General features: G+C 45.8%; 4 protein-coding genes across 5 annotated transcripts; 2 read left to right on the top strand and 2 right to left on the bottom strand.

The window, feature by feature from the left end:
- Nucleotides 1-33,486: 33,486 nt before the first annotated feature.
- LOC127313027 (heavy metal-associated isoprenylated plant protein 27) lies at nucleotides 33,487-34,842 on the top strand. The gene has a single exon (XM_051343562.1). It carries the CDS (start codon nucleotides 33,502-33,504, stop codon nucleotides 34,132-34,134), a length of 633 nt encoding a protein of 210 aa, XP_051199522.1. The 5' UTR covers nucleotides 33,487-33,501; the 3' UTR covers nucleotides 34,135-34,842.
- A 7,270-nt stretch (nucleotides 34,843-42,112) lies between these two features.
- On the top strand, nucleotides 42,113-43,306 carry LOC127315320 (alpha carbonic anhydrase 7-like). The gene is made up of 4 exons (XM_051345819.1): nucleotides 42,113-42,215; nucleotides 42,309-42,772; nucleotides 42,855-43,082; nucleotides 43,196-43,306. Exons 1-4 carry the CDS (start codon nucleotides 42,113-42,115, stop codon nucleotides 43,304-43,306), a joined length of 906 nt encoding a protein of 301 aa, XP_051201779.1.
- A 4,789-nt stretch (nucleotides 43,307-48,095) lies between these two features.
- LOC127313028 (adenylate kinase 3) lies at nucleotides 48,096-52,103 on the bottom strand. 2 transcript variants are annotated; one of them, XM_051343564.2, is made up of 7 exons: nucleotides 51,943-52,103; nucleotides 51,673-51,808; nucleotides 50,210-50,355; nucleotides 50,007-50,126; nucleotides 49,692-49,859; nucleotides 48,949-49,038; nucleotides 48,096-48,550 (listed from the first exon to the last, which is right to left on the bottom strand). In XM_051343564.2, the coding sequence occupies exons 2-7, from the start codon at nucleotides 51,773-51,775 to the stop codon at nucleotides 48,452-48,454; spliced, it is 726 nt and encodes a 241-aa protein (XP_051199524.1). In that variant the 5' UTR covers nucleotides 51,776-51,808; nucleotides 51,943-52,103; the 3' UTR covers nucleotides 48,096-48,451. The 2 variants fall into 2 exon arrangements, with proteins under 2 accessions (XP_051199524.1, XP_051199523.1); XM_051343563.2 differs by having other exon boundaries at nucleotides 51,892-52,095.
- A 2,176-nt stretch (nucleotides 52,104-54,279) lies between these two features.
- Nucleotides 54,280-58,689, bottom strand: LOC127313029 (uncharacterized). Its single transcript, XM_051343565.2, has 8 exons — nucleotides 58,003-58,689; nucleotides 56,828-56,989; nucleotides 56,386-56,481; nucleotides 56,204-56,296; nucleotides 55,680-55,784; nucleotides 55,468-55,608; nucleotides 55,091-55,378; nucleotides 54,280-54,888 (listed from the first exon to the last, which is right to left on the bottom strand). The coding sequence occupies exons 1-8, from the start codon at nucleotides 58,558-58,560 to the stop codon at nucleotides 54,598-54,600; spliced, it is 1,734 nt and encodes a 577-aa protein (XP_051199525.1). The 5' UTR covers nucleotides 58,561-58,689; the 3' UTR covers nucleotides 54,280-54,597.
- Between the last annotated feature and the right edge of the window lie 12,918 nt (nucleotides 58,690-71,607).

Here is a 71,607-nt window from a genome sequence, read left to right as displayed (position 1 = left end):
TTTATAACTGTAGATATTTTGGTATGATATCGTTATTAATGAGTTGAAGTTTCTGGAAAACAATGAGCAAGAAGAAGTGTTACACAACCATGAGTTGATAAGTGGGTGCTGAAATGAGACACTCTAATGTTATGCTTATTTTGACATGTCTTCTCACTCTTAATTGTTTGAAGTCCTGAATGTAAAAAAGAGGGGAGATATAAAAATGCAAAAGGATGATCACAAGTTTTCTTGCAATATAGATTTGAACTTTGACATGGGACATAGAAGTCTTTACGAACCTCTGTACATATATCTGTGCATGTGATGCCTTGTATAAATGTGAGCAATCTTATTTTAAACTGGCAAGAAAAATAAAGATAATGGGCATCACTCTGTTTTGGTAAGCTAGATGAAAGCATGGATTTATAAACCATCTTGCTCAGGACACTACAGGAATGGCGCGATGCGCCGACGGCCGTGGCGTAAGCCGACGGCCAAATGTCGGGGCCATCGGCGTACATCCGGTCCAGGGCAGCGGCTCAACGTGACCCTCGGCGTATAAATGTCGTCGTCGTAGAGACGGCTACGCCGATGGCCACCCTCGGTGTACAACAGGCCGTCGGCGTAGCACCAGCATGTCCACTCCCGCTCCAGCCGTGACGGCTCGGTTACGGCGTCAGCCAGGCGCCGAGGGCCACCCTCGCCATAGGCCATCCCCCACCTATGCCGACGGCCACCCTCGGCATACGTTTTTTTTCTATTTTCTTCTCTCTCATTTACTTTATATTATGTTTATATTATTTATGTACTAGTCTGAATTATGTAAAAATGGATCTTTTTTAAAGGAAAAAATGGTAGATTGCATATGTAAGTCCCACGAGTGACGCTCTTCGCAGGGGCACCTAGGCTGCAGCACGTGGCTGCCTATGCCGACGGTTAGGCCCTCGACGTAGTTGTAACAGCCGTCAGACGGACGGCGCCACTTACCGTGCTACGCCGAGCGCTAGTACGCCGACGGTTGGCGACAACCGTCGGGCCTCTGCGTCTACGCCGACGGTGACGCTACGCCGAGGGCCACGTGGGCTCTGCCAAGGCCTCCCTTCCCCGAGGAGCTACGCCGAGGGCCCCCGTTTGAGAGAAGACATTGGAGAGAAGACATTGGAGATGCTCTGAACAAGTGAATTTTCCCAATCATTTGTGAGAGTAACTAATATATTTTCGCACGGTTTGGACTGCTACCATCCCTCCCTCTAGACACACGCAATGCTTTAAATGGATGAATAGAGACCAGACATGCCCAAGTCTCCAACTATCTCATGTTTTGTCCCTTGGTGGGATCTTCATTGATGGCCTTGAGATAACTTACTTGCAAGCCAGGAGAAGCGGTAGCACACCACACCCACACCTGACCCATGGTGCATATGCATGTGTCAGTGTAGCACATTGCAAACACATGCATGCATGTCACCACAAGTTACTTGCAACCATTTGCGCAATGGCAAGAAATACCACTACTACTCGTGCATGTATACACCACCTGCAATTAATAGTTCTAGCAAGGTGAATCAATAGCATGTAGTATAGTAGTGTACATCAGTACATGAATGCATGACGAGGGATGAGGGGAGGTAGTGAACACTCACATCAGGGGCATCTTGATACAAAACATTAGCAAACAAATGGAATATTGCAGAGAGGGGTAGCTGCTAGTAGCTAGCTTGGGCATGAGGGGCATGACATTGGGCACCTCCAGCTTTGGATGGAATGTCTCAGTCCCCAGATGAGGAAAAACATCATCACCTCCACCTGCACTTCATCATTGCCCACCAAAAGGTTCATGTGTATCTGTGTCAAGCTAGCTACCAGATCCCTTGCTTCCAACCCCGCACAATTTTTTGTACAAATCCACTAGGTATGCATTGCATCGCATGCAAGGAGAAAAATCTTATCCCTTGTGGCAAGGGGGAAAAGATCTGTGCATGTGTGAAAGGCAGGTGCTGTGGGTCTAGGGCGTTGCTGCTACTACTTGTGAGTTCACATATGTAACTTGTGGGCAGAACAGCAAAAGAATCTGCTCTCTCGTGCCCTCTGCAATGGGCAGTGGCATCAACACAGCGAAAGAGATCGAGGATTATTAGAGAAAATGGCAAAGACCTCACTCACGTATGGACGGGGCAGTGAGAAAGAAATGCCCAAAGTGAGGAAGACAACAAGCAGAAGCGGCTCACTCGCGTGCATCTCTCTCATGCAGGCAGCAACAAACAGGAGAATAAATAAATGCACAGGAAAAAAGAAAAGCGTGTGCCTCTCTCTTTGCCATCATCAAATGCTGTGATTTGACATGTTCGAAAATCCAACGCTTCTCATGCAGCATATCTCGTTCTCTCTCCAAATTGATCTCCTTGAAAAGCTTCCTACTATGTACACACGCGCAGAGAGGGAGAGAGAGAGAGAGAGAGAGAGAGAGAGAGAGAGAGAGAGAGAGAGAGAGAGGTTCAGAGAGATCGATCCTGGTTGGGGTCAAGAAGTTTAGGAGTAATCTTGAGTGGAGTTGAAGTAATGGAAGCTAAGGAAAACTAGGAAGGGGAGCGTGCATACATGCATACTCAAGAACACCAGGTGGAGATAAACAAAGGTGGTACTATAATACCGAAGGTGAGATAAACAAAGGTTTAGTTCAAAGAAGTCATGGGAATTAATCAAAGTTTAAAATAGTGCGCTATGCTTCTTAGCAGCATCATTTTCTAACCCCTAAGAAAGCTATAGCCGAGCCAAGCCATGTAGCATGTTTCCCAAGAATAAGAAAAACTAGTTTTTCTTATTAGGTTTCATATATTCATAATTAATCCATATAAGTGACATGGTTTTAGACCAATTTTTATAAACAATATGACAAGACATCTAATAATTATGCGACGAACATCTGCTGAACAACCATGATGATTATAGCGATAAAAGTAGTGCATAAGTGCATAATACATAACAAGTCCAGCTTTCAATTTTAAACCTGGAAATATTTTGGGTCCAGCAGGAAAAATAGCGCTATTTTTTTGGCCTAGTTTAGTGTTTCAGCATGATTTAGCAAGCTATTATCGGGTGTGTCTACTTAGCTTTAAAAGTGCATAGGAGGACTGCTCTGGATCCGCTACAGCAATGAGATAGCGCACTATTTATAACCTTGAAATTAATAGTTGACACAAAGAAATCCACAAAGATATACCGCCCCCGCCCATATCGAGTCGCGGCATCCCATTGTTTATACTCTCTCCATTTTCTCTAATCCAAAGTTCCGACTCCAAAGCGGCCAATGGCTGAACTGTCTATGGGTGCAGCTATTCCATATGGTTCCTGCCAGAGACTTGACGTTTGATGTAATGTAAGGCAACTTAAAATGGTTGGTTCTTAGGGCATCTCCAGCGGCGCGACGTATTTCGAACGTCGAAATTGTCCGCTCGCGTCCGTTTGCGTCGCCTGGTGGACGCCAAAATGATCGGGAGGGGCGAAATGTCCGTTTGCGTCGGGGGCTACCTCCAGCGGTCCGACGCATTTTGGACATGCAACTGTTTTTTTTTTGGTGCTACTTCTTTTCAATTTTGTTGAATGATCAAGTTTTAAACGCGAAAAAGTTGTACTCATGGTGTCATGTTGGTCCAATTGAATAGATTATAGCCTAAACAATTAATCGACTAGATTCAAACATATTTAACATACAAAGAAGAAGAAATTTAAAAACATATAAACTAAAACTATTTTTTGGCCTTCTTGTTAGAAGGCCCTGCCTCGTCGTCGTCGTGGTAACTCCTGCGCCTCTTGCTTGTCACCTCCTCGTTGGAACTGGAGGACGACGCGCCCGTCGAGGAGTTGAAACTGGAAGAAATGGCGTCTTCGTCGTCGTCGTCGGTGAACGGACGACGACGCGCCGCCCGCGCCAGCGCACTGGACTTCTTCCTTGCCGCCGCCTTGTCGTCTGCCGCCTCCTGCGCCTCCAACCGGGCGAACTTGCTGTCGGAGTCCTCCTCCTCCTCATGGCCCTCCTCCTCAGCGCCGCCTCCGTCCTCCTCCTGGCCTTCAGGGTAGCTGGGCGTGGAGCCCGGATCGCTTGGCGTCGCCGGGGATTCCCACCAATGCAGGAATCCGGGCGGCTTGCCCTCGCTCTCCGAGTCGGACGGCAGCGTGTAGTCGCTCATGGTGTGCCGGTGTTGGAGAAGAAGAAGAGGAAGAAGAAGGAGGCGGTTGAACTTGAATTACCGTAGACGTGGGGGTTATAATCTGCGCGGATTAACGTCGGCGCGTATAACGAAGAGGCCGTCGGTTGCTCTTCCGCGGCGGTTCGGCGCTCCATTGCGGCGGTTGGTCGCAGCGGTTGCCACACCGCCGTGCGTTGTGAATTCGAGGCCGATCGAACCTAGGTCGCTGCCATGCGGGCCCGTGGGGACGCGAGCGGATGCTTCGCGCGACCGCCGAGCGTCCGCGGAGACGCAAACCTGGCGCATATTTGGGCCAGGTTTGCGTCTCCGCGGACGGCCCGATCACTTTGCGTCGCCCTGCTGGAGGTGGTGCCAGACGCATTTCCGGTCTGCGCGGACGCAAATGGTCGCTCAGCGTCTGTTTGTGTCGCGCCGCTGGAGATGCCCTTAACCCTTGCAAAGCACCGGAAACTCTTTAGAGCATCTTCAGTCGCGTCCCCCAAAGCGTCTCCTAAAGTTTTTTGGTGTGCACCGGACATTTTTTCATTCCCAGTCGCGCGCCTCCTTCCGTCCGGCGCGGCTCAATACAGTGTCCGGCGTCCCGAGCCCATCCCCGGTCCACAGGGGACGCTCCGGGCGCGCCGGACACAGCGAGAAGCGAGGCCGGGAGTGGCGGGCCCGACGCTTCATTGACACATAAAAATTTCACCCCCTCCCACCACATCGCGCCTCTCCCGCCACAACCCGCCCTCCAGCCGCACATTTCTGCCCTCCCAAAAGATTTCACCGCCTCTCCCGCCGATTCATTTCTCCCTTCCGCCGCCGCTACTCTCTCCCTCCCACCGCCACTACCCTCTCCCATCCATGGCGCCACCGACAAGACCCAAAAAAGTGGCCAAGAAAGCGCCCACCAAGCCACCGGGCAAGAAGGAAGCGATGAAAGGGCCAAAGGCGCCCTTCGTGAAGCCATGGAAGGCACCAACGGCAAGGACGAAGCCAGAAGGCTGGACCGACGAAAGGTGGGAGCAAGACTGCTTGTGGCGCAAGCCGTCGACGGCGGAGCGGAGGGGACGGCGGGTGGTGGAGCAGGAGAAGAAGTCGGAGGCGGTGCATGCGCACCAGAAGGTCGCACTGGCCGCGTGTCTCGCTGCTTCCAACACGAGCCCATGGAGTACTTCGGCCATCGCGTACATTCCGGGAGTGGCGTCCCCGTCGACACCCGGTTTCTTCAGCGAGGGCCCATCTGCGACTCCCGGGTGCGTGACACAGAACTTGTTGCTGCGGTACAAGGATGCGCTGCCGCATGGCGGCTTCAACCCCAACGTCGTGTCCTACTCCCCAACGTACGACGCACCCCAACGCCAGCCAGGCCCCGATGCGGACGGCGCTGCCTTCACTGGTCTCAGGGGTCCGCTCGAATTCGAGGGCACCGGTGGTTCGTTCGGGGAGGAGGAGGAGGGGGACGCTCCTCAAGAGGCAGGAAGAGAAGACGGAGCTCAACAAACGCAAGGAGGACTTCGCCCTGTTGACCGCGTCGACAGCTGGAATGTCTCCCCGGAGGCTGGCGGCGCACAACTTCTACAAAGGCATGATCCTCGGCGACATTGAAGCCAAAATGGCGGCGGCCGAGGCAGTGGCAGCGACCCCACCCCCGGAGGCAGAGCCGACACCAGCAGGTGTGTCGGCGACATCATCTGCTACTACACATGCGTCAGCGGCGTCGGCATCTGTATTGGCGTCGGCGACGGAGCAGGCAGACTGGGTAGAGCACGACGAGGTCGTCGTGCTCGACGGGCCTACGGTGACTCAGGATGCGCCATCAACGTCGCCGAACCTCTCCTTCTAATTTATGTTCAATTTGCACCACAGGTCTGCAATATGATCGCGCGTCCAATACTTTGATCGCGGCTACTTCGATCGCGACGATTTCGGCGGGAACGATCTCTCCTGAATGTGAACTATTTGAATTTATGTTTGGGGCCTCGTTTGGGGGACGCGGCTGGGGAGCGACGTCTCCCAAGCGCGCACGAAGAAAACGCGTCCCCCAAACGCGGCACGAAAAAACGCATCCCCAAACACTCGATCCGTCGCGGTTTGGGAAACGCTTTGAGGGACGCGGATGAAGATGTTCTTAAGCCAATGGAAACACTGTCGTTCCATGGATGGCATTGTTTATCCAGCACTAGTGTGTGTGTGAGAGAGAGTTTCTCTCTCCTCCATGAGACAGAGCCGGTGAAACCTATCACACCACAGTTCAATCCCATCTGCAGGTCCCTGCCAACAACGCTTTGCCCAGTTCCCAACATCAAGAACATATGAATGAGGGAGAAGTCAAAACACACATCTTTCAAATCCTCTGACAGAGGCTCAATAGTAAAGGTCCAATGCTGTTGTTTGTTCATCAGGTAGTCACATGTGAGACATACAACAGCTCTAGTTACATATGATGATTATGTGCAATGAATGCATGACAGAACGGAGAAAGGTTGAGGTGAAAGGAGGAGCTTGAAAGTATAAGACCTTACATGACATGAAGTATATTCTACTTTAGAAGCAGAAAAGAGTTGTCGTAGGAGGGAAACATCCTCGAGTGCTCGAAAAGAGAGTCTATTTGCATTGTATTACCTAGACGACGAGCATGCATGCACTCAAGCTAAGGGCTTAGTTATTTTAAAGGGAAGGCCCCTGGCCCAGCTTTATAAATAAAGCGACGGCATAGTAACAGCATCCATACAAACTCCACACCACGGTAAAACTCGAGCCTACCCAAACACATGGGCAGCACAATGATCCCCCTGGATCCTAGGAGACTAAGCAAAGCAAAGAGTCACAGAAGGTCGCTAAATAGTCAGCATACATAACCCTGAAGCGGGGCGAATAGATAATCTGATAAAAGCTCAGGTCCTAGCTCTTGCATGTAGCCTCCTAACCTCGCGCAGCACCTCGTCCAGCAGCGCTGCATGTGTCGTGACATATGGAAGAAAACATCAGCAGGGTGCCCAATCAACGTCCCTTCAATAGTAAGCTTGTTACGTATATTCCATAAAGCCCAACATTGAGCCGCAAACGTAAACCATGCTATCCTACGAAGGGGGCCCGGTAACCCTTGTGCTAGCGCAATGAAATCCCCCACCCCTGCTGGATTCCAAGAAGTACCCAGAAGCTCCCTTGCTCCTGCCCACATGAATCTCGCCAAGTGACAGGCGAAGAAAATGTGGTTACAATCCTCTGGTTCCCCACAGAGGCTACAAAGCCCATTTGAGGGGCCTCGCCGTCTAGCGACCTGATCGCTAGAGGGAAGTCTGCTCCGGATAAGCTGCCAGAGGAAGACTTTAATTCTAGGAGGCACGCGGGTTCGCCAAACCTCCTTGAAGTGGGTGACTGTTGCCCCCTGTGTCAGCCCAAAGTACACCGACTTGGTGGAGAAGATGCCAGATAGCTCCAAGGCCCATGACACCTCATCCGGCAAGTCCGAGACCGGGAGCGCCTGCACCTCACGGCAAAGGTTGTCCCACTCAACCATCTCTGCTATGCTAAACTGCCGTCTAAAGTGCAAGCGCCATTCCCCCGGCGATCCATCCACGGTTCTCGCCGCGTGCACCGTAACAAAAGGTTGGTCGCAGCAGCTAAAGATCCGCGGGAAGCGAGCCGACAAAGGTCCCGACCCTGTCCACCAGTCCAGCCAAAAATAGGTGCGCAGCCCATTATTGACTTTGTGTTTGGCCCCCAATTTGAAGTGCCACTTAATGTTTTGTAAGGCATTCCAGAATTGAGAGCCCTTGGTGGGGACGGCTCGCGAGAAAAGGTCCCTACCCTGAAGATACTTCGCGTTAACAAGGTCCGCCCATAGACCCGCATCGCCTTGGTAGATTTTCCAGATCCACTTAAGCATAAGGGCGATGTTCATAAGCCTGGTGTTTAGGATCCCCAGACCCCCAAAAGCCTTAGGCTTGCACACCGAGGCCCAATCCACCATATGGTATTTCCGCTTGTCCCCCACTCCTTCCCAGAAGAAGCGGCACCTATGTTTGTCCATAGCACTATGAGTGGTGTCATGGAGAAGGTAAATGCCCATTGCAAACATAGGAAGGCTCGAAAGGCAGGAGTTGGTCAGCTCCAGCCTCCCAGCCGAGGACAGGAAAAGGCCCTGCCAGGGGTCAACCCTATGACCCACCTTGTCGGGGAGGAAGCCCCAGTCGGCCACCCGTAGAGGGGCGTCACTCACCGGCAGTCCAAGGTATTTCATGGGGAACTTGCCCAAGCGGCAGTTGAGTAAGTTCGCCAGTCGAGACCTCTCTCCCTCATTGACCCCTGTCAACATAACCTCGCTCTTGTCGAAATTTATCTTTAAACCCGACATGTTTTCAAAGCAAAGTAGGAGGAATTTGAGGTTCGCGATCCCCAGATCGGAAGGTTCAATTAGAACCATAGTATCGTCCGCATACTGAAGGTGCGTCACACCCCCAGGAATGAGGTGTGGAACAACCCCCCGGATGTGTCCCGCCTCACTAGCCCTTGCCAGCATGGCCGCAAGTGCATCGACCATGAAGTCGAAGAGAATAGGGGAGAGGGGATCCCCTTGCCGCACACCCCGTGCGTTGCGGAAGAACGGGCCAATCTCCCCATTCACGTTGATCGCGGTCCGTCCACCCCGGACCAACTGCATCAACCTATGAACCACCGTGGCCGAGAAACCCTTTCTCAGCAGGACCTCCTGAAGGAAGTCCCAGTTGACACGGTCGTAGGCCTTCTCGAAGTCAAGCTTGAGAAGTAAGCCCGGAAGTTTCTTCACCCTGAGCTCATGCGTAATCTCTTGCAGGGCCAACACGCCCTCGTGTAGGCATCTGCCCTTGATAAAGGCCGTTTGGCTGCGGTCAATCGTCCTATGAGCTATAGCAGATAAGCGGATAGCAAACGCTTTCGCGATGAATTTAAAGATAACATTGATCAAGGCGATAGGCCTAAACTGTTTGATCGTGTCCGCACCCTTCACCTTCGGGATGAGGGAAATGATCCCGTAGTTCAGCCTAGCGACGTCGACCCTCCCCAGGGCAAAGTCGTTCAGCATGTGAAGGATGGGTTTCTTGAGGGTTTCCCAAAACCGCTGGAAGAAAGCTACCGGCAGCCCGTCGGGGCCGGGTGCCGAGTCCACCTTCATGCTAAGGAGAACCTCATCCAGGTCCTCAGGAGTGAAGGTACGCTCCAGAGCCCAGTTCTCCGCGTCAGAGACCCGCTGAGCCTCATCCCAGAGGGTAGGGGCCAGGGAGAAGACCCTTTCCTCCCCGGTGGCGCCCATCAAACCCTGATAGAACTGGTAGATATGCGCCATCAGAGCCTGCTGTCCCTCAATTTCCCCCTGGTCAGAGAGGAGCCGTGGAATCTGACATTTCCTTCGACGCCCATTTGCAATTGCATGGAAGAAGGCCGTATTGGAGTCACCCTTGAGGGTCCAATTCCGCCGACTGCGCTGACGCCAGTACTCCTCATCCAGCTTGTCGAGATGCAGGAGTTGATCCTCCAGGTGGTATCTAAGTGCCCAACCTTCCTCGTCAAGGCCAGCCGCATCGGCTACCTTGTCGAGATGCTCCACCTGGGAGAGGAGGTTCTCCCTGTGAACCCTCTTCTCCTTGCCTAAGTTGGCACCCCAGCCTTTTAGAAACTGGCGAGAGTGACTCGCCACACATTGCCAAACCTCAACGCTACCTCGATGTGGGCCAAAGTCCGTGAGGAAGCTATGAAGCTTACCCTTGAATAGTTCCCCAAAACCATTCACCTGGAGCCACCAAGTTTGGAAGAAGAACCGCGATGGCCGGTTCTGCAACCCCTCCCCACTAGACAGTAGAAGGGGACAGTGGTCCGAACCGATCCGAGTGATCGCCGTGAGCGAACACAGCGGAAAGTAGGCCTCCCAGGCCGAAGGGCTTAGTTATCCTATGTAGGTACAGTTGTTGGCAAAGGTTTTGCGTGCATTTTTAGACATACTCCCTCCTTTCAAATAAGCGTCGCAAATTTAACTGTATATATAACTCATATCTAGACAAATCTATGACACTTACATGCTTAAGGAGAAAGAAAATGTGAACGAATCTAAGAAACAACGGATTATCATTTGTGTAGACAATTGAAACAGATGGGAAATGATTAGCCCATAGATGAAATCAGCCAAGATAATGTAGTATAGATAGATGAAGTGATGGTTGGACTAATCAACTACATGTAAACCTCGCTTAAGGGGCAAGAAACTAATAAGAAGCACCTACCTAAGATACCGTCCGATTAAGAAAAAAAAAATTCACAAGAAAGCAGTGCTACAATAGAAGTGAAAGGAACAAGAAAGTTTCTCTTTATGCGACGACTACCAACTTATGTGCTAATAATGTGTCGTTAACGAAATTGGTCACCGTGCAAGATTACCTCTACGATCACTTTTGCCAAAGGAAAAAAGTTTATCTCCTTTTTTCTTTTCTTCTTTCTGACGAATTTCTTCTTTATATAGAGACATAACCAATCAAGTACTACAGTACTTGCTTTGAAGTGTAGAACAATCGAAATGTCATGAGATCATGTCATCATCAACAGTTCGAATATCCACTAACTTTTATCACGGATCACATGACATGTATGGCTAAAGAAAAAGGATGCTCTGCTGTTATTTTTGCTGTCGGGTCCTCCAGGTCCACGCTCACCTGATCAACATAATGAGCCTCATATATGGATTCTTCGTTTGCATAGAATATTGGTGATGTATGAGACAGCCAGAATATATCTAACTTTTCTCGATCATGTTTGGTACATATGTCAAAGCTATCGGAAGCATAGTGCAAAAACTCCTGGAACACATATCTCTCTTTTGTTTAATCAACTTTGGCTGGCATAGATTAAGAGCGTGATTGGTTGCTCGCATGGGATTTCTCGCTTTTCTTCATTTGGCCCGGTGGATGCTGTGTGAGGGGAAACGAAGCTTGGGTCATGTTGTGCACTATTTTTGGTTGCCAACAATGTTGCTAGCTGCATGAGAAGAGAGGTAAAGGCCGAAGGCCACAAATCCTGTTTTTTTGTGGCTCCGTTGATGCAAAGCACGATGTTTGGCAGCCCGCGTTAGAAGTGATCACATACATGATCCATGTCACAAGGACGACGATGATCAAGTTCTTCTGACGGCTCCCTTCACCATGATCTGTAATCTTAGGTGGAGATTCAAGTACCTCGACCTGTGGATGCACGTAGCAGCCTGCCTGTTGCGATAAGAACTTTCAGTAAGCTTCTTCTGCCTGCTCCCTTGTATTGTACCCTTTGTGGAGGATGTTCTCGTATCCATTCACCAGAGACCCAACCTCCTCCCAGAACTGTACACTCCTGGAACTCTTCCATAGTAGACCACATACTAGTTGAACTTCTACCAAGAAAGAGCATACCAATGACATCAAGGAACATAGCATTGCAAGACAATTGAATCCCATAAGCTAAGCAATGTAAGCATGCATGATCATAGAGCCAAAAGCATAAAAGAAGGTCAATCTACTTGCTAGTGTGATCTGACTAACGATCCTAGCACCTATGGTGTCCTCCTACTAACACATCAAAAGAGGGTGTAATCCTACCACCCACAACACCGCAAGTTTTTATCATCATGTGAGGGGTTAGTACATACCACCTCACATAACGTAGAAGCCATGGAATATTTTTTTATGAAACCCTAGCTACTTCAAAATGTCCAACCAACATCATCATCATCTTCAGCATGCATGCATCACCGTCACCCCATCAGAAGGGAGCACTACACGTAGTAGTGATTGCCACCATCTTCGCCTCCGCGCTAAACTTAGATGAGGCATCCATGACGGCGGCGTAGAGGGCAGCATTGGTGATGGCATGCACCACCGCTTTGACAACTTCCGTGATGAAGGTCATGTGGCCAACATCCTCCTCAGCGGAGACATACCTCTTCCTCTTCTTGTCGGCCTCAGCTGTGGCTCCATGACGAGGAGCAGCGTTGGCGCAAAAACCAGTAGAGGAAGGCAGGTAGTCGTCTTCAAGCACAACCGTATCAGATTCCCGAGTGTCAGGGTCATCTATTAGAGCCCATGGTGCGCTTGCCGGTGGCTAGGCCGAAGGCAAAGATCTGTTGCATCTGGGAGTAGTTGTTAATTGGCTTGTTTAGGAACTCGACGTCCTTTGGGTGAGCCTAATACAAGGGGACAAATAGCTAGTTAGCAAACATGTCATAGTTGCGCAAGTGAAGTAGTGTGCAATTGAATTAGCGTGCAAGTGAGAGGTCAGTACCAAGACATGCCTACGTAGTGGTCGTCATCAAGGAGGATGTTGTGCGTTTCCCCATCCTTTCCGGCGTCGCTCAGGTCCCTGAGCTTGCTGATATGGATCCACCTAGACCACCTACGTTGATGACATCTCCTGTTGGCAGTACTCAAAGATCTTCCTGGCAACATCATTGAGATGCACCTCCTTAAACCCCTTCTTTGTCCTGACGGCACTCTTGATGATGGCGCACATCCAGTTCAGAACAAAGGTGGAGAGGTAAGCTGACCATTTCATTGTGGACTTGCCCAACTTAGCCTCCCCACTTGTGGTGTGTGCTTTAGCAACCTTGGTCGCCTTGTGCTTGGCGTTCAAGGTTTCATCTGCCAGGTGCTGATCGTCGACAAGCAGCAAACGCAAGGGTGCCATCTGCCTGACTTCCATGTCCTGCGGGTAACTTTAACTTAGTGCAGGAACTAAGGACATGTTGTCCTGGGTATCAACTAGGGCCAGCTCGAACTCATCTTGGGTGTACACCTAGGTAGTGGTCATGTACAAAAGGCAGCATCAATCAGTCGAGGTACCGCGTTAATACATTTCAGAGTTGCAAGCATAAAAGTAGATGTAGATCAGAATTCTTGTAAGTTGCCACCATAAGGGCATCTCCAGTGGCGCGACGCAAACGGACGCTGAGCGACCGTTTGTGTCCGCCGTGACCGAAAATGCGTCTAACACTACCTCCAGCGGTGCGACGCATAGTGACCGGGCTATCCGCGGAGACGCAAACCTGGTCCAAATATGCGCCAGGTTTGCGTCTCTGCGGACGCTGAGCGGACGCGCAAAGTGTCCGCTCGGTCCTCGCACGGGCCCGCTCGGTCTTCCGCGGCATTACTTACGAGCGGCGCGCTGCAGCCTTTGCAGGGACGCGTTAATGGCGCGCCTCGGCTTCCGCGAGCATGCGCAGCGAGGCGGCATTGCAGTGGCAGGCCATTGAAGGCGAGATGGCGTCCGAGCCTCTTAAACGGATGCTGCCAGTAGCCATTTCCCCGACCAAACCATTGCCACATCCCACGGTATCCACCCCACCGACGCCATGGGGAAAAAATGCTGGCCGTTCCGCAAGACCAAGAACGACCACGAGTCTAGCGGCTCGCGGTCCATCAAGAAGGCACGGGTCGGCCGGTTCGTCCGCGTTGACTTCGCGCGGCAGCTATGGGAGGAAAACCGGCCAGTACCATGGCCGAAGGCGAACTTGCCGGGAGGGGACTGGTACCTCAACTCGAGGCGCGTGTCGGTTCCCCCGTGCCGCGCGAGGGCCGAGAGCGGCGGGACGATGTGCGCCGCCGCCGAGCGATCTTGCCGCCGGATCTGCGGGAGGATCCGGCGTACGCGCTGAACTCTTACAACTGGATTTCATTCGGGTTGTGGGAGTTATAGGAGGACGCGGACGAGGACAGCGATGAGGACGAGGACGTGACCATGCCACCGTACGACTACGACGACGGCGGGCCACCGTGGAATCTGGAGACCCAACCGCCGGACATTTTCGAGGAGGAGGCCATTGCCATGGCACTGGTCAACATCGGGCAGGACGAGCTCAACGAGCTCGCTTTTTGGGACGGGCTCGCAATCCAGCTCTGCGAGTCAGCGCTCGCGCAGGGGAGGCCGGCGACTCCTCTGGCCACGCCGACGCGTTCCAACGTCCGTGCTCCGCCTGCTGCTCCGGCGTGGGATCCCTGGCCACAGCCTCCTACCCATGCGGTGATACCTCCTCCACCGCCGCCGTACGAGATTCCATGGCCGAGGCCGGAGTTGATTGACCTCGTCAGCGACGACGACTAGTAGGCATCACCTATTTTTAGCACGCCTTTCTGGCTTTTTATGTTTTTTTATTAATGTAAATAATGATTTCATGAATGAAAAAAAAAAATTATGCGTCGTGCCGCTGGAGCTACCCCCGACGCAAACGGACGCCCGGACGATTTCGACCATTTGGCCCGACGCAAACGGACACGACACATCCGTTTGGACGTCCGAAATGCGTCGCGCCGCTGGAGATGCCCTAACAACTAGATCTAACATGAATGGTTACTAAAATGACAAGAAGGTACTATAATTCGTCTAGATCTACATAGCAAGTAGAGAAACAACATACAAACAAGAAACCTTCAAGCACACATCATCATCTAGAAATCACGAGATCATAATGTAAATGTAGCAAGCAAGATTGAGTAAAGATGACTATGCACTACCTACAATCTGGCTCATATCTACCAAATCGACTAGGGTTGCCAAGGACGGAGAAGATGAAGATCGAATGGTGGGGGGTGGGGGGCGGGGGAGGAAGGATGGGAACAAGATTTTCGGTGGTGAGCCGTGCGGTGATATAAGCGCTCCAATTCGGTGGAAGGTGACAGATGACTTTTCGTGGCTCCGCGCGTGCTCGCGCCATCTCCCAGCTTGCGCGCGCGGGGCACAACTTTTTGCCTTTTCGCCCGCGTGGAGCTTGGCTCGCGGAATTCGGAGGAATCGAGTGTTCCTCCGCCTGCAGCGAAAATGATGCTTTGAGATTGTGCGCGGCAAGGTTTTGAGAGGAGCATGCCTACCAAACATGTGAATTTTGGCCCACTGGATGCGAGAAAAAAAGGATTGTTGGCAACCAATCACGCTCTAAGTTTCTTTTTGCGTGGAATGAGTTATGTATGATTCAATGTATGGACAAGCGAAAATAAGCTATATCCTATTGTACTAGAATTAGACGAAGAACACAACTTTTCTAATGTCCTAGGATAGGGTCTAAATTATAGAGCGGATTTCAAGAATCCAGTCCCCATTCTCAAGATCTCAGTCGTGAACCAGTTTGTGATTCGGGCACTGAGTCCTGCAATTTTTATCAAACTGACATCACATCCGGTGAAAGTTTTAAACCTAGCCAAAAACTTAAGACAAATCAGCGTAAGTTTTGCATTCTAGAAACTTAATTCCTCACTTTTGTAAAAGCATAGCATATTGTCCTATAATTTGACAAAATTTGAATGTGTAGGTTTTAACTCAATATATTTGTGCGTGATTTTTTCAAGATTATACAAAAGTTGCAAATGTGTTTTTTTAAAGACCTAGAAAGTATATGCACCGAAAGCTTTCTTTATTTTATGGGCAAGAATTCCTGAAGGGGAATCGGCATATGGCCCAGATTCCGAGTCAAATTTATCGTGTAAATTAATATTATTTTGAAATTTAGTAAATAATTGGGTGTTTCTTATCCTTCAGTGTAGCAAAATGATAGTGTGATAGTTCCATTCCACCCTAAATTATTAGTTTTAATGTAGTGTATCAAACACTCTTTGGTGCTCGTCCTATAGGTTTCCCACCATACACGATAAGAGTAGCTAACATTCCAATTTTACATTTTTCTTTTTTAGATATCATGAGAATCAAAATAGGATTTTAGCCTGATCTGAACCCAGATATCTCAACCCGTGAATTCTTCACATTTTTTTCTTCATAAAACACAATATATCATTTAAAGATCTATCAGGAACGCAGAAATCTCCCAAGAAACAGTTAAACTTCCGCAAAATATAGAACAAGGAGGCTGACAATGCCCTAGCTCATCCAGCACACACTAGATGCTACTACTGCTCTATACGCAGCAACACAAACAACAAGGCACTACCAATATGCAAGTACCAACATGCGCCAGGAGGAACAACAACTCATGTATCCACAAGACAGTAGGTATACAGAAGGTACAGCTCCAAACTACGATGAAGGATGGACCTGATCGATCTGATCTGACAGATCGGCCGAACCAGTAAAAAGGTTTCGTCACTCGCCAGCAGTGGCAAAGGGTGAAGCCTAGTAGCTAGCTACTTCGTAGTAGGACATTAGTATAAAGAATCCGATCGATCGATCTCCCAAGTGCAGGTCACGTCAAATCTTCGGAATTTTTATACTATCGCATTCAGCCCACGCTCGATGTCCAGCACAGTACGCAGTACTATAACACAGCGTGTGTGTGGAGGGGACAGCCGATTGATCGTTGTCTCCTACCCTTGTAATTATTAACTTTTACCCTCGGCCACAGCGTGGCAAGATGGCAAGAGGATCTTGTGCCCTAGGATCCCTCATGTTTTACTGCATGGGGTTTGAATTATAAACATATATATATGTACCACAAATATAATATGTGATGTATTTTTTGCTAACTTGTTTCTCATGTTATACAAGGAAAATTGTATAAATTTGATGCATGTTTTGGACTATAAAATAGAGATTTCTATTAGCTATCAGTAATTATATTGTCCAACCATTTTGGTAAACATTACAATGTGAAACAAAATCAAAACAATACGAATGTATGTTACTATCATCATGTGACTAGACAGCCATACCTTCCTTACCTTGCCGCGCCAAGCTGTCTAGGACAACACGCCCACAAAGGATCCATGATGGCCACCTGGCACAACCTGTCTGCAGTTGCTTTATCTAAGATAAGAATATAAAGTCAACCAGCTTTCGGATTTCAGACGACAAGACTTAAGCAGGGAGCAAAGCAACCAAGGATCTTGTTTCGCTGGGCATAAACATATACTCCTGCCAGTAAGCTTCTCCTGAACTTGTCTGCCTGTTTTCAAGACAGCAAGACAGCCAGTGGTTAGTTTAAGACCTGGATATCCTCAAACTGCTCATATATTGTTAATTCTCCGGAAAATAAAATTAACGACGCGCGCAAATAGTTATCTTGCTTCTTCTAGAAAACTGAGATCAAGAAATTCTTGTTGTTCCCTCATAAAAAGGAAGGTGGAAAAAGAATGCTGATTAATATATAACCTACTTGCATCCAAATGAAATATAGTTGCTGTAACTACTGGACCCAACTCCCAGTTGTGAGACAGGACAGGAATTTGGAAAGAGTGGCTCAAACTTTGAAACTTCTCTTTGTCTAAACTACTCCCTCAATTCCATAATTCTTGTCATAGTTTAGTTCAAATTTGAACTAAAATCAGGAAAAATTATGGAGCGGGAGAGTAGTATTGTAGAATGGTTCCATGGTTTCTCCTTGGAAAAAATAAAACATTTTCCCCTTTGGCCCTTTCAGAGAAAAAAAACAGATGAAGTGATAGGAAGTAAACTGAAGCAAAATATGGCATGAATTAGATAACTTTGTACCGTAAACAGACAGATAAAGATACAGTGCAAAAACGGAATGAGCCAACAATCTTCAGAATAAATAAGATTGGATCTCAGGTAGGAAATTCATACATCCAACAAAAAAAAGGAGCTGCTTCATCAAAATTTTGTTACTTAAGAACCAACGAGCAAATTAATATTATTCTATCCAATTCCAGCCTTCGTCACCTAAAACAATCACACATATCCGTGTACACAGTAAAATCCACCTATCACCCGAAAATCGACACAATAAGTTGCAAACTTTCGACATAACAGACATGCACATTTCTTAAAAGCAGTACACAATCTATAGACCTCACCTAATAATGGATAAGATAATACCATGTAACATCATAAAATAGTGCTCATGAGCATGGTCCCAGTAAGAGAACAAAAAACCTATGGAAAACACCCAACGTAAGAACATATTTCTTTCCCTGCAGCGCCCCACAGGCAAAGTGCAGGATCTACATGCATTGAACTGATCTTGAATAAGATTAAGTTATTATTCACTTGTTCATTCGCTTACCACTAATTAATCATGTAGCCTGCTACTCTTTTATGTGATATGAATGAACTAAAGCAAAAAATGCATGGTCATAAAAAAAGTGATCAATTTTATAATTAGCAAGTTACAGAGATTCCCTTATCCCCGTCCACTTTAATCAATTAGTTAACCTTTTCAGAGTAGAGAAACTGATCATTCCTGTACTTTAAATCTTCTTTTTCCCGTTGCTGATGCTCTCTTGTGGAAATAAAATTTTGTAGAAAGTGTTTCGAACTTTTAATGACTATTATTATCTCGATGGACTAAGGCAGAGTCCAACAAAGCAAGATCACACTCAAGATGCTCTGGAGCAAACTGATGGTGACATATATATTGAGCTTTGTGTGCTTAGTGGGAGAAGAGGAAAAGCTGCAGACTAGCAGCACAAAATAAATCTTGGAAGGCTATGGTGCTCATAACCACCATTTATGGATACGAGTAGAAGGCATCTTGCAATTAGGATGACTTATATAATTGCAAAATCAAAACCAAAGGCAGGGCGGGGGTGGTATCAATCGTGCAGATTTTGGTCAACCAATACATACTTAACTCTACACCTAAAGCATGACTCCTTTTGGTTAATAAAAAGGCATCACCATATATATTCTAATGGTCCTTAAATTCGAGTTGCTAAGTCAAAGGATTGGACGATCAGGTTTGGGTTATTTCATGGCTGACGAAGCTCAGAGCAATAGAATGGCAAGCCGATTATGCTAAGAATATTATTTTTCATAAAGGATACAGATGCCATGAGGAAATTTAGGTGTTGCACCAAACTATCCTGTGGACTCTCCGCATCGAAGAGATACTTTAGATTTTCAAGCTTTCACAAACATAATCTCTAGCACTGTAAAGGAGGCATCCAGTTGATAAGTACGAGTCTACTATATATGTAGCACATAATTAAACTAACACTTGTTATTAACAAACCTTAAAGATGAAGAGATTAGGAAAAGCTCCATAAAAGTGAAAGGTAACATGAGATCCTGGAACAATAGGCAAGAAAGCAGAAGTGCTAGTTGAGATTTCTCGCTAGTGCAAGATATCTCGAGAAAATGCGGTTTCAACTGAGCTAATGTGGATATTAACATGCAAAGCTTGCGGCACAGGAAAGTCACGTTTTGCTGAATATCTCCCTGATAGCTAAGCTCCAGCACTTTTAGGATATAATAATTCCCCTGATTTAGTGGAAGCGGCATGTTAAAATATATTTAAGGAAAAAACTAAATATAGCTAATCGTAAAGCATGATTGTCATAACCCCAAGGAGTTTTAATACTCTTTGTGTGTTCTCCCCTTCTGCCATTACTATGTAGGATCTGCTGGAAAATGTTCAGTTATTAAGCACATAAAAAAGCAAGGGTGTCACAGGAATGTATGTTTGCGGGGTAAGACCGTAAGAGTGCGATTAGATTCGGCTAATTCATCCACTAACCCACTAGCCAACTTTACATGACAGGAACGTCTACTTTACAATCAAAGAGACACAAGTAAGCAGACACCTTTGTAAGCAAATGGTGTCACGGGACTCCTATATCAGTTGCTTCATCATCTAGTTGTTCAACATTCAGACAAGAGAAAGCCCAATGGCATGGGGTTTTCATGTGGACATGCCACAATTCAATTCTGAGGATCATGTCCCAGCCGCTATCATTTTCTGAAAACGACAACAGGTAGGATACTAGAAACTTTTGTCCAAAGGAAAGTGTGAGAGGCATTCAAAGCAAGGTTTTGCTTTGACCATAATAAGTTCATATGGTCCCCTTTGACTAGGCAGATGATGCAAAACATGCGAAGCAGAGTCATCTCCAGCAAACCTGCAGAGGCAACTGGAGACGAATACAAGGCCAGGAGGAACTATGAACATGCCGTCTGCGGTGTCTGAAATAAATCCCTCGACGCAACTACCGTGGAACAGCCTAGTTCATTCTGCTGCATGGATGCAATCATGCAATGTGCCAAGTATCTCTTTTCACTGCGGCTGGACAGGTGCCGAATGTGTGCAAAACTAACATGATAAAGGTGTCGCACGCCAACCTTTTAATTCTTTCCCTGTTGGCCATTTGCCCCTCATGGCTGCATCTGAAGTTCAGGCTTATCGTAGCAGCGCACCATTTTCAGAATAGGATCATGCGCAAGGAGACAGAACGTCGCGGTCTGTGCACTGCGCCTGATCCCGCTGTGTTCATCTGGGCGGTCACGTTATGCTCGCCATGTTCTAAATTCTGGTGCAGGGAGATTAGTTCAGGTAAGGTAAGGAGGGGGCGTTTAAATGGGGGTGAGTTCAGGCATAGCTAGAATATCGCCGTGGAAATGGCAGAGCATTCGAAGTGAGTTCTGATCAAAGCATTCCTCATCTGATTGATCAGATTAGAGTGGAAACATATAGGCGATCATGCAATTTAGGATTAATCGGGGGGGTAAGGTCGGTTCGTTACCAATGCAGTCGCCGTAGACCGCCTCGAATCTCCGCGCGGCGGCGCGGGCTTCGTATGTGCCAATCGCGCCGTCCAGAATCGCAAACGCCGCCGGTGACGATGCCTATGCCTACGAGGCCGCCATGCCCCGATTGATCTCTCTGCCGTGCCATGGTTACAGTCTGACAGATGGGTCCTAGCTTCGACACGCACGAAGAGTTGTTTTGTAGAACACGCTGGGCTGGGCCGCTCTGGCGTTACACACTCGAGCACTCGTAAGCCCATGCTCGATTATATTCCCAATGGGCCCATTCATTCTGGGTCGCACTACAGCAGCTAGGACGCGTCTTAAGAAAAAATCAGTATGTGCTAAAAAAAAAAAATCAGTAAAAGGCTTTCAGTCATTCATAGTCTTAGCATTCCAGTGGGGCGCACGAAAAAAGACCTAACGCTCTGGCGTTACACACTCGAGCACTCGTAAGCCCATGCTCGATTATATTCCCAATGGGCCCATTCATTCTGGGTCGCACTACAGCAGCTAGGACGCGTCTTAAGAAAAAATCAGTATGTGCTAAAAAAAAAAAACAGTAAAAGGCTTTCAGTCATTCATAGTCTTAGCATTCCAGTGGGGCGCACGAAAAAAGACTTAACGCTCTGGCGATTAGGGTTTAGGGCGACTTCGGCGGCGATCATCGTCGACGAAGGAAATCCGCCCCGGTTGATCCCTGCTGCTGTGTCTTCTCCTGTTCGGGCTGACTCAGGGGCTGTCTAGCACAGCTGCCCGGCCTTGGCGGTGAGTAACCTGCGCAGATCGGATCGGATCGGTTGGGCGGACACGGCGATGGAGGCGGAAGGATCGAAGAAGGAGAGGGTCTTTGAGGTGGATGAGTTGCTGAAGAACCTTAAGCTGAGCGAGGCGGAGCGAGAAGGGGTGTTCTTGGCAAGGGCGGATCGTGAGAATCTGCCGGAGGTGAAGTGGATGGCTGTAGGGCGCCTTCTGACGGTTAGAGGCTTCAGCGAGCAATCGTTGGAGAAGACGCTGAGGGCGGCATGGAATCCTGCAAGGGAAATAACTTTCAGATCGATTGAGAAGAATCTATTCCAGGTGCAAGCATATTGCCTGGGAGATTGGAATCGCATCATGGAGGATGGTCCGTGGCTCTTTCGGGAGTGTGCGTTCATGGTTGAGAAATTCGATGGGGCAAATCATGTACCATCGGTGTTGTCAAACAGGGTCTAGGCTTGGATCCAGATTCATCTCATCCCACCGATGTATCGCACGGAGGCTATTTTGAAGCAGTTGGCGGCTAGGGTGGGTGAAGTTGATCGGGTGGAGACGAAGGTGGTGTCCTTCGGCAATGGTGATTTTCACAGAGCGCGCGTCAAGTTGACTGCGGATAAACCTCTGCCGCGAGTGGTTACGTTTACACCGGAGGGTTGCGACAACATGATGTTTGTGGTGAAGTATGAGAAGCTACCCAGGTTTTGCAATTTCTGTGGCAAGATGGGTCATGAACACCTGGAGTGCGGAACCGGGGAGTATGCTGAGGCTGATCTGCAGTTTGGGAACTGGTTGCTTGCGTCGGAAGTGTCGTGGCACCTGAGCACACCGAGGGTTCGCCGGGGGTTTGCGCCTTCTGGAGACGGAGCGAGAGGCGGACGAGGTGGTACGGGGGAGCGTGGTGGCAGGTTCTCTGGGAGAGGAGGAGCCAGGGGCCGCCCTTCGGCGAGGGGTGGACGTGATGGGGGTGTTTGGGTGGAAAAGACTAACTTGGAAAAGGTGCCGCCACGGAAACAGAATTCAGGAGAAGCTGGCCTGGACATTGTTAAGGGGAATGAGCTTGAGGACTCAGCCACGAGTCCGATTAAGCCGCTGTTGGAGGGGGCTGAGAAGAATACAGACATGTCAGGTGCCCAAAGGCAATTGCACATGGATGATGCTGATCTGGCTTTGGTGGCTATCCCTCCGCCACCGCCTCAGTATGTACCGCCAAAGGATAAGAAGAGGCAGAAGAAGGACAAGGAGGGTGCGGAGAAGACCAAGATTGAGGCTGGCAATAAGGCGGGCTCCCTCGAGGAGCGCCGCCAGCAGTAATGAGTTGCTTTATCTGGAACTGTCGCGGACTTGGCGAGGCTGCGACATTTAAAGAGCTTCACGATTTCGCGAGGTGTTTCGCCCCCTCGATCTTGTGTGTGATAGAAACTCAAGTGCATAGATCGAGGGTTGAAGGATTACGACATACACTAGGTTATGATCACTCTTTGCTGTAAGTAGCTCTGGCCGTAGTGGAGGACTAGGGATTTTCTGGAACAATGGAATAAAAATTGAGACTTTACCGTATTCGCAATATCACATTGACACCATTGTTACGGAGGCTGTCGGGTCTCCGTGGAGACTAACGTGTGTATACGGGGAAGCACAGACAAGAGAAAGATATAAGACTTGGGATATGTTGAAGTTCATCAAGTCGTCTTCAGATTTACCCTGTGTTTGCTTAGGGGATTTTAATGAAGTTTTACATCGATCAGAACATGTAGGTGTGCAAGAAAGGAGTCACGCTCAGATGGCAGGGTTCCAAGAGATGGTGGATGTATGCGGCCTCAGAGATCTTGGATTTGAGGGCCGGAGTTGGACCTTCGAGAAGAAAGTAGCTGGGGGCACCTTCTGTCGGGTGCGTCTCGATAGGGCGCTAGCTACACAGGAGTGGTGTGACTGTTTTGCGGGAGCTTTTGTCCGAAACCTGACGGCGGCATCATCAGATCACGGACCGATCTTACTTAGTTGGCGTTACGTGGAGAATCGTCGGAGGAAGCCTTTGGGCTTTAAATACGAACTGATGTGGGAGGAACACAAGGATTTTTCGCCGATGGTCTCTGATGCATGGAGGGGAGCCAGCGAGGCAAGGGACTTGCAATCCTTGCAGGGCAAACTCGCATCATTTGCGGGTGACCTCAAGAACTGGGGGAAGACCACATTCGGGAATGTGCGACTTGAGTTGGGTAAGCTCAAGGATGAGCTCGAGAGGTTGCAATCAGTACCCGGCAGACAAGGGCCAACACATGCTGAAATCAAAGTTACGGATCGTCTTGTGGAATTGAATCATAGGGAGGAAATTATGTGGCAGCAACGATCAAGGGTACAGTGGCTAGCTGCGGGAGACAAAAATACTCGTTTCTTCCATTTGAGAGCGAGCCAGAGAAGAAAAAAGAACCGCATTACAAAGCTGACGACGCCCAGCGGTCAGGTGACGAGTGACGAAGTGGAGATGAAGAATATGACCACGACTTTTTACAAAAATCTGTACACTTCGGAGGAAACGATAGGCATGGAGGGGGTACTTGATACAGTGCCTACTAAGGTTACACCAAGGATGAATGACTCACTGTTGGCTCCGTTCACGGAGAGCAAAGTGAAGGAAGCGCTATTTCAGATGTTCCCTACTAAGGCGCCGGGGCCAGATGGCTTTCCTGCTCATTTCTTCCAGCGGTATTGGGAGTTATGTGGCGCGGAGGTGACTACAGTGGTGATGAGGGTGCTGAAAGGAGAGGATGATCCGGCAGTAATTAATAAGACTTTGGTAGTGCTGATACCAAAGGGGGCGAGCCCGGAAGAGTTGGGCCAGTTTCGACCAATAAGATTGTGCAATGTTATTTACAAGATAGCGTCGAAGGTGGCAGCAAATAGACTGAAGGTGATTTTACCAGAGATCATCTCAGAGGAGCAGTCTGCATTTGTACCTGGCAGACTAATTACGGACAACATCATCACAGCATATGAATGTTTACATTTCATGAAGAAGAAGCGAGCCAAGGGGCTTCGATGTTGTGCCTTGAAGTTGGATATGAAGAAAGCCTATGACCGAGTAGAGTGGAGCTATTTACGGGCCATCATGCTTAAGCTGGGGTTTCATAGGCTTTGGGTGGAGATGATCATGCGTTTGGTTACCTCTGTATCCTTCTCAGTATTGTTTAATGGAGAAGCTACAGAGAGTTTTACCCCTTCTAGGGGGATTCGGCAGGGAGATCCAATCTCCCCCTATCTTTTTCTGTTGGCAGCAGAGGGCCTTTCGTGCCTCTTAAAATCAAGAAGTGAGTCATCGATCTTAAGTGGAATTAAAATGGCCACATCCGCCCCGGTGGTAGGACACTTACTCTTCGCTGATGACAGCCTGCTGTTCTTCAGAGCTGATAGGGAAAACGCGGAGGAGATTAAGGAGGTGTTGGAGATTTACTGTCGGGCTTCAGGCCAACAGGTGAATATGGAAAAATCGTCCATTCATTTTGCCAAGGGCTGTAGTCAGACTATCAGAGATGAGATCATGGATTTGTTGGATGTTCACAACGAAGCTTTGAGCGCGAAATATTTAGGGATGCCTACAGATGTGGGTGCCTCAACTAATGGAGCCTTTAAATATTTGAAGGACCGAGTTTGGAAGAAAATCCAGGGCTGGTTGGAGATGTTACTATCCTCGGGAGGGAAGGAGGTTCTGATAAAATCAGTAGTCCAGGCGCTAACAACATATTGTATGTCTTGCTTCAAGCTACCAAGGGGTTTATGCGAGCATATCAATGGGTTGATTCGGAACTTCTGGTGGGGTAGCAAAGAGGGCAAGAGGAAGACCTGTTGGGTGGCATGGGAAGCTATGACCAAACCAAAAGGGCTTGGAGGACTTGTGTTTCGAGATATAGAGCTTTTTAATTTGGCTCTTCTCGCAAGGCAAGCATGGCGTGTCTTGCAGGATCCTCAGAGTTTAAGCGCTAGGATCCTAAAGGCAGTCTACTTTCCATCCTGTGATCTCCTGGAGGCGGAAGTTGGATCGTCGCCGTCTCGGGTATGGAGAGCAATCAGAGAAGGGAAGGAAATTCTCAAGCAAGGTCTGATCCGCCGTATTGGCAATGGAGTGAGTACTAACATTTGGAACACGAACTGGCTGCCGCGTGATTGAATGTTGAGGCCGGTTTGCTGTCCACTTGCGGAGCCGCCCCAGATGGTGAGTGAGCTGGTTGATGATCACACAAGGACGTGGAACACTGATAGAGTTCAGGAAGCGTTTGTACCTATGGACGCCGAACTAGTGCTAAATATACCACTTCCGACACGCCAACAAGATGACTGGTGGGCGTGGCATTATGAGAAGAGGGGAGTTTTCACGGTGCGATCAGCGTATAGGATGCTGGTAGATGCGAAGGAAAGGAGGACTGCATGGTTGGGAGAAAATGCAGGCAAATGCGATACTAAGTGGGAGGAGAAGGACTGGACATCGCTGTGGAATGTCAGAGTCCCCTCAAAACTGCGTGTTTTCCTTTGGAGACTTGCTAAACAGACTCTCCCCTCGATGGATCTTCTCCATCACAGACATATGGCGCCTAGCGACTCATGCAGGCTGTGTGGTGCACAATATTCATGGCGGCATGCTCTTCTTGAATGTAATATGTCGAGAAGTGTTTGGGCCTTGCTACCAGATGTTATGGTAGAGGTGGTGGTCAACATTCAGGAGCCTGATGCTCGAGGGTGGTTGGATGCGGCAATTGAGGCGTTATCGCATGAAGAGTTTACTCTTACGGCGGTGAGCTTATGGGCGATCTGGTATGCGAGGAGGAAGGCGGTGTATGAGGAGGTGTATCAAAGCCCCCTATCCACTTTGAGTTTCATCAATCGCTTATGTGCAGACCTGGAGGTGCAGAGGGGGGAGGACGAGCCAGCGAAGGGGGCACGGCCGGCGGCGCCGAGGTGGTTTCCTCCACCACCAGGTGTCACAAAAATAAATGTCGACGCAGCTTTGTCAAAGAGCAGCAAGCGGGCATCTCTAGCAGCCATAGCGAGGAACGAGGCGGGAGCGTTTCTGGGAGCCTCGACTATGGTGATGGCAGGTGTGGACGATCCAGAGGTTTTGGAGGCGATGGCGTGCAGAGAAGGCATGGCTTTGGCTGCTGACTTATATTTGCGCCGAGTCAAGCTAGCGAGTGACTGTGCCAATGTGATCAAGAGCATCAACATCAGTGATATTCTCATAGCATATGGCCAGGTGGTGAGGGAGATCAGGACAACCAGGGTGGAGTTCGAGCATTTTGATTTTGTTCATGAAGGTCGGAGATCCAATGGAGATGCACATGATCTAGCTAGAGGCTCCTTGTATTCTGGCGAGGGGCAGCATGTTTGGCTTAATGACCCACCCGCAGGGGTTTGTAATAACATTTTGATTGAATAAAGCTATAAGGGGTGGTGTGCTCAAAAAAAAAAATCAGTAAGTCTAAAAACAAAATCAGTATGTTTCAATATACAAATTTATGAAATCAGCCGAGGCAAATCAATAATAGAACATATTTATTAATAACTGCAGTCTCCTCCAAACAAGGATAATTAACACTGAGCTTCCAAATACATATGATTAACTACGTGGTTTAGTTTCTTCTTAATTGAAGACATATTTTGAATGATACAACAATCCCTCTTTAGCTTGCTGGTCAAATTTTTGTTCTTCTTCAAATCTTCTGCTGCTTTCAGTCTCCTCACAACCGCAGGTGTGGAACTTGTGGTCGGTGTCCATCAAATTGTGCCCGTCGCACCAGATGTGGCGACGCAGTGGTATACTGCACTTGCAAATCTAGTCAGGCTATGATTCAACGTCATTCCAAATCGGATCATAGATACAGATACATTAGTGTGGTACTTCAAAGAGAAAAACAACCACGTACAAGTGTGAGATCGAAATCCCCAAATATTTGGCTAATGGAGATATTCCACATCGAACAACCACAAACTGTGTGGGATGAAACCGAGGTATTCACAGACCATGTACGCGTACTGGCATCTCGTGTAGTCTAGCTGTGGCCCGCGGAATAGCTCTAGATCGATCGATAACTCCCACCGCCTTTCGTATGCTGCCTGCCACCCGCTGAAGCTTTCGTCGAGAGGTGAAGTGGGTAAAGAGAAAGTGTGGATAGGTCAAAGATAAAACATGATTATTAAGCTCGTCCATGGTGGAGAACACTTGTCAGCAAGACGTGCTTCACCAACTTCTCAAGACGAATGCATTGTAGAGGTCGCGTAGGATCCATGGCGTAGGATTATATATTTATACGCCTCTGTCCATTTAGCGCCGTATTTATTTTTGTCGGGCTACATTACCACCTACCACGACACTAGTATGTGTTGGTATCGAGCGTACCACAACAGTAATAGCTATCGAGAAATAGAATCAGCTAGCCAAAAAACTTTTGCGGGCGACTATGGCTTGTGTTGTCCAAACAATTCGTCGGTTAAGAGAGGATTTTTTACAGTGTTTGTCGGCAAGGGTAGGAAGCCAGGGTGGCCGCCCCGAATGGCGGATGGACGTCGTGGCAGTGGCCTCGGGATGCGATATGGTGATGGTCCAATGTAGCTTGGTCGTGGCTTTTATCGTAGGGATGACATAATGGTGCTTCAAGGATTGTGAGGTTGTGGAGCACTCGAGCTGGCCGATGTGACTTGAGGAGTTGGTCTGATTGGTAAGATGGGGCGGCATCCTCGGATGTTGACACAACTGTTGTGATCTGTGAGCGGCTGCGTTGGTTAGCTAGGGCTACGGCCAGTCGAGTCGTGTCACATTGTGGATCGCGTGTGAGTAGGGGATGTCATGGTGGCGGCCTCGGAGTTGCGAGCGTGTTCTTACTACGATGGTGACCTAGCATCACGTAGGCAGCGTGCCTCTCTTGCATGTGCAGGTTTGTTTCACGTTTCTCTCATAAACCAGGCTATGTTAATATTTTGCGATTTGGTTTTCCTTATAAACGGGATCACTCTCTTCTTCTATCGATGGATTGCCAGGCCCTCCGACGAAGTTATGTCAAAAAAGTTAAATCCTAAGAGTTTGATGCATGGGCAGGCCTCGCTTGTACCATACGTACTCGGTACTCTTGCTCTTTAGTGGGCTGAAAATCGTTGTTGTGGCTGAATATTGAAATTCAGTCACCTTCTGGACATTACTTGGTGGGCCAGCCACTCTACCGTGCGATTACGCTTTAATGACCCAGCATGAATGGGCTAATCGGGAAAATAATCGAGCATGGACTTACAAGTGCGGAGTACTCGAAGAACAGACTGTGGTGTGGAGTAACATTCACTGACACGGGAGGATAGGATCTTTCGATACCTTCGACGCCCAACCCTGTCCATGTCAACATCGCATCATGATTCTCAGTACTTGTTTTGGCTGACTGTTCAACCTAATAAGCAGAACCGTGACAACATTTATATTAGTAGTTAAAGCGTAGCTCGTAAAGTAGTGGCTTAAACGACTACTTTTGTAGTTTTGTGGCGCCGCATCGCTAGAACACGGTGCCATACATACCTATACAAATCTGAAATATGGTGCCGCATCGCTAGTACTACTTTCATCCTAAAAAAATGATTCGTCTTTATCTAGATACGAATATATCTATAGTTCTACACACAAAAATACATCTACATATATTCGTATCGTGACAAAGCTGGGCTGCTTATTTTGAAATGGACAGAATATGAAATATGAGAATACGTTAGCAAATTGCTGAAGAGTTAAATAGAAACTCAAACAATTAATTCTCTCAAGTTTTACTTCCTTGCCCTTATTTAGGGTGTGCACACATTTTTTTGTGATTTAAGTTTGACCATCGATTTGACTAACAAAACATGAGTTATTTGCCATGGATGTTATGCCATTAATTTTGTATTCAAACACAGTTTATAATGGTGTAATTTTTTTATAACAAGTAACACATGCAATATGGGTTAAACTAATGGTTAAAACTGAGACACGTAAAACAAGAGAGGCACCTGCATTGGGACGGAGGGAGTAGGGTTCTCGAGCTAATATCTGGTGGCAGGGGGCGAGACGGTAGAGATCATGGTAGAGACGGTAGACAGTGACAGTACAAGGAAAAGGGAGAAAATAGTGATGGAGACGAATGATTGGTGATGTGGATGGAATATTCACCAGTCTGTTTTGCGTGTCACGCGATAAAGCGTGCCTGCTTGTAAAAGCATAGTGGTATGTGATAGCTAGGAAGACATCGTTTTTTGTGTTGTGCTCTCCACGCAATAGAAGTCCTCCACACTCCATAAGGAAGATGTACATACAACCATGAGGGAGATATTTTCTTTTAAACAGTCGATGTTGTTCTCTCTAGCATTCTTCTGTTTAGGTGCATCAACCCTCTTAGGATATTTCAGAACATGTTGCATGCGCCAAAGCCGGTCCATGTCGGTACCGCAATATGATTTTGAGGCACTTGCTGCTGACTATTCAACAATGAACTAAAACCGTGATAGAACCTATTAATTAAAAGTGTAGTTAGCAAAGTTGTGGCCTAAAAGCTAGACGTGCTTACAAAGAAATCAACTTACATGGTACTCGAGTGGAAGGCTATAGTTTCCATGATTTAAACTACTTTGGGAGCACGGACTTAAATGGCAAGGTAAGAGCAGAAGTCAACAAATGACATCTCATTGAAATCGTTAGAGGGATTCCGATATTACTCAGGGGTTTCTTCCATGTTATGATGCTACTCTGCCAATCGATCATCACTTGCATACAAAAGCCCCTTTTCCAATGGAAACCTGGGGAAATACAGTTGCTCAATTCATTCGATTTCGAAATAGCGTATAAAGTGATTCTTGCAATTTCACTGCAGGCAGCGTAGCAATTCTCGCGGGAATCTCGGTCTTGTTTGGGCCATTCATGAAGACCAAACTCAAAATTCAATTAATTGAACTTCAGAAAATATAGGGTCCTCTAACTCACGCTCAAGCGGAGGGAGAGATGGTAGACAGTAACACTGCAAGCAACTAGGGTTGTAGAGAGGCACCTGATCCACCACGGTTTCGTAGTCAAAATTTGTTAGGTTATATGTCTTTCTTCAAAAGAAAACTTGTCTAGTTTGTATTAGTTTTCTGCTTTCATGGGTTTATGCGAATTATCCGCCTGCTACAAGAATTGAATGAAAATAATGATGAACATGAGTAATTGTGACGCCGAAGGGTTGACAATTTCAGTTTAGAAAGTCCATCCACATGTCACGTGCCAAAGTGTGTCCACATGTAAATATTTGTACGATGGTTAGGACGACACATCATCTTGTTGTTCATGATCTTGAGATGCAATCAGAATGTGTGTACAACAAGAAAGAAGTTTCTTTCTTCTATATATTTAATATCGATATTTCTAGTATTTTGTTTTTTTGGTACAAGACCCTATTAAGACTTCGTCTGCGGTTTTTATAAACTTCCTTGTTTTAAATTTAGGTTCATTGAACAATGTAAATAGTGAAAAGATAAAAATTTATTATCTATGTATACAATTAAGGGAAAAAAATATTTCAAATTCTCAGTGAATTCTCTTTACCTTTCTCTAAGTCATAATTACGCTCCCATGGATAACAAGAAATTATGGAAGTAGGAGGTTCTCTCAAGATTAAGATCTTTCTTTTGTAACTTCATAGAGAAGTGATTTTTACAAGGTACAACCTTGATAAGTGTAATTGGTGCAGGGGTACAAATTTTTTCTTTTGCCATTATGATGAGTCCATAAAAAAAACTCCTTTCCGAGTGTAAATTTGTTTGAGAGGTGTTGTATATTGTCCAAGAGTTTTCTAATATGTACACACCTATGTTTGGTATGTTGTTACATGTGTTCATAAGATATTTACTTCACATATCTTGGTGGTGGTGGGGGTAGGGGTGGGGGGGGGGGGGCGTTAACAGCCCGTCCACCCCTCCGTCGATAGGCCTATTACCCCTGGCCACTTTGTGATCACCCATTCGCATCTACGAAGGACTTCCCGGTTGGGAACCCATCCCTCAAATTGTTCGAGGCAAAGCACGTTAACCGCAAAGTTATTTGGGGATGAGCTTCCAAAAAAAAAGTTTCAAATTGTTGATATGAGTATCATATCAATTTTTATTGAGCCCTGGGCTAGGATGCCACAGCGACGACCTTGTGCTCTACTTTTTGGCTATGGAGGGATGGAATTGTGTATTATAGAAAAAAAAACATTTCTGCTGAATGTTATACACTCATGTACACACCGACTACATATGTGGTCTTTCTTCAGCGACATGACTGCAAGGAGATTTTAGTATGACATATACTCGGTTGGAGCGAGAAACCGAGAGGTTTTTAGCTCTCATGGATTGCAATTTAGTGTTCGGATCGGGCCTCCAACACCTCTGACTTTTGTTTTTTCGGGTGTCGGTACTTGTTTGGAATGTGTTAATGTTCATGATTGTATCGCCTTGATGCCAGGTGCGCGGAGCTAGAGGGAAAATGTTCCTAATGCATCTTTAAGCTTGCATCTTTTGCTCAATGAAATTATGTATCCGTGATGCATCTTTCTCATCCTAACGTGATGTGGTGGCCTTATTAAGAACACAAGTACTACTAGAAAATTTTCTTTACCCATGATGCATGTGCATCAGGTACAATCTAAAAAGCTCCGCCTCTGCTTGATGCGAAGCTTGAGAAAATAGAACACTCGTTTATCCAAAAAAAAAAAGGCATATCCACTTACATGTCCATAGTTCACATGAGTTAGACGTGGTAGGCAACAAATGGCAAAATTCATGAAGACTAAAACTTAAAATCCGATTAATTCAACTTCAATAATTATACGCTTCTCTAGCTATGTAATCTCACACAGCCAATGATGGTGGAGGTAGTGACGACCAAGATACACAAATGGTCGACAATGATACGACATAGAATGCGAAAAAGTAACGATGGACACGAGTGACTGTGATGCGGAAGATTGACAAGTCTATTTTAGAAAACCCACACGTCACACGTCGGCTATGTCCATGCGTAGAAGATTGAACGGTGGTCAGGAAGGCTCATCACCTCAAGATGCAATAAGAATGTGTGTACAACAAAAGAAGAAGATTCATTTCTCTTGTATATATTTAGTTAATGTTGATCTATCTAGTAGTATATATTCTGCTTATTTTTCCTAGCCTCTTTTCATCAGTTTGGATTTTTTGTTAAGTTAGCTAGTACATCACTTATATATGGTATAAGAGGTAAGAGGTTTCAAGTTTAAGACCTTGGTCACCCAGTATTAAAAAAAGAATTAAAATAGAATATACATGAGTATATTCATAGCCCATTTCCAAAGAATCAGTTTGCCATTCTTGAACTAGATTGTGCTAAACTTATAGATTCTAATCTGCCACGAACATAGCCACTGACGTGAAGAAAAGAAAAATAATTAGTCATTTAAAAAGGGTGTGGCTATTTCTCAGTCGACTGAAAACTAACTTCGTTCTTAGTTAGATGATGACATCAAATCTCAGTTACAACTTACAGCTGACGTTGCAACCGATAACTAGCATGAATCACAAAGCAAATCTAACGGTGCAGAATTTAACTAAGCATAAACTTAGTTCTCACCTAGGTGAGGACTAGCAAATCAGAACTAAAGAAAAAAATCGAAACATCACACCATAGTCTACATGACACGCCATTCTACACGTCAAAGGGAATCGAAACATCACACTGCTCTACACGCAAAGCGTTTCCTTCTACTCGTCAGAGAAAAACGGAACATCACAGTGCTCTACACGCCAAGCGTGTCATTCCACTCGTGAAGCTTACGGGCAACCGCTCACCGAAAACTCCAACGAAAGTGGAGGTTTTTGTTGCCATAAAAAGGAAAAATATGAATATTCGCTGCCGACTTGTGGTCCCTTCTGCTTATGGTCCGACGACGGCGACCTCTAGTCGGCACAAAGCAACGGGCGCACAGATCCGACGATGGCAGCGGCAGTCGGAGCCTGGTCTGGTCCTGAACGGACCTAATGCAATATTACGCGACCTGTGCGCCTCCGACAACGAGCTCTGCTCTGTCGACGCGACCTCAGCGCCCACACTAGCACGACCAATCCCCTTCGTCAATCTCACGCCTAGATCCTAGGGAGCAGGTGGCTCATGTCGCTCTTCGAGTCCTCGTCGCCGCGCCCGGCCGTATATAAATCCTCGCCCAACGCGATCCACGGAGTACCAACCACCAACGATAACACTGTACATCTTCTTCCTCTCCGCCTCCATTGGCAGAGCTTTGCTCCGATGGGTTTCCTGGAAGCCATGTTGGGGCTGTGCGGGTGCCCGGCGCCGCTCACGCAGCGGCACCTGCAGAAGGGGCGGCAGCTGGAGACGGTGGAGATGAAGGTCCACATCGACTGCGAGGGCTGCGAGAGCAAGATCCGCAAGACGCTGGAGGCCATGGACGGCGTCACCGGCATCGACGTCGTGCCCCGGCAGAACCGGGTCACTGTCACCGGCTACGTCGACGCGGCCAAGGTCATGCACCGCGTCGCGCGCAAGACCGGCAAGCGGGTGGAGCCGTGGCCGTACGTGCCCTACGAGGCCGTCGCGCACCCCTACGCGGCCGGCGCCTACGACAGGAAGGCGCCCGCCGGGTACGTCCGGGACGTCACGGCCAACTACGGCGGCGGGGGCGCCTCCGCATCGCGGCCGTTCTCGCGCGCATCGTCCACCGAGACTAGGTACACCGGGGCCTTCTCCGACGAGAACGCCAACGCGGCGTGCGCCATCATGTAGCTCGATCAGTAGCTCGAGATCTCCCCGTTCCGTCTGTTAACTCCTACGTACGTAAGTAAGTACTGCTATGTAATGTGTGGAGTATTTCACTTTTTCCTCGGTGGAGTTAGCTAGCTAGCTTCCCCGGGCTGGTTATCACGGCAGGCTGTGCAATCTAGCCGTCTTGTCGTCCCCGCCGGCGGCCGGTCGTCGAGGCTGTTTCAGGCTGCCCCGCCGTTGAGATGTTCAGGCCGGCCGATCAAGCTCTTCGAGATTCAGACATTCGAGGTAAGTGGCAATAAACCCCAGCATCCGGACCTAGCTAACTAGGTCTGGTCGTTGGAATTCTTTCCCTTCCGCTGCAAGCTAGGTTGATCTAGATTGAACTTGTACCTTTGGCGCTGCGCCGACCGTTTTCGCGGCTGGAAACGATCCATGATCTCAACATCTGACGTCCTCATGGGCATCCGTGTATTGCCCGGCGCCCCGGCCGGCGGCATTTCTCCAGCGTCGACTGCGGTTCCTGCCGCGAAAGTAGACCTGAACTTGGCTGCCGAGGTCGGATCAGCTGTGTGTGATCGAGTAAAGGGGATTTAGTTTCTTCTATCTTCAGTTTTAGGTCATGTTCGTCGACTAGAACAGCCAGTTTGTAATTTCTTTTATGGGCAAGAACCATCTGTAATGATCCATGTAACAGATCTGCACTGCTATAAAAACTTTTTTTTTTCATATTGTGTATGGTCTCGAGTCTCGACATCTTCTCTCCTTCCACCCGTTGCTTATTGAATTGAACTTTATACTATGGCTTAAAATATGATCAACATATTTTTCATGATATCTAACATTACTGCTAGGGGGTCTATGTGTTTCAAACACGAAAAAAAACTACACTTTCCAAATGTCCACTTCTTCATCTTACAAAGATATAACTTTCGGAAAAGTAGATTGCAGTGAATTAAAGGAGCTAGGGATAGTATATGCTACGTCCTCGTTGGAGAATGGTTGCATACACAATCCAATGGACACCAAGTACATGCTCACAAAGACCAACTTGCTACTCCTTCAGGTAGGAAACCAAGCCCGTGCTCAAACATTGAGGTGGGATCTTCACACATAGTAAGTGATCACTGGTCTTCACGGACTATTGGCTCCTTCACAAATCACCATGGAGATTTCCAAATGACTCTCTAGCCGGATAGGAGGTGCATTCCCTCCATGAAGTAACAACACCATGCTAGCACTTGGTTCTTGAAGCCTTCACAAATATGTCACAAAGGATTGGCTTCTAAAAGCACCTTAAATCTCTTAAGATTTGAGTGGAGATTTAGGTCTACGTGCAAGTGAGAAAGAGGTCTAGATATGGTCAGGGGCGGATATAGAAACAGTCCAAGTATGGTGCTAATACAATCTTAGTGGTGCTAGTTACCTAAGCTTTTCATTTTTGTTGCATTGAAATGTAACACATACTCGTTGAGGTGCAGGTGCAGCTGCTAGGCCGGTGCTACAGCACAGGTAGCACTAGGCCTTGCTCCGCTCTACATATCGTCAAGCGAAGGCTCCCTCTTCTCGTTCAAACTTCCAAAAAGAAAACCTCAAGTTGTCTTGGGAGGTTTGGTATATTTATAGGCAATGGTAAAAATCTGTTCGAAACTGGAAAAAGTAACATGTCCTAAAGTACCACATGGTGAAACTCGGAGGTTCTAGACTAGTTCAAAATTTCTAAAGGCAAATCGGAGACTGCATTCCAGGAGTTGCCACTTCAAAAGCTCATAGGTATAAATAGGAATAGGGAATCTCAAAATAAGAAAATAACCCAGAGGTTAGGAAAAGGAAAAAAAAAGACACTTGGAGGGTTTGCTCAACAAAAATTAGCACGCCATGTAGTTCCGATAAAGGTAGAACTCGCATGTCTGGAACTAATAGAACACCATCAAAAATTCAATTGGATAGAAAACTACCAAGTCCCTACTCGAAGGTACCAAATTGATTTTACTCGGAAGTTCGTGGCATGTACAGATGGTGCTTTTGGTCAGATTTTGTGACTGCTCAATGTTTCCGATAGCATACCAAACTTGGTAGTGCCGAGGAAACAAATCCCTACCAGTCTCCCAATCTCATTGTGTCAGAGGTATCGATTTAAAAGTACCTGGTTGTACCAGAAAAAGAAGAAAACTTGAGATTGGAGATTTCCCTAGTGGTTTCGACAGAAAAAAATTAAGGGTCATTAATGGCATGTTCCACTTAACATTCCAATGACCAAAACCTGCAACTCGCAATTATTGTTAGTTCTCTAATTGCATTGTCAGGAATCATCTTAAACCCCTTTAAGGATAATGGATGTACTTTCAGTAGATACCAGAGCCTAAAAAAATGGAGTTCGATGCAGAGGAGAAAAACAAGAGAGGCTTCGGGGATAGACTACAAAGGAAGAGAAATGGTGGAGACGGTGTGACGGTCATGTCCTATTATATCCTATTAGAGTTCCGACCATGGGAAATTGTATTTTCACCCAGCTGCAGTGTTGATACTCCAAAATTTGCATGTTCATTTTGTTAGGAATATGTGCCCTAGAGGCATTCACATTCTTGCGTATTCATATGTTTTTGATGTATGAACATTCACATATGTCATCGAATACATGATTCGGTCGTGGAACCATATGTTTAACTTATGCTAACTTATACTTAGTTGGAAAGGCTGGGTCAGAAACCCAAATGAAACTAATGTGTAGGTCAACAAATGATCCGGTTCCACTAGTCATGGGCATGGGATGCTAATCTTCCTTACATTTAATTGGCTAAAAATCTTAGCGAGCCAAACTGACCCAACGACTGATGCACCACAATAAACTCATCATGCGATCCACCTCAAGCAATGGAATTCTTAGACCTGATCTTATCTCACGATCTGAGTTGTGGATGAGAAAATTTGAGTCTGCCAAACGCTATCCAAAACTAGCTAGTAGTTATGAAAGAGGGTCTTTGGTCGTATGTGAACCAAGTTATATGATGTGGATTAATAATAAGGGACTAACCCCTCCAAATTCGAGAGATATTCTCTAGGTTCCCTCGAAGTAATATGATTCGGAAGCATGGTCATGCGCTAGTTGATTAAGTGTTAATCAAGTTAGGTCGACTAAGTGTTAGTCGAATGAAATCACATGTCACTGGCTCGAGAAGAGATAGTTATAGCTACACAGAGATGTCAGTCGAATCACTTGTAGCTTAGTAATAATATCGTGTGGCAAAGGGACTTGAATGTATCATCACATTGGGAAAGATTCATCTTATGATTTAATGGCATAGGGGAGCTAGCATGCTGCTAATGACTGATTAATTCTAAGTGTGACTTGAAACTGTGACCGTCTTGTCGTGACCCCTGCAGGTTCACCTACTTAAGGGAGTGGAGATAGAGGTATTGGATCCAAAGATGCATCTGAACTTCATCTATGTTCTTTGTAGTTTACTATCTCATATTCCATCATAATTATAAATGATTATAATCATAGTTTAAAATGATTTTAGGGATTTTTATAAAAGATCCATTTTATTTGTATTGTAACCTTGCAAGGCAGAAAAACCTTGTTTTCATATATTTGACTTTGATGGACCTTCGCGAGCTCAAAAGGACCTGGCATTTTTTTATATGGAAGTCTTGATGGAAAACAAGATCTGGAGTACCTGGACCCCACCTAGGCTAGCCAGAGGGTCGAGATAGGCTAGGTGGTGTGGCCCAATACCATGGACACGCCACCATAGCCCATCGTCTCGCCCTCCTTGCCCCCATGTCGTTGATCTTGGGGCCCTTCGAATCGCCTTGAACTAAAAACGGATATATATATATATATAGTTGTATTCGCAATCCCAAAGCACGGCGAACCACGAAATGAAGGTTGAACTAGCGTAGGTGTGAGGGGGAATGCCTCTGGAGCGCCGGCGGCTCGCATCTCCAATTTCTCCAACACATCTCCTTCGTCTCCATGATGAACAGGGAGTATTCCACCCTTGAACTATGGGTTTGTGGAAGTAGCTTGATATCTCTCTCTTCCTATCAATGTTCTAGAGCCACAAGAGCTTCCCTCATAGTTCTGGACATCTATATGTAACCCCTTTGTGGTGGATCTTTGGTTTTTATAAGATTGGTATTTGATATTGCAATTTTCATTTTATGTTTGATGTATGACTAGGTGTATATTATGTACCCTATTTTTTATTACAAGTTTTGATCCAACTAGTATGATAGGAAATGTGATGGGGAATATGTGCATTAATTAGTTGGAGTAACATGGTATTATGGAACTGGACGGTGACTAGAAAGTTTAGGTCCTGCTTTGGTTTTTACCTATCCGTTGTTACCTCACTAGGGATAAAAGAATGCATGTGTTACTATCACGAAGTTACCAATGATGGTGATCTCAAATCTTTTGAGGTAGTATATTTGATATCCAACATCATGTCATACAAGCAAAGACAATACTTTGTTTATCTTAAATCTAGTTTGCGGAGTTTTCTCTTACTAGAGGAGTGTTAGTGGGATGTTTTGCATCATCTAAACCATATGGCGTGATGCACATATGAAAACTTATTAAACACATAATAAAGTTACATTAGTATTATGCCTTTTAAAAATTGTTTTCATACCACTACTTAAAAGAGAGTTAACAAGTAAAACCATGAACCTCAGTCCATTTTGAATCATAAGAAACACATTTTACTTGCATTTATATACCTTTACAACTTCAGCACTTAACTAATAAGAAAATATAAAAACATTTATGATACTTGCATTTAGTTCCTACTTAAAGTTTAAATCACTTCCATCACCATACCACTTTGCTTTTGCATAGAATTTAGTTTACCTTTCATGTTGCATTTTTTAATTTACTTGTTGCATATTTACTTTATTTACTACACTTTATATATTTGTTCTCTATTATAATACGAAATCGTGTGCTTGACAACCACTTGGTGGAGTTGGGGACACAAGGCACGGTATTTGCGTTTTGTAGCTTGTTTGAAGAGGAAAGAAGTGTGTAAGTCCATTGTTTTCCAGAGAGTTCGATGTACACCCTTGAGCAACCCTTGTGGGGAAGATGCCCTTGCTAGTTGCTACAACACTTTGAGCATGGAGTCCCAATGAATCAGTAACCCTGTAGATTGGTGCCATCATCCAAATAACAGCTAGCTGGTTAGTTTGGATGTAACATGATAGGGATAAAGTTTGTGGGTGGGATCCACATGGACTACGATTAGGCATTGGGAACTTGGGACACAAGTGAGTGAGCCCAAACCACTCCCTCCCCCTATATATAGAGTCGTGGGGTGGACACGTAGAGCACATGACGGACCATTTCTCTTTCCCCTCCTATAGTCCTTTGATGCTGGAGGCGAGGCTAACACCTCACTAGCGCCGCTCCACCCTATACATGTGGATACCGGTAGAGGCATCTTAAGGTGCTAAGACAGAGACGTCGTTGGCAAGCACGCCAAAGCTAGAACTGGAGCTGATCGTGGGGACGAGCATGTCAAGGTTTTCACTGCCCCAACAAGCTTCACACGAGCTTCCAAAAACGCGCACCTAGTGATAAGAATCTTGTTGCCTCATCCATGAGCCGGTTCCTCGAAGGTCACCGGTTTCGAAGAGTTTTTGTTTACGATGCTCTCCTTCAGAGTAGCCCCGCACACTTTTACCTGCATGCTTATCATGTTTGTTGGACACTAGGATAGATGTGCAACGTCTCTCACTTTTTTATACTTCACGCGTTGAATAGTTTTTTTGCGGAAACTATATATTATACATGAATTTTTGAAATATTATTTGCCTTCATGTGCTATTCCGGTTCGCGAAAAGTTGAAGCTTCTTGTTATGATGACACAATGCCCTTTATGTGTTGGGTATAGCCATGTCAGGTCTTGCATTTATTCCTTGTAGACAAAGGGTGCTCTTAGCCACAAAAAATCAAATTGAAAATCTACCTTATCAGACAGAACTGAAAACTAAAATTAAATTAGCAATTGATCTGAGGTCATGAACTTCCTTTCTAGATTCATAAAAGGAGTTGTTCTTTCCAAATCAAAGTGCAATAATGTGAACATTTGGCGTAGAAGCATGCCACATTCCAATCACATGAAAACCATAGGTTGCACACAAATCTTTTGTTGCCTTGCTATCTTTTTTGCGGAAAAATGTCCACCAATTTATTGATAATCACCCATAGTAGTACGAAGAACCCAACAAGTAAAAAAATACTAATATATCCTTAGATCACCTAGCAATGACAATAAACACTACCATGAGCCGAAGGCGTGCCGTCGTCCCCACCCCTCCATCACCGGATTCGGAAATATTTGTCGTACTGTACCAAGGCCACAAAATACCAACGCACCAGAGCAGCAATCATAGCTAAAGATTAGCCCCGTAGATCGAAAGAGTCTGACCTGAAAACACACCAACAAACAAGAAAACTGACAAGATTTCAGGAGATCCGCAGGACACACAAATCCACACGCTCTCCATCGGTGCTAGACGCACCACCGTAGAGAGGATGTGATGAGGGGCTCTTATTCTGACTTTAAGATGTAGTTGTCGCATCACCATCTCAAAGAAGACACTAAAAACAAGCTAAACAAAGAACGAAAACCCTCTGATCGGTGAGGGGCCATGGTCCTCCACGCTTCCAAGGCCCCGTGCAGGCGTGGACACCCGCACATACCGGTTCTAGCTATAGGGAGACATCATTTGGAGTTGCCTTCTTATCTGATATATATCAGATAAAATCTAGTGATCTGGATTGTCATCGAAAGAAAGATAAAAGCTTACAAAAATATAGTTTTATGAGTGCTACATCCCAATATTTTTTAAGAACACGCACATCCAACTTTACATGTCAAGTAAACGAAAATACATAGTTTATAAAACCTTTAAATGGTGGAATAACTGAATTGTGATAATTAAATTGAACCCGGGTAACCAAAATGAGGTTTTCTTATCGCGTCAATCAATTGAATTCTTTTGACATCCTAGTCGAAAGAGAGATAATAATGACAAAACAGTATTCCTAGGTGGGAATTCTTGGTTAGCTCAGATTTTTTTTTTTGAAAATCAATTCAATATATACTCATAGCAATAAATAGTACATGGTAGAGATACCCAAGCTGTCTTCAATGATTACAAAATAAAGTCTAGAAGAAACGACTAATTTTTTTAGATTTTCAAACTCTTTCTTCTTCCATGATACAATCTTATACTTATCTGAAGGCAGCCGATACCAAACCACAGACATGTGAATACAAACGAAGGTTCTCCCATAATTTTAATTTGAGCCGCAATGCCAAGGCTACGTCCAAGCCCGCAAGGCCGCAACCATTAAAGTATTCAACCAACATTGACAAGAGTACCAACACTAGTATACGAGGGAAAAATAACCGAACAGCATGGCTGACGTTGCTAGGTAGCCGAGAGTATGAACCAATATTGTCGAGAATGTAGCAGTCGAGACAAAATATTGCGAGGAAACTCCTCGCGGCAACCATGAGAAATTATTCAAAACCGATATGGCGAAGCAAGATTTGAAGGCATGTACCTAGATAAATGTAATCTTCCAACACAACAATTGACGTTGGGAGTAGAACGAACAAAATCAAGTGATAAAACTGCCAGTCTACCACTCGCAAAAATAAAACCAGTCGACAGTTAACTGAACGCGTAACCATTTCTTGTCAAGAGAAGAGCGTGCATGCTCTCGCTTCGGTTGGCCGTTCATCGCGCACCGCATGTAAGCTTGGCGTGAGCATTGTACTATAAGCCGCCGCCGCATATGCAGGCGGCTCGCGTTACGCGTGACAAGGACAGGTAAGTAACACCATTAACGACCGAAGTAACGATATATATCCGAGCCTCCCAGCTTGTTCACCTTTCACAACATAGCTCTGGAGAGAGGGGGCGAACTCAACACCACGGAGGAGAACTCGACCGTCACTGCAGACCGGCACACGCCCGCATGGCCTGGAGCAGCGACAGGGCGTCGGTCTTCGTCGTCGTCGTCTCCTTCTTCCTGCTTCTTCCCCTCTGCGCCGTCCGCCATGCACGGGCGCAAGAAAGTGGTACGCGATCGAGCGCACGCGCAAGTTGGTAGGCTAAGTAGTAGGAGTATTTAGTCGATGTGTCAGCTAGCAGTACTGATCGCTTCGTTTCAGAGGACGAGGCGGCGTTCACGTACCGGAGCGGCGCGGACAACGGGCCGGACCGGTGGGGCCTGCTCCGACCGGACTGGGCGACCTGCTACTGGGGCCGGCTGCAGTCTCCGATCAGCGTCCCCGGCGACACCGACGCCGCGCGGCCGATCACCGGCCACCGCACCGGCCGTCTGACCCGCTCGTACCGCCCGTCGCCGGCCACCCTCGTGAACCGCGGGCACGACATCATGGTGCGGTTCGAGGGAAACGCTGGGACCTTGCTGCTGGACGGCGTCTCGTACAAGCTCCGGCAGATGCACTGGCACTCCCCCAGCGAGCACGCCCTCCACGGCCGTCGCTACGACCTGGAGCTGCACATGCTCCACCAGAGCGGCGGCGACGACAATAGGCCGGGCAGCGGCAAGTACGCCGTCGTCGCTCAGCTCTTCGAGATCGGCGACCACCGCGACGAGACCTTGCACATGGTACGCAATCCTTTCGACCATCCCACACACGCGCGCTCCCTGCCAGAACTGAATTCAATCTGAGGACCTGCTGTGCATGTAGCTGGAGCCGTACCTGGAGAGGATCAGGGACAGGAGGAGGGGGCACGAGGAGTGGATCGACTACGATGTGGACCCGAGGAGGCCGGTGAGGGGGAGCGACGAGTACTACCGCTACACCGGCTCCTTCACCACGCCGCCGTGCACCGAGGGCATCGTCTGGACCGTCGCCACCAGGGTGCGGCACGTGTCTCGCCACCAGGTGGAGCTGCTCAGGGAGGCCGTCCACGACGTACGTCACCATGCGCAGCTTCCATCCAACCCTCATCTTTCTCTCCTAGAGTCTCGTTGGATGTTTAAGCTTTAATTTGGTGTCTGATTAATGGCGTGGGTTCGTGCGTGCAGCATGCGAGGAGGAACGCGCGCCCGCTCCAGGAGGCCAACGGCAGGAGCGTCGCCCTCTACTACAACTGGGCCTCGTCCTTGACGTCACAACAAGATGGACGCCGGAACTAGCCTCGCCCTCATTATCACCTCGATCGGACTGCTAGGAGATCACCACCGACCCCACCGCGCGCGTTCGATCGTGCCCCCTCGGCCGTTTTCAATTTGCTTGTGTTGCTCGATCTTGCTCATGTTAAAGCACCGCATGTATAATGCATTTTTGAGCTAGTGTTCCAACTTACAACAGCTGCTCGTTTCATTCAAAAACGAGGAATGAGATTCTAGCGTGCATGCTATATAGCATGCATGTTGTTGCCGTCCGATTTGTACTGATCATTGCCTCATGATTTGTGCTGATAAAAATCACCATGTTTTGAATATTGCATATGAACCGAAACAAAAAGAAATAGGGTGATTTCGTGCACGCTGCATAATGTGCATTGCCCAAAAAACCACTCATTCAGAATCCAAATGTGCCCACGTAGCACTAGAGTGAATAGGACACGAAATCTGTCCATGTTGCCGTTGGACAGAGTCCACCTAGAAAGCCTTGTGCACGCTCTGGCATGTTTCATCGATCCCATTTGAAACTCGGTAAACAACAGGTCAGTTGCGACCTAATTTGCAGTTGGTACAAAGATAAATTACTTCCTTCGATATATTTTAACACGTATGCATGAAGTTTAAACCATTTAAAACCACCTAAAACTGGGACAAAGACGAGCTACCGTATAGCGCGGATTTTGGAGATTTTGGTTTGCTTGATGACATTTCGATGCGGTGTTTATGATCTCGTATGTGTATATACCATGGAGGTATTGAACGTCTTGTTCCTTGGATAATATATCTCCTCGCGACTAAACAAATCTAGTTGTAGGGATCAACTCATCTCTTCATCGACAACTTCCGCTAGATTAATCTAAGAGGGTATGATCCGTTGCCTCCTCTCTCGCATATGGCATTGGCTATGCGTAGGATTTTTTATGTTTTCTATACGCGTTCCCCAAGTGTCTGCACACGAAATGTTGTGTTGTATGAACAAGCATGCATCTTCGCCTATAATTAATATAGTGTTACACTCTTTCTCGTCACGATTTTTACATGGAATAAGCAAACTTCTAATTTTATTTGTGTATTTTTCAATTACCCGCGTGTGATCTGAGCCTGTTTTTAATCCTCCTCATATCTGCAATACGATATAATCCGCATTCGAGCCTGTATTCGATCATTATCCAATCCAAATTTGTTAAAAACTATGGTAATGTACATGGAAATAGCAATATCCAATCTGATATGATCTATTTACATCTCTAGATGTTGCCATGGCCTTGGAGCTACACCCTTCGAGTATTCCGGTGAGGTGATGGTATGTGGTATGCCTATATAGGGAAAACTTTCCTTTGCTAAGGCACTAAGATAGTGCATCGCGCTTTGGATATGATTATATTCCATATAACTCGTGCCCATTAATGATGAATCAAATCTAATATTCAAACCAAAGATGAATAGAATGAGAATCGTTCGTTAAAAATGACAAGGACGGTGTACTTTTGGTAAAACAAACTTGATGGAAAATGCATAACCAATTTTTTCCATCATCATTTGACTTCTAGCTAAGTAAGAAAAATGAAACCTATGATGAAATGAGCTATATGTAGGGTGAAATAACCTTATGGTGTCGCTTTCGCTTGACTTGTATACTCCACCGAACATGGTGAAAAAGAATTTGCTCGTTGGTACAGAATCCATGGTATTTAAATTCATGGCACACATATAACACTTTTATAGGGTAACCAAGACAAGTTGTGCAATGTTTATTCATCAATCACATCTATGAAAAATAATTCAAGTATACGAAGATGCTTCATATTGAAATATATCTGAATTTGTTATATAAAAAAAGTTTCTGCGATAATGGTTCCCAAACCTGTATCAGATTAACAATATGACTTTCTAAAATACAAATCAATTTAAATCCTAAAGTAATATGTGTAAAATCTGCCTTATTATTTGTATCGCCTTAACATATTTCCCATAAATAAGAGTATATAGTGAAGGCTATGCACCCCAAAATCTTTGCAATGACCTCATTATACTAAAATTTAATACTTATTCATAAGCTATCACATTGTGATATTAATGAATATACATTTTTATATTACTTAGGAATTAGCATTCTTAACCATACAAGAATGTTGCAAAACATTAATAATTATGTTCTTTGTTATATAATTACAATGTACATCATTGAAGATATATATGAGGTGCAATAAAAAACAAACATACTTTGTAACAAAATACATAATTGTTTCCACTGGACAGTGCCGCTTAAAAACATGCCTTAAATATGAAAGAAGGGCGAAAATGCATGCATCTTTGCATTATTTTTCTACAAATTGGTGAAATATACAGTGTATATGTATATTCTTATGTGAGCGGTCTTCTCAATTTAATATTATTAAATATGTAGATATTTTAGATCATATAACCTAAAAAGATATTGTAATAAAGGTTTCTATTGTATGATACATGAAGGAAATTTATAGAAACTTCTGAAGTATAAATCAGACCATTGGCATGATTACCTTTTGGACATGAATACGTTTAGAACATTCTGTAGTTTGCTTAACCACATAACACACACCCATGAAGTTCAATTATGTGGATCCCAACCCTAAACACTAAACCCTAAATCCAGAGCGATGTAGTGGGCAGCCTGGTCAACTCACTGAACTGACTAGAAAAAGGTTTTAATTAATTACTTTCTCCGACTTGTAATAAGTATTAGAAATTTAGTACAAAAGTTATATTAATCATATTTTGAAATGCATATTACACAAATTTTGAAAAAAATTAAAAAAAATGGAATCAAAAAGTTGCACGTACATCTTCACGTGTTACGCGTTCACAAAGTCGTTTCATGAAAAGTCAATTTGTCGTGTGCCGTGTGTAAAAAGACAAAATTCAATGCAAAAAAATAATGCTTTTCAGAAGATAAATTTTATTCTTTTACATAGACCACACGAAATATTGGTTCCTCGCGAAACTTGATGAACACATATATTGTGAAGATGTACATGTAGAATTTTTCGTCAATTTTTTTTAACATTTTGAAATATGATTTTTTTGGTAGAGCGTGTATATGCTTCCGTGTACTAGATCATTCACATTTTTTATAGATTAAAGCGACTAGGTAACTTCCCCCGGTAGCATGATTGCACGATATCGTTCAGATCGATCTATCAGCTAGCTACTGGAAACATAGTATACAATTGCCGTACCTTTTTGTTGCGCTGAAACTTGCCGTACGTTTATGGATCTGATTTCAGGCATGGCACCAGATCGGTCAAATGAATAAATTAGAGCCTGATGGCAATTTTCCATCCAGTTTACGGATACATGATCTGATTGATTCCGGTACGTCGTACGTGTATACAGAGCTAGCTAATTGGCCTACTATGCTACCTGATGGCTAATTTGGTTGTACCGCTATAACATGTTTTGAAAAATATTCTACGTCTAAACATAGCTAGATAAAACGTATTTTCTCCATTCTAATTTAGACTACATTTTAGAGAAAATGAGACAAACTAGTGTTGTATTTATTAGTAGTACTATTTAGATATGTGAATAACTAACTCAAGCTAAATTGAAAATAACTTCTAATAAAGAGAGCAAATCTTTTCATTTTTAGTGTTGTTATTAACTAAAAGCTAGAATGAATATTTCAAGAAAAAATTTGTAGCTAGGATGTAGACTATTTCATAACGAAGAGACTATGAAGTAGTTTTTAGGTCGAAGGTACCCAAAAGGCTAACAACACCGTTGTTAAAAATAGGTCAACTTATGGTCTCTCAAATTGTCCTTTGAGGCCGATAAGGCCAAATCTAAGAGCATATGCGGGTCGGCTCGTTCCCATCTGGACGCCTTGGTGGTGACAAATCATCTACCGTTGGGGCTTTAGGATCCATCTAAACGAACGAAGAGGTAGCACATATTAGCACAAACAAATCACGCAGCCAAAATTCAGAAGCAACTTCAAGAAACAGAAGCACGTCTTACATGATGGTCAAGCATAAGATGATCATGTCAAGTTCAGATTTTAGAAAAGTGACCGTGCCAGATTCTGATAACGCAATGCAATGTGTTGTTGATCAAAACAATTGCCTTGTTGAACTGGATCTTGCATACGTCAAGGTTGTCTGCGCGCGAGAGGCCAGGAACCGGTGCTTGATGCAGAGCAGTAGGCCTCTTGCCGCCGGCAGCGGCGGCGAGTTCCTTGACCGTGCTCACGGCACCCACCTGCCATCACCGTGGCTTGCGTTCTCGTTGCGCCACCACACGTACATGCAGTCCAACAGGTAGCCCGGCAAAACTTGTCTCTGTTGTGCATGGCGCGGTACACCCTGAGTCCCCCACGCTCTCCTTTCTGCTCTTCGGGAAGGGTGACATGAACAACTTCGGCACCCCCATGTCGCTAAGCTCACCATTGTTGATGGTGACAACGGCGTGGTGAATCTTCTGGCTTTTAAAGCCATACATTCAAACCGATACAATATGATGAAGGAATCATCTTTTAAGGCAGATCGAAGATAAAAGATAAAACCGCAGAAGACGCACCCTCCATAACACACCCAAACAATCGACTAGAGGAGTAACTACGCCGGGGCGCCCTTCCTCGCTCGGCACAAACCAGCACATCACTGGAACTTCCAGAGCCACCCAGTTCCTCGCTCGTCTACAGGGAACGTTGCAACGCTCACACAGAGCAGCTGCTGCACAAGGCACATTTCTGAACCTCTCCACTGTGGCCACCAATAGCACCAGATGGCTACATGGCAATGCGAATAGCTGCTCTGAATGGCCGCAGTGAAGATATATGCATTGATCCAACATATGGTTTACATCACACAATTGTACATACTACACATTGCTGGGTAGTAACACATAGCAAAAGATCAAAACAAAGGCATGATCACAAGAAGTAGAACCACACAGCAAGGAAATTTTGTCAAGGGTGAGTTGCTGTAATCATCTCTGTACCGCTAAAACTGTTCAGACCAATCCCGAGCTTGCAAAAGCTGTAACAAAATGGTGCTATCGCGCACATGGCATACGGAAAATAAAAAACGCTACGATGCGGTACCAGTTTATTGCTTCCAGGAAACCCAGACAAAGGGTTTTGGTGCATGTCATTTTCAAGGTGAAACGGGCGCTTTATGAAAGGGCTTTCTGCACCTCCACGGTCACTTCCTTTGGCGGTTTCTCCGCATGAAGATTTGCAACTAAGCCATGCTTGGAGTAGTAGTCAATCACCTGGGAGAAGAAACCAGCTTTCAAATTTAAAACATTGACTGAACAGCAACTGCTTTGCTTGATGTCATATGATAAAGCCCTTCCAAAACCAGAAAGCTCAGTACCATCAGAAGAAATGACGGCCAAGAAAAGATACGATCAGAAGAGAAAGCGCACAATATGTCTTAGGTTCCATCAAACTCACAAAGATGGCTTTATGCAACTATATACTAGGAAGTAGGAACATGTCCACGGTGTACTTGACCATATAAATAAATATATAAATGGGGATAAGGTACCATTCTAGAGTCCAACAAGAGAGCAAAGATGAGATTTTAGAAGGGCACTCATGCAAGTATGCAACAGAAGAATATTTTCATCCTGAAGATATGAAAACATAGTTGGTTGAGAAAACATACAGGTTCAGTTTGTATATGGAAAGCTTCAAGCCTTGACTTCAAGACAGCAGCTGTGTCATCTTTCCTTTGAATTAAGGGCTCCCCGGTAACCTTGGTAAAAGAGAGAAGAATCAGAGGTCAATGGTTCGCACCAAAATGCCAGTTGAGGAAAAAATTAATAGCACAAAAGGGATACTGTCACCACATATCCATACATATTTTCTGGATGAAACATACGAACTTTTGCACAAAACAGTAGGAAATGCCTTGAACGAAACCAAATAACATGTAACAGCAATAATGTATATTCTCAATGTACTGCAAAAACATGCAAAATATATTTATTTCTGGCAATTTTTAAAGCGCATATTGTCATTGAAGGAGAGGATATATGCTGTTGTACAAGATATCCATACAGAAAGAACAGCAAATTCAACTATTTAAACAAACCATAACATCACCCCAGTATTCAATACAAAATTTGATTGCACCTACAAGCAGAAGCAGACCATAGAAAGATTGAAACCTAGACTTTATATAGCAAACTGGAGAACTCATCATCCACAACACAAATCTTTTTCCCAAAATTGAATATGTATGTTATACCAGCCTAAGCACAGCTAACTGAGAAACAAACTGAGAGCAGCACCCAAGAGAAGATAAACTGCTCAAAACTTAAACTGGTTGAAGCAACGATAATGGTCTAAGAAATCATTCAAATATGACATATACAGGAATGGCCCAGTATTTTGCATTTGACTTACATCATCAACTCCAGGTGTCTTAGGAGGAGCAAATTTTGTATGGTAAGATCTACCACTTGATGGGTGTATCCAACGGCCAGTAATTCGTTCTTCCAATATTGCATCATCGATCGCAAAGTTCAGAACCTTGTCAACCTTAGCACCTTGCTTTGCCAGCATTTCATCGAGCTGCAGCCATTGCTCAACCAAAGCATTAGGAAACAAACAAAAAAAAAACTAAGCTCCCAGGATACAGCTACTATTATCCATCAATATACAGTCGTTGTGAAGGAAAGAAGGCCTTTCATGGTGATACATATTGATCTGGGACCTGACCTTTTGCGCTTGAACAACAGTCCTAGGGAAGCCATCAAGGATAAAACCTTTCTGGCATGAAGGTTTCTTCATGGCTTCATCAATAATCCCAACAACCAAGTCATCTGAAACAAGCTCTCCCTAGAAAAATTCAAGAAACAAACGAATCAACAAACAAGGTTTCTGCTAGTTTTTAGTTGCTACTTTGCTCCTTTAAACCTTACCTTGTCCATGGCTTCTTTAGCCTTGATCCCCAGAGGAGTCTTAGCAGCGACAGCAGCCCTCAGCATATCACCAGTGGCTAAATGGCACAAACAGTATTCATCCTTGATAAGGGGCGACTGTGTTCCCTTCCCAGAGCCAGGTGGACCTACAAGTTCATAAAACATGTCACACATGTCATAATGCACGAGCATAGAGCAATTAAGAGTATAAGTGGAACTTTGTGTTCAGGAATTCAAGATGTACCAGATGATTAAACAAGTCTATAATAATATTGTGTGTGTGTTCTTTGGCATCTCTGCAAAAGCAATGCAAGTGTATCCCTACATCACCTCTCCATCCACACTCATATTGCCATGCAATGCTCTATTCCTTCAGCCGCGACTAGTAAAATGTAGCTAGATATAATACATACTAGCTATAAAGGTCAAAATTCCTAAACAATGTGTTGCATAGAATGGAACATGGCATTACAAGAAAGTTCAATATGTAGGAGCACATACTAAGGGCATTCGATTTATTCATCTTTGTTGTCGAAGTTGTCAATCATATCGTCAGCTATGATGGACATAGTAAAAGACATAAAACTATTCACAAGTCATTTTCTCAGAAGCTTAGATGTTCTATTCTATACCGAGGATGAAAGACTGGCACATTGCTAGCAACAGACCTAAACATAATAAATAATTTCACTTGATATCCGTGGTACAGCTCAAAAAATAACTAAGCTCTGGTGGACATTGTAATAGACCCTATTCACAAGTCTCCAAAGATTAGAGGTCCTATTCGATACCGAGGGTGAAACACTGCACATTGCTGGCGACAGAAACTAAGCGTAATACATAATTTACTTGGTTGAGGTACCACTCAAAGAATAAGACACGCTGGATACAGCAAAAGGTGAAAGAAACAAAACAAAAAGGAAAGAAATATACCTATCTTCCTTCCCAAGCTACGTTCTAAATCTACACCTTACTCATACTCACAACATTGTACTTAATTCTTCTCACCAACCACAAAAGGCTTAAACATGGTACCAGAAAGATCCTTCTGTTCTTATCATGTTCGAGAAGCTTTCATGGACGATACATTGCACGCATCTTCCAATCACTACGACAATAAAAAGGCCCTGTTGACACTAATTAGGTGACACCGCCACACCGGCACACCGCAAAGTGACACCGCAATTGAAGAGATGATTCTTCAGATTTGTTATCAGTGGAATTTTGATGGTTCCTTAACTGATAGTGCGGAAAGCGGTTAGAACCAATATATTCATGTGACGAAATAGCATAGCTAATTCTATCTTTTCGAAATTAAGTTCCCCCTCCTCAACTTCACACATGGCCATGGTGAGTCCGAACAATTCCATAATGCAGAGTACTACAATTTCCCCCACGGATTGCAGAAACAACCTTGCAACAAGAAGCGAAAGAGAAGTGGGCAAGAAGAGGCGGTGTTCTACCGACGAGGATGATGCGCTTGTCAGGCTTCGAGCTGCACTTGGCGCGGCGGAGCAGCTCGGTCATGAGCTCCACCGAGGGCACGTCCTCGAGGTTCGCCGCCATCTCCTCCGCCTCCGTCCGCCGCGACTCGCGTGACTGCAATTGGTGGAAAATTCGGTCAATCTGGTTTTCAGAAAGCAGCAAGCGCAAATTACGAAACAGAGAAGAGAAAACCGAACCCTAGTAGACCGAGGAAGATGAGGAGGGCGGAGGTGCAACGGATCCTTTACCGGCGGCGAGAGGGGGTTCGGGCTCCGGCGGATCAGCGGCGCGAGGGCGGTCGAGATTCACAAGGTAGGCGGGGCGGCGGCAGGTGGGCGGCGAGTATAAAGAAAGATTAGCGAGAGACGACGGTGGATACGAGGTCGGGTGGGGTGGGCCGATTGGGGTTGGTGACGGCTGGGAGGAATAGAAGGTTCTGGGGTTTGGTGCAGCACTTCTTGTTGGGCCAGGCAGACATTGTACTAGAAGCCTTGTTTTACTTCTAAATTTCGAAAAAAAAAATTGATAGTCCGTTTACTTCTCTCGGTTTTAATTGGATAGTTCCAAGATTATTCCTCATTTTTGTAATATATTGAAACCTCTCTTCTCCTTTATACTAATGTATTTTTGAGGAAAAAAGTATTCAAACGGATGTTGGCTGATTGGGTGAACACCAAATTCCCTTTCATGCACAAACTTCTTAAGAGTACAAATATGAGACAAGTAAAGAATTTCGGGGTATGCGGCCAATTTGCACCGTGGAATGAACACATGAGCACACACCAACACTCTAAGCTAAGAAAAAGAAAAGCACACACCAGCACTCTGAAAAACAAACAGGCCATGCCGATCAAGTTCTGGTTTCAAGAATCTAAGGGCATCTTCAAACGGGGGATGCAAATGGACGTTGAGCGACCGTTTGCGTCCGCGGTGACCGGAAATGCGTCTAGCTCCGGCTTCAGCGAGACGATGCAAAATGACCGGGTCATCCGCGGCGATGCAAACCTGGCTCAAATATGCGTTAGGTTTGCGTCTCCGCGGACGCAGCGGTCATCCGCCCGGTCCTCGCACGGGCCCGCCAGGCAGTGGCACGGATGCTTCGTCTTCCGCGGCATAACTTATGGGCGTCGCGCTGCAGATTTTCAGGGTCACGTTAATGGCGCGCCTCGGCTTCCGCGAGCATGCGCTGCTGGGCTTGGGCAGCGTCGTAGTGGTAGGTCATTAAAGGTGAGATGGCATCCGACCCTCTTAAAGAAACGCTGTCGGCGCCCATTTCCCGACCACACCATTGCCAGAGTCCACCCTAGCCACCCGACCGACGCCATGGGGAAGAAATGTTGGCCGTTCCGCAAGACCAAAAACGATCACGAGGCTAGCGGCTCGCGGTCCGGCAAGAAGCCACGGGTCGGGTGGTACGTCCGCATCGAGTTCGTGTGCCGCCTTTCGGAGGAAAACCGGTCGGTACCATGGCCGGACGCAAACCTGCCTAGAGGAGGCTAGTACATCAACTCCAGGCGTGTGTCGGTCCCCCTGTGTCGCGCGAGGGCCGAGAGCGCCGGGACGAGGTGCGCCGCCGCCGAGTGATCTTGCCGGCGGATCTCTGAGAAGATCTGGCGTACACGCTCAACTCCTACAGCTGGATCACGTTCGGGACGTGGGAGTTCGACAGGCGCCGCCGCGCTGGCTACCTCGGCTACCTCGAGTACTTCGATCGCGGGATCGTTGCGGAAGAAGAGGAAAACGACGAGGAGGACGATGACGAGGAGGAGGAGGACGAGCACGAGCAGGCGGAGCGCACCGACTACGACCACGATGATGACGGGCCAGCGTGGGATCCGGAGACCTAGCCGTCGGACATTAGCGAGGAGGAGGCCATTGCCATGGCACTGGCCAATAGCGAGCTCAACGAGCTCGCTATGTGGGACGGCCTCGCAATCCAGCTCCGCGAGTCAGCGCTCGGCGCTCGCGTAGGGGAGGCCGGCGACTCCTCCGGCCACGCCGACGCGTTCCTATGATGAGGCGTCGGCTGCTGCTCTGGCCTGGGATCCGTGGCCACCTTTACCACAGCCTCCTACGCAGGCGACGGCCTAGCCGCAGTTGCCGCATCTTGCCCTTCCTCCTCCACCATCGACGTACCAGCTTCCATGGCCGACGCCGGAGTTCATCGACCTCGTCACCGACGACGAGCAGTAGCTAGTACCTAGTTTTAGCACGTCTTTATGGCATTTTTATGTTTTTATTAATGTAAATTATGACTTTTATGAATGGAATAAAAAAGTTTGCATCGTGCCGCTGGAGTCACCCGACGCAAACGAACGCGCGATCAATTTCGACCATTTGAAACGACCCAAACAGACACGTTCGTTTGGACGTCCAAAATACGTCACATCCATTTGGACATCCGAAATGCATCGCCCTGCTGGAGATGCCCTTGAAGATGCCCTAAAGTCTCAGGGACACAACAAATTATGCCCCTTATTAGCCCGCAAGATCAGGTTACTACCGAAACTTGCCGCAGCCAAAGCTGGCAGCATCTTTAGCTGTTCCGAAATCATCGGAACTTTTCCACTACTTTGCGCATCCAATTTGGTTAAGGCATAGTCGACTCAAGAATGTTACCAAGTGTTTGGCACACCATAGGTAATATTTTTTACAAGTATGTTCCATGCGTCATACACTAAATAACTGTGGCAAGATTCTCTTACCAGGCCAAAGTGTGGCTAGGAAGTTGTGCGCCTAAACTTTGGCACACATAAAAAAATTATGGCACACTATGGCAAAGTTAGCTCCAAAGGAAACAGGTCCTAAATCTACACACTTATTAGCCTAACTTGCCCAATCACCTAATCGATTGTGCACACTGCATATGTTCCACCACACCCAGCAAAAGAATCATATTGCATCTACATTATTGTTGATCTCCTGCATAAGGTTAGGCTGCCATCGTCTATTCTTTGCTTCTGCCTCAATCGCTCGAAGAGGAAATCCTCGCTCCTCCGCAGATGCAGATAGTCATCCATATGGAACGACGTGCTCCGGCTGTTATCAGGGCAGCTACTTTGGCGAGTCGCAGCCTGGTCGAACCTGGAGAGTAGTCCATCTTTGGAGCCAGCTGAGCTGCCATGGTCTCCTGGGCTCCAGCTCCCACGGCTGCTAGTGCTGTGATTACTGGTGCTGCATGCAGTGCTTGCGTCCTGAAAGTGTTGTTCCATCAGGCACTTGAAACAAGATTGTATACTATAGCTTACACGATATATGAATAGAAGCTAGTCCATTTTCATGCAATTCACCCCTTGTGTAAAATGCAATGCCGAACACAAGCGGTGCAACATAGGATAATAATGGATTGATTTACTATTCCTAAAACAAAACAAAAAATAGTTCAGCCATCTCTACCTGCGTCTTGGTTGTGCTTGGGGAGGCATGTAGATCATTGCTAGTTTCCCACTGCAACCAAGGAAGGACAACACCATCGGCGACAACAGGTGGTGCAACTTTGGGAAGGACTACATGAGTTTCCGGCATAGCATGATGTATCATATCTCGTCTACTTGAACTTGTGTCACTTCTTTCACCATCAAAGGATGAAAAATCGGTATCTTCAACATTTGACAGGAAATCTTCAAAGTACAGCTCAGCCTCTTCAGTAAGGCATTTCGACACCCTTGCTTTATCATTGCTCCTCTGAAACAAAGACACATGAAAATTTGAATTGCAGATTCTCGATAACAGAAGGAAGTATATATATAAAACAAATGACCAAGAAAGCTTACTCTTCTACGTGGTGGCTGCCTCTCCGGTTTAACGTTCTTCTTAGTAGTAGGCAGTAATTCTTTAACTATTTTTGTGAGTTCATGACCACGTTGTTCTTCTGCCGCTAACTGAGCAAGTAATTCCTGCTTCCTCTTCTCTGACTGCAAGACATATGGACCGAATTGAGCATAAACACAGCAAGGAAAAACTTTTGGATTCCATCAAACCGTACCTCTTCCAATTTGCTAGTGTAGTTCCTACGGAGCTCACCAATAACCTGGGTTGGTTGGACATCATCACTTCTTACCTTTTCTAAAGGTTCGGATTTTGTCACAGCCTGAAAATGTGTGGTCAAAGATAAGAAAATCGAAGTGACAGAATTGTATAAAAAGCATTGCTACAGGTAGCAGATGGGCAAGATGAGTGATGACAATTCAACAGATATACTTTTCATAGTCTGGCTCTAAAATACACCAACAGATAAGGCTACAAGTTCATCATGTGATTACTCTACGACAAGAGACACAAGAAATTAACCTCAAGTATTTCTGAGGGTCTAGATCAGAAACTAAAACACCTAGAGTTATGCTCCAAAAAGAAGTTATCCAGGGATCAAGATTTATTCTGTGCAATTATAAAGCAACACTAACGTGAAGGGGCCACGTTTAGACCTTGAACTTATGTTAGTAATCAAAACCTTTGTAAAATAAGAAACTTGAAAGAATTATTCAGCAAACTTAGCATGCCAAAAGATACCTTTTCAAACTGAGTTCTGATTTCTTCAACGGCTTGCCTCACTTCTTTACGCATCACATCATACAGCACATTTGAACCATCATTTGCAATTGACTGCTCAAATGAGAACATAAAATATATTTAAAACGTTAGCTCTTCTAAAATTTGATAGTATAAATTTGAAAGAATATTGTGAAATCAACCTTCTCCTGGGCATAAACAGTCTGAGCTCCACTGTGAGCACTGCTATGAAATGAGTGAGCATCCCTTGATTCATCGTCAGTTAGTGAAGAATGGCTCTGCGAAAATCAACATGAAGATATTCAGTGTTGAACTTTAACCAGATAAAAAAAATCAGACTGTAACACATGGCAATGTCAAAATAAAGTACGGTCCATCGAAGTTCTTTGAGGAAAACTTGAAAAAATGTATACACCTTAAGCTTGGGATTTGAGGGAGTACATACTACGTGTTACATCACTGGAACAGAAATTATTTGTGATGTGCACCAACTACAGTACAACTTTTTACAGAGGTGCTAATAGTCAAAAGATTATCCATTTTTTGCATCAACGAATAGCAGGGCTTTTTCAGTGACCAATAGTTTCTAACAGCACAAGAAAATACTAAATGGGAGGTACTCACTGAGCCACTATCTCGTAAATGTACAAAATCATTTTGACTTGTAGACCTCCTCATAGTTTGATTTACTTTGGATTTATTGAATGAATTCTGTACGGTATGGCCAGTGCTAGATTTGGTATTTGTCCCCCTAAAACCAGACCTGTGAGAAAAATCCATATCATTCTGCAACCAGAAATGGAAAAGAAAGTCAGAAACAGCATTAAACAAACTAGATGCAATGAATTGCAGGAATGCAAGTTAAATATTCGAGCTTCTTCAAGTAAAACTAAAAGGCAACAATGGGAGCAACAAAGTGCAGGACTATAAAATGCAAAATAAGGAAGTAGATTAATGAGGATTTTGATGGAAATTGAACAAAGTGCGACAGCGGAAGTTAGTTCAACCTAGAAGGCACATTGGCAATAACAAAGCAGAATACTCAACTTCATGCATTCATACTCTTAATAACATCAGGATATAGTACTTAATTTGATCTACATTATCGTTCAAAGGATCAAATAGTTTGACTTTATAGTGATAATGTTTATCCACGTGAAAAGGATCAAGCAGAGCAAACTCTTTTGTTTTGTTGCAGAAGAATAGGCATTGTGCTGAAATATTGCTGAATACAAACTAATAAACTGTTTGCAATTACAATGAAAAACATCCTATTCTCTTACACAAACAGTAAACTGGTTTGTGCTCTTTTCGCAACAAACATAAACCAACAATGACAACATCCTTAGATCTGTTGCATAACATAATTGCACGCTTACTCCAATCTAATCTCGAACTCAGAATGTCCATAAGTAGATGTAAACATGTTTTCGCAACACGCATGAATAATACCAGAGATAGAAAAAAGTAAATCATGTGGAAGTCAATTGCAAAGCAGGTAAGAAGGAACAGTAGAAACAGCTAAAACATAAGCAGCTGATCATTTCTGACTTCATCATCAGAAATAATGGTGAATAAACTTTGCCTCTACTTGGAAGTATCAGTGTTTATTTCCTAGCATGCATATCTGCCCATTTGGAGCAACTACTTATTGTCAATCTAAACTAATATACTCGAGTACAGAATTAAACAGTGTTATAAATTCAGACATGAAATTAACTCAGATTAAAAAAAAATCCAACAATTGCTATTATAGATTCGTAAATAGATTCGAACACCAAAACGTCGCCAGAACTTACATCCGAATCGCACCAGCGCTGTCTGTCCACGGAGGCGCGGCGGTCCACAGAGGCGTACCGCTGCCTGCCGACCGGAGCACGCCGATCCACCGAAGGGTACCTCTGCCTCCTGGCGCCGCCATTTTCAGCCGCGGCTCGGCGGTCGGGCGGGGCCCGGGACACGGAGCGGTCGCGCTGCCGGGAGGACTCCGTCTCCCTGGCGTAGCGCGCGGTCCCGCCGCGGCCCCCCTTCTCCGCGGGCGAAGGCGCCGGGAGCCTGCCCCGCCCGCGCGGCGGGGCGTCGTCGTCCTCGGACTCCACCCGGGCCCGGAAGAACTCGTCGGCGAGGTCGTCGAGGCTGATCTCCGGGAACCCCCCGCCCGTTGAGGAGCCGCCGCCCCGGACCTTGGTGACGAACCTGGAGGAGGGCGTGGGCGCGTCCTCCGGGGACGGCGAGGGCGGCGGGAACCGGCTCAGGCTCCTCGACCGGCGGTGGCTGCCCCCGCCGTCGGGCGTCCGGCCGCGCGTGGCGGAGCAGCCGCCGTCCTCCGCGGCCCTGGAGAAGGCGTCCCTCCTCATACGCCGCCGGCAGCTAGGGTTCGGAGCTGCCGCGCGCGCGCTAGTCCCCGACTTTTTTCTTGAGCTTCCGAAGTCGTCCGCAGCGGCGTGCCAGATAGGGGAAACGGGAATGGCGAGGCGAAGGAAGGAAGCCTCGAGTGCGCCGAGCAGAAAACAAATCCAAAATAAGATTCAGTTTCCCCCCTTGGTAGTACCACCGCGGCTCGTGGGCCCGGCTGTCAGAGACGGCGTGCGCGTGCTGCATGGGATTTTCGAAATTTGAAATCGCGCCGGGTTTTGTGGGGAGTTTATAACGAGAGAATTGATTGGTCGTACGTGTACGTTAGGAAATGAAATTGGGGGCGTCATCACGTGATAGTGCTCCAGAGGAACGGTGCCGATCAAAAACAAAACAAAAAACGTTGCAGACCCACGCGAGACGGGACGGTGGTTGGACGTTGGTGTACCGACGCGTGCCTCGTGCGATCCGCCCGCCAGGTGGGCCTCCGACCATTCGCCACCGTTGAGCGGAGCGGCCTCCTCGTCACGGTCACGGCCTGGGCGACGGAGCTGGCGGCCGGCGGGCAGAGGATAGGCGCCGGGGAAAACTAGCGGGAAGATTTGAAGCTGCTCGAAATCTCGAATCCTCTCCCACGAGGCCGCATGATTGGCAGGTTGGGGTCCGTCAGCTTTCCCAAGGCAACAGCACTCAGCAGTGGCGGCAGAGGGAATAGTTGCGGCTATGGTGTCTGATCCTCCTCCTTTGCTTGTCTCCCCGCGACTACTTGCCCGCTTGGAACCGGAGACCGGAATACTTTTTTTTAGACAAAACGGAATCATATACTTTTTCTCAGGTTTCGCCTAGTAAGATCTTTTTCTTCAGAAACACAATACGAACACAGACGTTTGTATACACGCGTATACACTCACCCTATGAAAGTACACATGTACATCCTACCTCTATGAGCACTTTCGAAAGACTGAGCCGACGGATCGAATCTTGAAATTGACGAAGTCACCACATGCGCCTCGTTGTCGACGCAAACGTCGCCTTCCACTTAAAAAATATTCCGCCTTTATGAGATACACAGATATCAAACCTGGGGTTTAAACTCTGGTGGGTTAAGGTACAACCACCCTCATAACTACCCAACCTCAGGTTGGTTTTCAGTGAGATTTTTTCTTTTTAAACATAACGGTTTTTTTTTTCATTAAACTTGGCAAGATTTTACAGAAGCATGTGGTGAAATCTGACATCACATGACAGTTTTTCCATTAAACGGATGAGATGAGAAGTAGAGTACAGCGGTGAGCGCCTTCAACATGGATGAAGATTCCAACGCCCGCCTGCGATGGAAGGTTGTCCTGATTACGTTGCATGTAGGATCCCTGAAATTTTTTGTGCCTGGGATGGTCCATGGGTCAGCGACAGTTGTTGTTGTAGTAGGTAACACCTGGAGGCTGTTGTCTAGGTTTTCAGAGGTAACTGAATCCGTAGCGGTAGAGCCGTCCATCTTCCTGAATGATTGTAGTCCACCATGGTATTGCCACTCTCCTTCCTCACCTTGCACTTCTCAAAGTGGCTATGAAAATTGTCGCATGCCGCCTTAACGATACCTGATGCGCGTGAGACACACATCCATTGGGAACCCCAAGAGGAAGGTGTGATGTGCACAGCAGTAAGTTTTCCCTCAAAAAGAAACCAAGGTTTATCGAACCAGTAGGAGCCAAGAAGCACGTTGAAGGTTGATGGTGGCGGAGTGTAGTGCGGCGCAACACCAGGGATTCCGGCGCCAACGTGGAACCTGCACAACACAATCACAGTACTTTGCCCCAACGTAACAGTGAGGTTGTCAATCTCACCGGCTTGCTGTAAACAAAGGATTAGATGTATAGTGTGGATGATGATGATTGTTTGCGAAAAACAGTAAAAACAATTGCAGTAGATTGTATTTCAGATGTAAAGAATAGGACCGGGGTCCACAGTTCACTAGTGGTGTCTCTCCCATAAGATAAACAGATGTTGGGTGAACAAATTACAGTTGGGCAATTGACAAATAAAGAAGGCATAACAATGCACATACATATATCATGATGAGTAGTATGAGATTTAATCAGGGCATTACGACAAAGTACATAGACCGCTATCCAGCATGCATTGACATAGGCATCCCCAATGGGCCTGCCGATGATGGTACCCGGGGTTTACTGAAGGCCCATTACCCGAAGAATAAGAAGGTTCGGAAGCCCAAGATATTGTTAAGGAAAGCTAGAGTTGTAATAGGAAGCATTATTTGTAATCTTGCGGGAGGAGTTAGAAACCTACCCGGACTCTGTAAACTTGTACAATACGAAACCCTCGGCTCCACCTCCTATATAAGGGGGAGTCGAGGGACGCAGAAAGCATCGAATCATTGTCTCTCAAACCCTAGTTTTTACATCGTCGAGTACTTTTCGGCTGAAACCTTCGAGATCTACTTGCCCTCTACATCTAACGAAACCCTAGTCTACAATCTGTAGGCATTGACAAGTCAATACCTTGTCAATTGGCGCCGTCTGTGGGATCTAGAGGTTGCAAGGAGCTGATCTCGATGGCACATCCAGAATCGTCGACTTCGTTGGTAGCAAGCAATGCGATGGATCGAGGTAAACAGGAAAAAACTGATCTAGTCGATTTTATTCCTCACCCGCCCTCCCGTTTGGATGCATGTGCGTATCTGGAGGAGCCCGTCGTTATGAAGTTCGGAGAATTCCGATTCAGCATCAACAAGGAAGGATCTTATCGTCTCGAAGTTTCGATCTCGTCGAAATTTTCAGCGATCGATTCTGACTTTTCGAGAAGTGCTGAAGAGTTTTCGTCGCCACGTTTCATCGACACCAAGGCAAGCGAAAAGTTCGTCAAGATCTTCAACGACACATCCTTCGGTCGATCATGGACTCCTTTATAAGCAATGATCTCGATGCGACTTCATCGACAAATCTGTCGCCATCGGAAAGGTCTTCACCAATCTTTATGATGGTGTCACCAATCCCGACAAAAATCAATACTCAAAATATCATCAAGTGTATGCAATTGAAGAGGCAAGCCGAGCAGAACCGAGAGACGTCGTAGGCTTTCGATGATTTGGGAAACCCATACGTCGATCCCGCCGATCTCGTAAGAGGCTTAGGCACCAAATATGTCGGGACCTCACCTCGCGAAAGAGTCCAACTCCCGCAAGCGGCGTGGGATAGGGCTGCAAGAGCCATGGATGGTTGAGAACCAATGACCACCACAACATCGCCGAGGAATTACAAGCCTATCAATATAGACTTGCTCGTGTGAGTAGGGAGTTGGAAAAAGAAACAAAGATCCCCGAATAGAAGAAAAGAGGCGACATCCGCGTCAAGCGGCGTCGAGCAGAGCTCGCCGACAATCGGGAACTTCGGAGATAGTCACAGAGAAGCTCGGAGGAGGGCAATATCTCGGCCGCAAAATATACCCGAGCGAGAGAGAGGCAACATAATTCAAAATCTCGACATGTCTTTCATGTCGATTGATACAAGGGGAAATATCATCCCGAAAACGCGAAGCGGGATACATGGCAACGCAAGCTTACATCCTCGCGTCCGGACCACCCCGGAGACCCGAGAGAAGCATTGTTCAATATGGCAATGGCTGGAGTTGGAGTCATGGGAACAGCATTCACAGCTACACCTCCCGAAGGAACTCGCAAGGCAAAATAGTCCACGACCTCTGCAGCGGTGCAAGATCCACCAAGAACAAGTGGGGCAAGAGATACGGCGGCTCAAGCAAGGGTAGACAGAGCGCGGCAAGAAAGAAGAGAACATCGGCATTCACCGAAGTTGCCGATGAAGATCTGTGCGGGCTTCCGTGCTTTACGAGACGAGTCCGAAAAACTCGAGTACCAAAAGGGTTTAAGTTACCCGAGAATTTCAAAAAATTCGACGGTGCAGGATCCCGAGGATTGGCTCGTTGATTATCTCGAGATGGTGAAGTCGGTAGGAGGAACCAGAGCAACGGCCATGCAAAGTATCCAAGTCCACCCGAGTGGTGCCGCGAGATCTTGGATAAAGAAACTTTCCTGTGTTCCATCGACAGCTGGGATAGTTTTGAAGATATTTTCGTGAGAAACTTCCGATCCACCTACAAGAAACCTGCGTCATTGGAAGAGTTGAGGGCGTGCCGACAGAAACACGACGAGTCGATGAGAAAATATATACAGAGGTGGAACATTATTAAAAACTCGGCAGAAGATATATCTGACGAAAGAGCAATAGACGCGTTCGTGGCAGGAATCCGACGGGGAGATTTCGTCGAGGACTTAGGGAGAACCAACCCCAAGACAATATCAGCACTGATGGAGATAGCCAACAAGTGGGCAGATGGAGAAGACGCAATATATAACAAGCGACACAGGTCGCGTAAGAGGACCGCGGTCGAAATTTTCAAAATAGAAGGCGATTTTCCCGCCAGTTCTACAACAACGACGCTCCCGGCCACATATCGGCTGGCTTCCGAGGAAATCCTGGAGGAAATAGTCGAGATGACTACCAAAGAAGTAATGAACAACAAGGCGACAATAGAGGTGATTCTCGCGGTCACAGGCAAAATAGTGGACCAAGGTTTCAAAGACCCTATGTGTCCCCCGAGGAGATGATGAACGGACCGTGTCAGATGCACTTTTTTCTCGATAGCAACGGAAAGAGACAGTCAGGACATCTCCAAAAAGACTGCCGCAACTTTCAGGCAATGTTGCGAGCCGTAGGAATTGCAAATACCCAAGCAACGAATAGAAATCACCAGGGACCAAGGAACGAGATACATCTCCCACTGATGGCGTGTAACTCACACGTTCGTTGGGAACCCCAAGAGGAAGGTATGATGCGCACAGCAGCAAGTTTTCCCTCAGAAAGAAACCAAGGTTTATCGAACCAGGAGGAGCCAAGAAGCACGTTGAAGGTTGATGGCGGCGGGATGTAGTGCGGCGCAACACCAGGGATTCCGGCGCCAACGTGGAACCTGCACAACACAACCAAAGTACTTTGCCCCAACGAAACAGTGAGGTTGTCAATCTCACCGGCTTGCTGTAACAAAGGATTAACCGTATTGTGTGGAAGATGATTGTTTGCAGAAAAAAGTAGAACAATATTGCAGTAGATTGTATTTCAGTATAGAGAATTGGACCGGGGTCCACAGTTCACTAGAGGTGTCTCTCCCATAAGATAAACAGCATGTTGGGTGAACAAATTACAGTTGGGCAATTGACAAATAAAGAGGGCATGACCATGCACATACATATTATGATGAGTATAGTGAGATTTAATTGGGCATTACGACAAAGTACATAGACCGCCATCCAGCATGCATCTATGCCTAAAAAGTCCACCTTCAGGTTATCATCCGAACCCCCTCCAGTATTAAGTTGCTAACAACAGACAATTGCATTAAGTATTGCGCGTAATGTAATTAGTGACTACATCCTTGAACATAGCACCAATGTTTTATCCCTAGTGGCAACAGCACATCCATAACCTTAGAGGTTCTTGTCACCCCTCCAGATTCACGGAGACATGAACCCACTATCGAGCATAAATACTCCCTCTTGGAGTTACTAGCATCAACTTGGCCAGAGCATCTACTAATAACGGAGAGCATGCAAGATCATAAACAACATATAGACATAACTTTGATAATCAACATAACAAGTATTCTCTATTCATCGGATCCCAACAAACGCAACATATAGAATTACAGATAGATGATCTTGATCATGTTAGGCAGCTCACAAGATCCGACAATGAAGCACAATGGGGAGAAGACAACCATCTAGCTACTGCTATGGACCCATAGTCCAGGGGTAGACTACTCACTCATCACTTCGGAGGCGACCATGGCGGCGTAGAGTCCTCCGGGAGATGATTCCCCTCTCCGGCAGGGTGCCGGAGGCAATCTCCTGGATCCCCCGAGATGGGATCGGCGATGGCGGCGTCTCTGGAAGGTTTTCCGTATCGTGGCTCTCGCATCGGGGGTTTTGCGACGGAGGCTTTAAGTAGGCGGAAGGGCAAGTCGGAGGGGGCACGAGGGCCCCACACCACAGGCCGCGCGCGGCCAAGGGGGCCGCGCCGCCCTAGGGTTTGGGCACCTCGTGGCCCCACTTCGTCTCTTCTTCGGACTTACGGAAGCTTCGTGGCAAAATAGGACCCCGGGCGTTGATTTCGTCCAATTCCGAGAATATTTCCTTACTAGGATTTACGAAACCAAAAACAGCAGAAAACAACAATCGGCACTTCGGCATCTTGTTAATAGGTTAGTTCCATAAAATGCACGAATATGACATAAAGTGTGCATAAAACATGTAGATAACATCAATAATGTGGCATGGAACATAAGAAATTATCGATACGTTGGAGACGTATCAGCATCCCCAAGCTTAGTTCTCGCTCGTCCCGAGCAGGTAAAACGATAACACGTATAATTTACGGAGTGACATGCCATCATAACCTTGATCATACTATTTGTAAAGCATATGTAGTGAATGCAGCGATCAAAACAATGTATATGACATGAGTAAACAAGTGAATCATATAGCAAAGACTTTTCATGAATAGCACTTCAAGACAAGCATCAATAAGTCTTGCATAAGAGTTAACTCATAAAGCAATAATTCATAGTAAAGGCATTGAAGCAACACAAAAGAAGATTAAGTTTCAGCGGTTGCTTTCAACTTGTAACATATATATCTCATGGATATTGTCAACATAGAGTAATATAATAAGTGCAATAAGCAAGTATGTAGGAATCAATGCACAGTTCACACAAGTGTTTGCTTCTTGAGGTGGAGAGAAATAGGTGAACTGACTCAACATTGAAAGTAAAAGAATGGTCCTCCATAGAGGAAAAGCATCGATTGCTATATTTGTGCTAGAGCTTTGATTTTGAAAACATGAAACAATTTTGTCAACGGTAGTAATAAAGCGTATGTATCATGTAAATTATATCTTATAAGTTGCAAGCCTCATGCATAGTGTACTAATAGTGCCCGCACCTTGTCCTAATTAGCTTGGACTACCGGATCATCACAATGCACATGTTTTGACCAAGTGTCACAAAGGGGTACCTCTATGCCGCCTGTACAAAGGTCTAAGGAGAAAGCTCGCATTGGATTTCTCGCTATTGATTATTCTTCAACTTAGACATCCATACCGGGACAACATAGACAACAGATAATGGACTCCTCTTTTATGCATAAGCATGTAACAACAATTAATAATTTTCTCATTTGAGATTTGAGGATATATGTCCAAAACTGAAACTTCCACCATGGATCATGGCTTTAGTTAGCGGCCCAATGTTCTTCTCTAACAATATGCATGCTTAATCATAAGGTGGTAGATCTCTCTTACTTGCATAAGACGAACATGCATAGCAACTCACATGAAATTCAACAATGGATAGTTGATGGCGTCCCCAGTGAACATGGTTATCGCACAACAAGCAACTTAATAAGAGATAAAGTGCATAATTACATATTCAATACCACAATAGTTTTTAAACTATTTGTCCCATGAGCTATATATTGCAAAGGTGAATGATGGAATTTTAAAGGTAGCACTCAAGCAATTTACTTTGGAATGGCGGAAAATACCATGTAGTAGGTAGGTATGGTGGACACAAATGGCATAGTGGTTGGCTCAAGTATTTTGGATGCATGAGAAGTATTCCCTCTCGATACAAGGTTTAGGCTAGCAAGGTTTATTTGAAACAAACACAAGGATGAACCGGTGCAGCAAAACTCACATAAAAGACATATTGAAAACATTATAAGACTCTACACCGTCTTCCTTGTTGTTCAAACTCAATACTAGAAATTATCTAGACCTTAGAGAAACCAAATATGCAAACCAAATTTTAGCATGCTCTATGTATTTCTTCATTAATGGGTGCAAAGCATATGATGCAAGAGCTTAATCATGAGCACAACAATTGCCAAGTATCACATTACCCAAGACATTTATAGCAATTACTACATGTATCATTTTCAAATTACAACCATATAACAATTTAACGAAGGAGAAACTTCGCCATGAATACTATGAGTAGAGCCTAAGGACATACTTGTCCATATGCTACAGCGGAGCGTGTCTCTCTCCCATAAAGTGAATGCTAGGATCCATTTTATTCAAACAAAACAAAAACAAAAACAAACCGACGCTCCAAGCAAAGCACATAAGATGTGATGGAATAAAAATATAGTTTCAGGGGAGGAACCTGATAATGTTGTCGATGAAGAAGGGGATGCCTTGGGCATCCCCAAGCTTAGACGCTTGAGTCTTCTTGATATATGCAGGGGTGAACCACCGGGGCATCCCCAAGCTTAGAGCTTTCACTCTCCTTGATCATGTTGCATCATACTCCTCTCTTGATCCTTGAAAACTTCCTCCACACCAAACTCAGAACAACTCATTAGAGGGTTAGTGCACAATAAAAATTAACATATTCAGAGGTGACACAATCATTCTTAACACTTCTGGACATTGCATAATGCTACTGGAAATTAGTGGATCAAAGAAATTCATCCAACATAGCAAAAGAGGCAATGCGAAATAAAAAGGCAGAATCTGTCAAAACAGAACAGTTCGTATTGACGAATTTTAAAATGGCACCAGACTTGCTCAAATGAAAATGCTCAAATTGAATGAAAGTTGCATACATATCTGAGGATCATGCACGTAAATTGGCTTAATTTTCTGAGCTACCTACAGGGAGGTGGACCCAGATTCGTGACAGCAAAGAAATCTGGAACTGCGTAGTAATCCAAATCTAGTACTTACTTTTCTATCAACGGCTTAACTTGGCACAACAAAACACAAAACTAAGATAAGGAGAGGTTGCTACAGTAGTAAACAACTTCCAAGACACAAAATAAAAACAAAGTACTGTAGGTAAAAACATGGGTTGTCTCCCATAAGCGCTTTTCTTTAACGCCTTTCAGCTAGGCGCGGAAAGTGTATATCAAGTATTATCAAAGAGTGATGCATTCTCAGCGGGGTGCGGAGTTTTCTCAACCAGGAATAATATATTAGATACATAGGTTTTAGCATCTCCCTTTTCATTAGTCTTAGGCGTGCTACTCTCATCAAACAAATTTTCAGGAACAAGCCAGGCATAGTTATTTTCTAGTGCATCATTCATAGCTAAGAGTTTACATGGTATTGGTGCTTTGATCTCCCCACCATCATCAATATTATTAGTGTATCTTATTCTATCCATGTCCATCTTTTCAAGGAGGCTAACAAAATTAGTATGAGAACCAAGCATATTAAATTTAGCAAAGACCTTTCTAGCTTCTCTTGCTAGACCACCAAATTCTCTAAGAAGGGTTTCTAAAACAAAATCTTTCTTTTCCCCTTCTTCCATATCACCAAGTGTGAGAAACATATGTTGGATTATAGGATTAAGATTAACAAATTTAGTTTCCAACATGCGAACTAAAGCAGCAGCAGCAATTTCATAGGTAGGGGCAAGGTCTACCAAGTATCTATCCTCAAAATCGTCAACGGTACTAACATGGTTGAAGAATTCTTCTATATTATTTCTCCCAATTATAGACCCACGTCCTACCGGTATGTCTTTTGTGGTAAAATTAAAAGGAAACATGATGAATCAAGTAAAGTAAATGCAACTAACTAATTTTTTTTGTGTTTTTGATATAGCAAACAAGATAGCAAATAAAGTAAAACTAGCAACTAATTTTTTTGTATTTTGATTCAGTGCAGCAAACAAAGTAGTAAATAAAACTAAGCAAGACAAAAACAAAGTAAAGAGATTGAGAAGTGGAGACTCCCCTTGCAGCGTGTCTTGATCTCCCCGGCAACGGCGCCAGAAATTTAGCTTGATGGCGTGTAACTCACACGTTCGTTGGGAACCCCAAGAGGAAGGTATGATGCGCACAGCAGCAAGTTTTCCCTCAGAAAGAAACCAAGGTTTATCGAACCAGGAGGAGCCAAGAAGCACGTTGAAGGTTGATGGCGGCGGGATGTAGTGCGGCGCAACACCAGGGATTCCGGCGCCAACGTGGAACCTGCACAACACAACCAAAGTACTTTGCCCCAACGAAACAGTGAGGTTGTCAATCTCACCGGCTTGCTGTAACAAAGGATTAACCGTATTGTGTGGAAGATGATTGTTTGCAGAAAAAAGTAGAACAATATTGCAGTAGATTGTATTTCAGTATAGAGAATTGGACCGGGGTCCACAGTTTACTAGAGGTGTCTCTCCCATAAGATAAACAGCATGTTGGGTGAACAAATTACAGTTGGGCAATTGACAAATAAAGAGGGCATGACCATGCACATACATATTATGATGAGTATAGTGAGATTTAATTGGGCATTACGACAAAGTACATAGACCGCCATCCAGCATGCATCTATGCCTAAAAAGTCCACCTTCAGGTTATCATCCGAACCCCCTCCAGTATTAAGTTGCTAACAACAGACAATTGCATTAAGTATTGCGCGTAATGTAATTAGTGACTACATCCTTGAACATAGCACCAATGTTTTATCCCTAGTGGCAACAGCACATCCATAACCTTAGAGGTTCTTGTCACCCCTCCAGATTCACGGAGACATGAACCCACTATCGAGCATAAATACTCCCTCTTGGAGTTACTAGCATCAACTTGGCCAGAGCATCTACTAATAACGGAGAGCATGCAAGATCATAAACAACACATAGACATAACTTTGATAATCAACATAACAAGTATTCTCTATTCATCGGATCCCAACAAACGCAACATATAGAATTACAGATAGATGATCTTGATCATGTTAGGCAGCTCACAAGATCTGACAATGAAGCACAATGGGGAGAAGACAACCATCTAGCTACTGCTATGGACCCATAGTCCAGGGGTAGACTACTCACTCATCACTCCGGAGGCGACCATGGCGGCGTAGAGTCCTCCGGGAGATGATTCCCCTCTCCGGCAGGGTGCCGAAGGCTATCTCCTGGATCCCCCGAGATGGGATCGGCGATGGCGGCGTCTCTGGAAGGTTTTCCGTATCGTGGCTCTCGGTACTGGGGGTTTCGCGACGGAGGCTTTAAGTAGGCGGAAGGGCAAGTCAGGAGGGGGCACGAGGGCCCCACACTATCGGCCGCGGCCAAGGCCGGGGCCGCGCCGCCCTAGGGTTTGGGCACCTCGTGGCCCCACTTCGTCTCTTCTTCGGACTTCGGAAGCTTCGTGGCAAAATAGGACCCCGGGCGTTGATTTCGTCCAATTCCGAGAATATTTCCTTACTAGGATTTACGAAACCAAAAACAGCAGAAAACAAAGAATCGGCACTTCGGCATCTTGTTAATAGGTTAGTTCCAGAAAATGCACGAATATGACATAAAGTGTGCATAAAACATGTAGATAACATCAATAATGTGGCATGGAACATAAGAAATTATCGATACGTTGGAGACGTATCACCCACCTCCTCCCGCGATTACAGACAAGAATCGGCACCAGCTCAGAATAGCGGCAGCACCACAACCACCTCCGTATGTTGATCCTAACTCTAATGGCGCAGTCTTGATGATTCAGAAAGTTAGGCCATCTAACAGGGCGCAGAAAGTAATTTCGCGGCAGGTATTCATGGCAGAAAAGATGCCTCCACCAACAGTCGACTACCTAAATTGGTCGGGACAGGATATCGGCTTCACAATTGCGGATCACCCACAGCAGGTTCCTCGACCTGGGCAATCCGCACTTATTTTACCCGCAGTAATTGCTGGCATCGACGTGTCGAGAGTTTTCATAGATGGCGGCAGCAGCTTAAACCTTATGTACGCAGATACACTAAGGAAGATGAACATATCCCTAGCAAATCTAGCACCAACTGACACACGTTTTCACGGGATCACGCCAGAGAAACCAAGTTATTCGTTGGGCAAGATTAATCTCGACGTTCAGTTTGGGACCCGAGAAAATTACAGGATAGAGAAATTGGAGTTTGAAGTTGTGGATTTCCCGTCGCAATATCATGCTTTGTTGGGACGGCCAGCGTATGCTAGGTTTATGGCGGTACCTCATTATACGTATTTACTGTGGAGGTTACCTGGACCCAAAGGACCAATCACAATCAAAGGAAGCTTTGCGTTAGCTGACAAATGCGACAGAGATTTTCATCAACTGTCAGAAACCTTCGGGATGCAAGCAGAATATATGGCGCCAAGGCAAACTGATTATGATGTTTTGCCAGACACAGGGAGGCCGCTCAGGGAAACCAACCTTTAACACAGCGAAGGACTCAAAAGAAGTGCAAATCCACCCGACGGACCCGAAGAAAACGACGTCCATTGCAACAAATATGGACCTCGCATAGGAAAGCGCGCTCGTCAAGTTCCTCCGTGAGCACTGGAAAATCTTCGCATGGTGTCCAGCTGACATGCCAGGAGTACCCAGGGAACTTGCCGAGCACCACCTCAACTTGGATCCTCTCGCGAGACCAATCAAACAACCCTTGCGGCGTTTTTCGGAACCAACCCGCAAAGCTATGCTATCAGAAATAGATCGACTTAAGGATGCCGGTTTTATCAAAGAGATATCTACAGAAGCCACATGGGTAGCTAACCCAGTGATGGTGCCGAAGAAACACACGAAAGTCCTTCGCATGTGTGTCGACTTTACGTGTCTCAATAAACATTGTCCTAAGGATCACTTTCCCCTCCCAAGGATCGATCAAATCATCGACTCCACGGCAGGATGTGAACGTCTTTCCTTCTTGGATGCATACTCTGGTTATAACCAGATCAGACTAAAAGAAGACGATGAGGCCAAAACAGCGTTCATAACACCTTACGGCGTGTTTTGTTACAAAACAATGCCCTTTGGTTTGAAAAACGCGGGAGCAACATATCAGCGGATGATGCAGAAGTGCCTTGCAACACAGATTGGGAAAAATGTACAAGTCTACATCGACGATGTCGTGATAACATCAAAGAAGGGGTCAACACTGATCGAAGATTTGAAGGAAACCTTCGACAACCTTGACAAGTTTTGCCTCAAGTTG

Source organism: Lolium perenne, chromosome 7, assembly GCF_019359855.2.
Source record: "Lolium perenne isolate Kyuss_39 chromosome 7, Kyuss_2.0, whole genome shotgun sequence".
NCBI lineage: Eukaryota > Viridiplantae > Streptophyta > Magnoliopsida > Poales > Poaceae > Lolium > Lolium perenne.
Note: the sequence above shows the minus strand (reverse complement) of the source record. Positions and strands in the feature narration are given on the sequence as shown.

Excerpts from the sequence above, each read along its gene's own strand:
- LOC127313027 (XM_051343562.1), top strand. The coding sequence starts at position 33,502 with ATGTCGCTCTTCGAGTCCTCGTCGCCGCGCCCGGCCGTATATAAATCC.
- LOC127315320 (XM_051345819.1), top strand. The coding sequence starts at position 42,113 with ATGGCCTGGAGCAGCGACAGGGCGTCGGTCTTCGTCGTCGTCGTCTCC. Across the intron at positions 42,216-42,308 it reads TGCACGGGCGCAAGAAAGTG|AGGACGAGGCGGCGTTCACG; the intron begins GTACGCGATCGA and ends GCTTCGTTTCAG. Across the intron at positions 42,773-42,854 it reads GCGACGAGACCTTGCACATG|CTGGAGCCGTACCTGGAGAG; the intron begins GTACGCAATCCT and ends CTGTGCATGTAG.
- LOC127313028 (XM_051343564.2), bottom strand. The coding sequence starts at position 51,775 with ATGGCGGCGAACCTCGAGGACGTGCCCTCGGTGGAGCTCATGACCGAG. Across the intron at positions 49,039-49,691 it reads AGACACCTGGAGTTGATGAT|GTTACCGGGGAGCCCTTAAT; the intron begins GTAAGTCAAATG and ends TCTTTTACCAAG. Across the intron at positions 48,551-48,948 it reads TCCATATACAAACTGAACCT|GTGATTGACTACTACTCCAA; the intron begins GTATGTTTTCTC and ends TTCTTCTCCCAG.
- LOC127313029 (XM_051343565.2), bottom strand. The coding sequence starts at position 58,560 with ATGAGGAGGGACGCCTTCTCCAGGGCCGCGGAGGACGGCGGCTGCTCC. Across the intron at positions 55,609-55,679 it reads ACACTAGCAAATTGGAAGAG|TCAGAGAAGAGGAAGCAGGA; the intron begins GTACGGTTTGAT and ends TATGTCTTGCAG. Across the intron at positions 54,889-55,090 it reads CAAGCACAACCAAGACGCAG|GACGCAAGCACTGCATGCAG; the intron begins GTAGAGATGGCT and ends CAACACTTTCAG.